The 72089-nt window shown below is 45.9% G+C and overlaps 1 protein-coding gene across 1 annotated transcript; it reads right to left on the minus strand.

Moving 5' to 3' along the window:
- Positions 1–23905: 23905 nt before the first annotated feature.
- SOX3 (SRY-box transcription factor 3) lies at positions 23906–25390 on the minus strand (the record flags this gene model as incomplete). Its single annotated transcript, XM_082680937.1, has 1 exon — positions 23906–25390. The coding sequence occupies one exon, from the start codon at positions 25388–25390 to the stop codon at positions 23906–23908; it is 1485 nt and encodes a 494-aa protein (XP_082537063.1).
- Positions 25391–72089: the final 46699 nt, after the last annotated feature.

Consider the following 72089-nt stretch of genomic DNA (forward strand, 5'->3'; position numbering starts at 1 on the left):
TGGGATCCTCCCGGACCGGGGCACGAACCCGTGTCCCCTGCATCTGCAGGCGGACTCTCAACCACTGTGCCACCAGGGAAGCCCCCAACTATTCTTCATTTGAAATTATTTTTTATTATATTTAACTATTGCTCTACAGACATTTAACAGCCAATCTACAACCCTTTTGGTTAAATTGTTGGTGACTACATCACCAGATAAATAACAATCTTAAATAAAGGTGGGCAGAATAAATTGAAAACTGACAAGGACTTTCAGGACCCTGCTAAGTTTCCAAATAAGAACATTTGTGGGAAGCAATTCTTACCCCTTGAAACTCCACAAGAGACATTGGTAGCTCTCTGATACTTTCTCACACAATCCCACAGTAATCAAGCCCATTTTACAGATGAAGAAACTGAAGCCCAGAGAGGTGAAGTGACTAACGTAAGGGCACACAAACAATGAGTGGTAGAACCATGATTTGAGCTTAAGGCTGTACAGTCCTCAAATGTGTGATCTTTCTGGCTCAGCTTTAAGAATAGGTAGGATTTCAATCTTGATAGAATAATAGAAAAACTACATTTGAATGTTTCTATTAATGAGCTTGACCTATTGATCTTTATAGAGCTTCACCCAACAACGATTGACTACACATTTTTTTCAGGTACACATGAAACATGAACCAGAGTAGACCATATTTGGGACCATAAAATAAGTCTCAATACATTTAGAAAGATTCAAGTCATACAAAGTCTGGTCTCTGACCACAGAGAATTAAATTAAAAATCAATGATGGAAAGATCTCCTGAAATTCCCTAAATATTTAAACACAAAATAATATTTTTAATGAGTCATGGGTTAAAGAAAACTCGAAAGTGAAATTAGGAAGTAATTTGAATTGAATGCAAATGAAAACACAACATATCAAAATTTGTGGGAAGCTGTTGAAGGAGTAGTCCTGGGGGACACTTACAGCACTAGATGCCTATATTGGAAAAAAAAGTCTCAAATCAATGGCTTCAGCTTCTACCTTAAGAAACTAGAAAAAAAAGAACAATAAGCTAAAACCGAGTAGAACAGGCAAATATTTCAATAGAACAGAATTAGGAAGGAGTTGGCAAACTTTTTCTTAAAGGACCAGATAGTAAATATTTTAGGGTTTACAGTCTCTGTTCCAGCTACTCAACTCTGCTCTTTTAGCACAAAAACAGCCATAAATAATACCTGCATGAAGAGTAAATGTGTTCCAATAAAATTTTATTTATGGACACTAAAATCTGAATTTCATCTAAGTGTCATGTGTCATTAGATGGTTTTCTTTTTCTTTTTTCTCAACCATTTAAAAATGCAAAAACCATGCTTAGCTTGAAGGCCATATAAAACCAAGCACATATGAGAAATTTGTTGGAGGCAAGTGGGGTGACTTACATCTCCACAGAGACTTAAATATGGCCACATTTACCTTGGAGGGATTTTAGGTAAGACATCCAAACTCGTAGGAAATGAGAAGGATGGGAGTGAACAGAATGACCACTGATAGGTGACTGTAGAAGGGCTTGGGGGAAACACGCTCTCTCTGCCATGTGGGTCAACAGAATTGCACATGGGGAGCAGAGGAGGGGCAGCAGGCCAGTTGGGGAAGACTCTTTATGAGATGTTCAAGAAAACCCCTTTCTCCAACCACAGCATCTTGGCCTCTCCAGGATGCCCCCACCATCTCTTCTTCCCAGGGAGGTATCAGGAGCAGGGCTTTGTGATGCCTCAGCCACCGCCGGGGCTACCGTTGGCTGGAGCAGTACCTTGATGACCAACGCTGAAGGGTGTGGCTCCTCATTGCCTAGGGGAGGGTGTGTACAGTCAAGAAAGGAAGAAGAGGATGACCCCCTGTCAATTCAAGTGCAGAGACAGTGCAAAACGATAATAGTAATAACAATAACAACAAAAGTCCAACTAAAAAATGGGCAGTTATGGAGTCAGAATTCAACTGTGCTCAGTGGCTGCTGGTAAGAAACTAAGCAACATGAGGGAAAAGTGCTTTCTTCACCAGACGCTTCCTTAGTTCCCTAATGAGAAGAACCTCTGGCTGTTCCTGGTCACTTGTATTTGTTTCTGCCAACGTATGGGTAGATGTCCAGGGCCATTTTAGGGTCAGTAAACATCCCTAATTGAGAAAAAGCATGCAGAGAAAGCAGTTGAAGACAAAACTGGAGAATTTAACACCAGTTCTCACTTCTACTAAGACTAAAATCTGGGCCAAGTGTTTTAATTCTTTTGATTTCCACTAGATAACATTATCCTGTTATATATTGTTATATGCATTATATTAATCATAATATAAAGATATGTAAACGGTGACCACAGTTTTGAAGCAAAGATTAGAACTCACTGTCAAATGCAAATGTACTTATAGGCATAGTGAGCATTTAGATTTGAACTCAGGACCAGAGTTATATATGCTATTATATTTCTATACACATAGTGGTGTTTCTTGAGCAACCACTATGCATACATATTTGAATTTTAAAATTTCTCTAGACGTTCATTTTCATGAGTGAATAAGTATATCTCAAAACAAATTCTGAAGAATGTTTAGTTTTTCCCAAAGAAAAGAAGGAAAAAGAAAGTGGTGCTTCTCACTCTGGATGAAGTATTGGTATTCCCTAGCAGAGTTCCCTTCAGTCATCAACAAGGATATGTGATATATTTATTTTTTAATTAATTTTTAGCATTGTATGGAGGCAAGGACTCTGAGCTGGCAGTCAAAAGCCCTAAATCCTCATCCACGCTTCACCACCAACTCCTGGCGTGACCTTGATGAAATCCCTTCCCCTTGCTGGGACTGTATTTCCCATATAAGAGGAAGGGTTTCAACTAGAATATGACATCTCTGGCCCTTCCATAGAATTCTATGACTGTGTGTGTGCGTGTGTGCGTGTGTGTGTGTGTCTGTCTTTTTATTTATCTACTTCAGGAAATAAAAATGCTTTATCGCTCAGGATATATAACCCAAGCTGTTACACTTAATCTCAGCACAACTGAAGAAATGTTCTTTCCTATATGTTTAGATACAAGTAAAAGAAAAGACTGAATAAATTCCATGGTCAATTACATGGTCAGTGAATCACAAGAGTAGAGGCTCTTGGAATTTGGCGGCTACTGGTCGATTCAAAGGATGTGCTGAGAAGCAACGGTTTTAGCAAGTAGTTTCCCTATTTACTCAAGCCTGAAGTCTGTTGTTAACATTTGGGACCAAAAATATTGTAGATTGTTCCATTTAACAGCCCCTATGAAGATCAGATTCTAGGATTTCGTGGACTTGCCACATTTTAAAATCATCATCATCTATGACATGCAACCATGTCTGTTGTGATTTCATTCTGGCCCCGAGTTATTAAAAAGGCCAGTGGCTCTGAACTAGCTGGCCATGGGGGTTGCAGCTTAGAGGCAACGCTGCTGGTGGAATTCTCATTCTTATTCTTGTCTTGTTTTCTAGTAGCTCTCTAGGGTCTTGGTCTAACTATGAAAGAATTTGATTCTTTCCTTCCTTTTGGAATCCTTCCTGAAGAGAACTTCCATGAGAGCCTGCAGAGACCCTCTTGGAAACGGAGCCCCAGCCTCTCTCAGCAGGCTGCCCCAGTGGTGCGCAACCCTCACCGTCCATTGTCACTTCCCCGTAGATGCGACACGATTGCTCTGGGTGAGCATTCAAACTGAAATCCCGCATCCTGGGGCAAGAGGCCTGAGTCCAGCGTGGTGGCCACTTTACTTCAGTGCAGGTAGAGAGCTTGGTATGGACATGAGAAGAATGATGTCCTGAAGACATGCCAGGAATTGAATAGGTGTAAGTTCAGGGGTATCTTATATAAGTGCACAGGATTGGAAGGTGAGGCTGACTAGAAATCACTGTCTCCTTCACTCCATTGTCCAAATGGGGGAAAGCAAAATATAAATAGGTACTTACCCAGTGATCAGAATTAGCTTTCTTTAATTCTTTAAGTCTAAGTGGCAATCCCAGTATAATATATGTATGTATGTATATATATGTATGTATAAACATATGCATGTTATGATAAATATATATCCCCTGTATATGATATGTATCCCCTACATTTTATAAATATATATCTATATTTATCACATATAAATATATATATGGTTGGGCAAAGCTACCTCCACAGAATAACAACTGGGAAGGCTATGTTGGATGACAGAATCAGGACCTGACAATGAAAGCTGGACTGAGTAGCTAAATTAAATAATATGAAATTGAAGGTGAGTCAACAGTGCAATGTGCATGTCTGTGGACTTCCGGCCTGGTGAAACTTGCTCTCCTGAGTGGGGAAGTGAGTGCGTTCTGCATTGCTCTGCACGAGTCACACCCCACCCAGGGGGATCTGGCTGCTACCCTGGGCTGTTGGATGAAGAAATACATATTGCAAAATTTTCTGAGAAGAGTGCTAAGGAACACCTAGAGCAATCCAAATGAGAAAAAGTTGAGAGAAGAATGATTGGCCTGGAGATGAACCACCTTGGTGCACAGGCCTGCCCCAGAACACATGGGGAATGACCTCTGTAAGGCCCAACTAGGAGGAGGGGATGGAAGGTGCAGTACAGAACAGTAAGAGCTTTTCAAAGAGAGGACAGGCTGCCCCACATGGTAGCGATCTGGTCACCCCTGGAGGTACTCAAATTGGCCATCTCCTTGGCTGGGATGCTGAAGAGAAGATTCAAATGTCACATGGATGTGACCCTGAGACCCATGGCACATGACACGTGACACTCTTCAACATGTGGAAATAGTAGAGTATCCGGTTTAGGGCATTCACATACAGCTTTATAGATACATAGATACGTTGATATATAGATGTGTATCCCAAATGAGAGATTCAGGAGAAAATGTGGAAAACTTGTGCAGTGTACATCTTCTACTCCAAAGGACACAGAGACATCCTGTGACATTCTCAGATCCAAAGAAGGTAGAGTGGTCCTGACTAAGGTCGACATGGTCATCATTTCTTTAGCAAGTGCAATCCCAGACGATGCCCTCTTGTGGGTGGCTTACCTCCTAGTCAGCTGTGCTCTTTCATAGTCTAGGCCCTTCCATCCTCTCCAAATGAACTGCAGTTGATGTGCTGACAAGCTTGAAGAAAGTGATCAAAAGCAGATTGAAACTCACTGTCGACAAGAATGTTCTTCTGCGTGGCTGAGTTGGGAGACATCTGAGAGTTTAGACATCAGGAATTGCTTAGGGCGAACAAATTTCAATCCCCTGGGTAATCATCTTTCAACCTCATTTGTCCCTGAGAAGTGTCCATCGAAGACTTGCTGTAGTTCTGTCTCTTGTCCTGCAAACCGGTACCCCCTCCAGACATGGTAGTGCTAGCTTGCTCACCAGTGGAAACATTCTTTGAATGGAAATAGTCATTTATGCTGGTGACATATGATCTTTAATTTCTGGAGATGACTTTTAAATTTTTTCTATTACTCTAGGACTTTTCCTATCTCTTCCATCCTTTTTCATTCCAAATGAATTATATTTTCAGTGGACATGTCTTTACAATAAAGACAGTGCTTTGTAAAAACAGTTAAATTGGGTTCTTTTAGACAAGGGTGATATGTAGCTTTGTTTCCGACTGCAGGAAAGTTGGGAAACAATAGTTGATCTGTTGGGACTTAAGCTGGAGTTAGTCTTTTCAGTTTCTGTTTTTGGTTTATTTCTTTACTCTGCTGGTTTAAATCTATCTTAAAGGCACAAATAGCATGGGGTGTAACAACATCTGGAACATGGTAGAAAGTGGGCTGAAAAAGAAAACAAGTGATTCTTCATTCGGTAGCGGTACCATTTCATGAGTGGCCAACCACCACGGCTCTCAGACATGGTTAAACCCATGGGGAGCCTTAGAGAACATCGGGTCCTACCGCCTCACTTTACTGACAGCTTTGCAGCCTCCCTCAGTTGCCATTGTTCCCCACATCTGGGCAAGCTGATGAGAAAGCTTGGGCACCCCCCGCCTTTAGCACCCAGGCAGGAGATTCAAACCACACAAGGCCCCGCCCACCTGTGGGAGACTTCACCTCTGCCCACCCCCCAATCACAATAAAAACGCTGGTGGGGGTCTTCTTTCCTTGCTTTCCCAAGCCATTTTGGACCATCTTGGGAACCCTGCCCTGCTCTCCCCAGAAAAACCCCGTTATGTAATTAATAAACCTTTTCACACCCTCTTGGTGTTTGTTTGGCAACATCAGTCTTGACATTGGAACTGAATTTGGGGTGGATGACCACAGCACAACTCTGAGGTATGTATTGTTATAACGAGCGTGTTACTGATGAGGAAACTGAAGGATAGGGGGGTCAAAGTAATGCACAGGGGTTGTGAAAAAGCTTACAAAATTACAGAAACCACTTCTGAAAATAAATACACTGCTACGATTTTCATTCAGACCTACCTGAGAATGTTCTATGGCTAGTGTGTGCCATTGAAATGTAAGCAAAGGTTCTACGACCAATCTTTGACTTCTAATTAAAGTTCCTACCCAAGGTCACACAGCTAGTAAGTGATGGAGCTGGGATTGAAACCCAGGCCCTGGGGCTCTGGAATCAACACTCTAAACATCTCAAACTAAGGTCTGCCTGATAGCAAAGCCTGTGCTCTTTCCACTGTAGCAGTAGAATTAAACCTGGGTCTCATGAAGCTGTAGAAAGGCTGTGCAGAATCATTGTCACCATCATCATCATCGTGCTATATACCAGACAGTGTGCTAAGTTTTTTATTGACTCTTTTTACAACTCTGTAAAGTCAGTACCATTATTATCCCCATTTTACAGATAAGGAAATTGGAGGCTCAGAAAGGTTAGGAAACGTGCCCAAGGCCACACAGCTAGTCAGCAGAGTAGCTGGCTTGGGAAGCTCCATGGGTTGATATGTTAGAGGTCATAGTCTAATGTTCATTTGAAATGTGGGCGTTTTGGATCCTAGGTCTGTAATAATAAAGGTCAAGTTTTCCATGTATTGAATGGTTAGCCCTTTCCATGCATCATCCTAGTTAAACTTAATGCTATAACATAAGTACTGCTTTTATCCCCATTTTATAAATGAGTCACTTGAGTCTCAGAGAGGTTAGCAGAACATGTTAGAGGAACGCCAACTAATGTGTGGACCTGGGGAGGAGCTGAGCTTTGAAGTTTGTCTGATTAGAATGCCCAAGCCCTGGAAGACTTAACTTGCTGGGTTTGTAGTTTGAGCCTCAGGTCTCTGCCCGCTGAAAGTACACAATCTCTAGCAAGGACCCAGCCATATCTTTAGGATTTTAAAACACAACCAGCTGCTCTGCCCTGGCCCTCCCCCCATCAGCACCTCTTGAGCTGTTGCAGCGTATTCCTGCTCAGCACCTCCTGTCAGATGCCTCGTTCTTGCTGATTTCGGGGACTGGACTGTCACTGGAGTTGCCCTGGCTGCTGTGGCTACTCAGGCAGCACATGCTGCAAGGCCCTGTTATCTCTGGGACCGCTCTTGCTGGTATGTTAAGGATTTATTCAGTAGGAAAGGAAGAAGGAAAGGAGAACGTTCTGTGGCCCATATGTATATTTCTCCTCGTGCATACGCTGGCTTTTCTAGGCCTGGAAATGGAAATGCACATACCCAGCAAGGAGAGTGCTGGGTGGACCCACAGAAAATGGAGAAGAATGCAACCACTGGGGGAGGCCCAGGCGTGATCCTTAGAACCCATAAACTCCCACCAAGTCAGCCCTACCACAAAAACTGAAAAGTGGATGCAATTCCTTCAGATTTCTTTACCCGAGATTACAACGTGAATCTAATTATCTTCCCATAGAGAAAGTTCATGTTCACACAAGCTGGAGATGGCCCTAGGACTTACGTGGACCCAAAGAGGGATGGAGAAACATTACCTGCAGTTATTGTTAAACATCTTCAGAGAGTCAGAGATTTCAGGGGTTAGCAAGGAGACTGAAGCAGTGAAAGTACTTCATAGGAGTAGAAAGAGCCCTTGAGTCGGAGTGAGCAGGTTTGGCTAAGCGAGTTAGTTGTTCCAGCTCTGCTTGACCTTGGACATGCCCTCGCCTTTCCCTTCTTGGGCCCTTCAAGTCCTTCCTCATTTGAACTTCAGTGATCTATGCCCTTTCTTTCCTTTTCTCTTTTTTTTAAGGTTACTTATAGCTCTAGCATTATTCGATTGCATTGAAGAAAATGACAAACCTTCATCAAGTACCTCATCGTATGTGCCTCAGCAAGCCTCCCCTGTGCAAGTTCCTCGAATAAAGCTACATCCAAAAAGCTTGGGGAACACAAAGGCAGGAGGAGTCAGGACCGGTGTCTCAGAAAAGGTGCCTCTGAAGCTGGGCCGTGAAGGATGAGAGGCAGAAAACAAGAGCAGGCAGCGAGAAGAGCACACGCTCTTCTGAATCACCTGAAATGGCGAAAGGCTCAGAAAGAACCTGGCTCGTTTCCAGGAACCTGGGAGCCATGGGAAGTTTGGTATTGCTGTCGGGATGTGGGTGGTGGTGGGCAATGAGGCTGTGGAGCTAAGAAGCCAGGAACAAATCATGGAGGACCTTGAATGGCTGGGCAAGGAGTTAGCACTTTGTGCTGTGGGCAGCACAGGTTGCCAACAGAGGTTCTTTAGAAGTGGGGTTGCATAATCACATGGTTTCTGCAGGACTATCCCTCAGGTCTCAGTATGGAGGAGGATCTGGAGCGGGGAGACTCTGGAGGCCTAGAGACCAATTAGGATGCTAGTGCACAAGTGACAGACAAAGGACAAGGGCCCTCTGGTGGACGGTGATGTACACCTCCTGATGTTCACGCCCTGTGTGATCCCCTCCCTTCGAGTGCAGGCTGACCCTAGTGTCTCGTTCCTGAGAACAGATACAGCAAAGGTGACGGGATGTTGCTTCCGACATTAGGTTACAGAAAGACTGTGACTTCTGAAGCCAGCTGCCATATTGTGAACTGTCCTGTGGAGGGGCCCAGATGGCAAATCACTGATGTCTCTGGTCAAAAGCCAGCTAGGACCAGAGGCCCATTTGCAGCCACTTGAGTGAGCTGGGAAGCAGATCTTCTGAGGCATACCAGCAAGAGCCGTAGCAGTGACTTTGGAAGCAGACCCTTCCCCACTGGAGCCTTGAGCCAACCGTACCCCCAGCCACCGTCCTGGCTGCAGCTTGTGAGAGACCCGGAGCCAGCTAAGCTGGGCCTGGATCCCTGGCGACAGAAACGGTGAGTAATTAGTATCTGTTGTTTTATACTGCTAACATTTGGGCTCATTTCTTACACAGCAACGGAGAAGTAACAACAAGAGCCAACCAAGGCAATGGGAGGGAAGAACAGATTGATTCTGGAAATGGTAGGAAGTTGGGTTAGAGCGTGAGGGGGAAAGAAGTGTCTAGGCAGACGTGAGTGCTCTTTAACTGAGATGGAAAATAGAGTGGAAGGTGTTGGTCTGGGGAGCAAAATGATGAGTTAGTTTGGTCCAGCCAAAGTTTGAGTGACCGTGGGACACACCAGTAAATATAGTCAAGAGGCAGTTGGGTCCAAAGGACTGAGCCTCAGGGAAACCATACAGACTGAACTTTTGGGAAGATCAATGGAGGGAGGCTGAGAACGTGCAGAAACCAAGGCCAGAACCCAGAGATGTTCAACAGTTAAGAGACTGTCCTTTATCATCAGACAAGTGTCAGTCGTGTGTGTGTGTGTGTGTGTGTGTGTGTGTGTGTGTGTGTGTGTGTTGTCTATGTATTGGATTGGCCAAAAAGTTCGTTCGGGTTTTTGTAAGATGTTATGGAAAAACCCGAATGAACGTTTTGGCCCACCCAATGTATCTTCTCCCAAGCAGTTACATCCCATTCTAAAATACTTTTCCGGGTTTGAAACATGGCAGACCACGTGGACCAGCAACAAACTACCAACACCATAGTACAGCCCCTGGATCTTCGCAGCCTCAGCCTGGATGAGCGAATCTGTGACAACTGTAGAAATTGATGAAGAAACATATGAACAGATATACAAATCAACAAAATGGAATATTCCGATGCTCTTTGTCTGGGGAGATGGTGGTGTGCTAGTTGCCCTGCCATTGACAGTTGGCTGAAACAATTTATCCAGTGTGGAAAACAGGAGATTTTGTATGATTGCCTGTTTAAATGTAGAAGATATTCAAAAGACAAACTGGCATACATTTTTATATTAAGAAATAGCCAAGAATTCTTCCACTCCTGAAATAAGTTGATTTGCAGATAACTCACAAATTCTTAAGCTAAATGGCATTTTTCTTTTTCTCCAACCCTTTCAATAAATGTGACCACCAGGATGCAGAAAAATAAAATAAAATACTTTTCATTTGCTTTGCAGCCATTTTGCATCCCAGTTTTACCTCACTGAAGACTCCAAAGTTAGTGAATCTCTCCACCTTTCAGGTCTACCTGAGCCTCTCCAAATGGGACAAGTTCCAGTTGCAAGACTGCAAGCGAATCTGCTGTTGATTTCCACTGCTTGTAATTATTGGGAACATCTCTAGAGTTTATATGTTGTTTACACACTCAGCTTAATTTATTCTTTGCAAATAAATCATATAAAGTAGCATAGCAGGAGAGCTTGTTACAGGAAGAAGTGTAGTACATGGCGAGTCTAGGAGATGTCAAGTTGACCCAGAGATCTTTTTCAGGGGTCGGTGGTGGTGAGAGTGTTTTTAGCTAACCTGCAGAATGTAAACAGAGCCTGCAGACAGACTGAAAGACAGCTCTATCAGCTCTGCTGGAGGTGTTGACACTACTATCCTACCCAGGGTGTGAGCACAGAAGCTTGTTACCATTCCAATTTTGCTGAACTGCTTGGGGCTTTTGACATTACAGATATCCTGTTCCTGCACAGAGAGGCTGGTAGAAGATTCTTAAAGGTAGAAGGCACCTTTAGAGGTCTTTTTAGAATAGGGTGCACAGACTAATTCTGAACGTTTCAAACTGTGTACTTGCAAATGATCCATGGTTTTTCAATTGAGCAATTAATAAAGCAGCAAATAGAGAGAATTCAAGTGAGCAATATTAGTAGATGGAATTGGCTTTTATTACCATACAAAACCACATTAAATTTGATGGAGCAATAGTTCGCTTGCACAGAAGTGATCTGTCTATGAATGATAGTAGTTGTGTGCAGAATCCTGTAGCACCAAACTAAAGTTACTTATAAAACGTCATCCTCTTCACTTTAAAAGTTCAAGAACTTAGGCTCCTTTTCTTGTGTTCTCTGTTTACACCACCTCCCTCTTTGTGCACCCCCAGCCGAGGGACAACAGAGATTCCCGTCTCTGGATCCTACCACTTCGCAGTTTCACTGCCATGGCGCCTGGTCAAGTCTTTCTCTCTTGCCTGAAGCAAAATGAAACAACCTCTTGGCTAACCTCCCTGCCTCCAGTCTCTTCTGTCGCCAATGTGTCCTCCACACCACCATCAGCTTGATCTTTATAAAGCACTGAACAAAATCCTTTTGTGGTTCCCACTGAGTACAGGATCAAGGACCTTAGTGAAGCATTCACGGCCCACAAGTAGGACCTTTTCTACCTCTCCAGCCTCAATTCCCACAACATCTCTCCACCCCCTTTCTCTGCAGCCGTGCTATTTGACCACACGAAGTTCCCTGACTCCGAGGTGTATGACCGCGAGTCTTTCTCATGCTGTTCTTTCAGCCTGAAGTGTCCGCCACTCCTTCTCTTCCTAAAAAAGTCCTACATGCTGTAGAAGGTGCAGCTTAAACCATCTCTTCTCCAGGAAGCCCCTTCTCTGGCCCCTCTCGCAGACCCTGGCTCTTTGGTGCAATGGCTCCCATTTCATTCTGTCTCAAGACAGAGTCCCTGTTGACTTTGCCTCTCCAACCCTATATTGTGAGCCCCTAACTTCCTGTTGTCCCCAGATCCTTGCACACTTCCTGACACATAGAATGCCTTAAAAATGTTGATGGGATAAATAAATCGTGGGCTTTGGCAAAGCTTTTCAAACACATTTCAAAAGTCCCTGATGGTTTCATATTTAAATAAAAGTTAACATTCAGTAAATGTTTTGAATAATATCTACTAAGTATTATACATTTTTTGGGTTTTTTTGCTCATCAGGAATTTCCAAGATGCGCATATAAATGGATATTAATAAAATCTAAGAGTAAAACATACAGGCGAATGTAAACTTCTGCTAAATTTTCCTGACATTTCCATAGAGAATAACATTTTAAAAATAAATGCTCTCTTAATTACTTTTTAAAAAACAGGAGCCCTTTTTCTCAATGAAGGTTTCCTTTAACACACAAAGTGCTTAAAATGAGTTTTGAGCAGAGCTGCTACCACAAGAACCAGTTGGAGATTTAATCTAGGTTTTGAGTAACTGAAAAGATTTCTTTTTCTTTTTTTTTTTTTTGGCCACACCATGCGGCTTGTGGGATCTTAGTTCCCCGACCACAGATTGAACCCCAGGCCCTTGGCAGTGAAAGCGTGGAGTCCTAACCAGTGGACCGCCAGGGAATTCCCTGAAAAGATTATTTTGTTTTTCTTTTGGTAATGATTTGATCTTTTCCATCTACCCTCCAACTGAGAAGAGGTTCACTGTCAAGGTGGCTAGAAACATAGTCAACTTTATTAAAGGCAGCTTGGGAGATAGTTGTAAAAATCATTGAACAGAGAGATAGGATACCCAAGTTCTAGTTCATTGATTCTGGCATTAACAAGCTAAGTGGGGACTTCCCTGGTGGCGCAGTGGTTAAGAATCCACCTGCCAATGCAGGGGACACGGGTTCGAGCCCTGGTCCGGGAAGATCCCACGTGCCGCGGAGCAACTAAGCCCGTGCACCACAACTACTGAGCCTGTGCTTCAGAGCCTGCGAGACACAACTACTGAGACCGCGTGCCACAACTACTGAAGCCCGTGCACCTAGAGCCTGTGCTCCGCAACAAGAGAAGCCTCCATGTTGGGAGCCCGCACACCGCAATGAAGAGTAGCCGCCGCTCGCCGCAACTAGAGAAAGCCCACGCACAGCAACGAAGACCCAGCACAGACAAAAATAAATAAGTTAATTAATAAATTAAAAAAAAAAAACAAGCGAAGTGACCTTGTCCTGTTTGGATTCCTCTGGGCCACAGTTTCCCTCAATGTAAAATGAGGGTACTTGACTGGATGATTTCTGAGGACTCTTCCAGCTCTAATAGACTAGGTTAGGAGAATGCATTTGACTTTGAGGTAGCATCTGGTGTGTACAGCAGCCCTTAGGACTGAACACGCTGCCTCCCAAACACCTCTGCTACCATCATCCACGAGGGTGTTTTGTTTTTGTTGTTTTCAATAGCTGCTTTATTGAGATATAATTCAATACCGAAAAACTCATCTATGCAAAATGTACAATTCAATGGTTTTTAGTATATTCAAAGAGCTGTGCAACCATCATCACAATTGATTTTAGAACTTTTTCATCACCCCAAAACGAAACCCTGTACCCATTAACAGTCACTCCCCAGTTCCTCTCAATCCCTCCAGCCCTAGGCAACCACTAATCTACTTTCTGTCTCTAAGGATGTGCCTGTTCTAGACATTCTCATATATGGAGTCATACAATGTGAAGTCTTTAATGACTGGCTTTTTTCACTTAGCATAATGTTTTCAAGGTTCACCCCTGTTGTAATAGGTATCAATACTTCATTTCTTTCTTTAAAATAAACTTTACAGGAATTCCCTGGTGCTCCGGTGGTGAGGACTTGGCACTTTCAACTGCCGCGGTCAGGGATCCCCTGGTCGGGGAACTAAGATTCCACAAGCCACGTGAGGCCAATAAGTAAACAAACAAACAAACAAATAAAATAAACTTTACTTTTTAGAACCGTTTTAGATTTACAGAAAAATTGACACTATAGTACAGAGATTTCCTATATACTGCCATACCCCGTTTCCTCAATTATTAACATCTTACAGTAGTATGGTACATGTATTACATTAATGAACCAACAGTGATACATTATTACTAAATAAACTCATGCTTTATTCAGATTTCTTCAGTTTTTACCTAAAGTCATGTTACTGTTCCAGGATCCTATCACGGATACCATAATACATTTACATTACATTGAATCGCAATGTCTCCTTAGGCTACTCCTGGCTATGACAGTTTCTCAGACTTTCCTTGTTTTTGATGACCTTGACAGTTTTGAGGATTTCTGGTCAGATATTTTGTAGAGTATCCTCAATTGGGATTTGTCAGATGTTTTTCTCATGATTAGATTGATTATGGGTTTCGGGGAGGAAGGCCACAGAGGAAAAGTGCCATTTTTATCACATCACATCAACGTACATACTATCAACATGACTTGTCACTGCAGATGTTGACTGTGATCTTCTGGCTGAGGTAGTGTTTGTTAGATTTGTCCTCTGCAAAGTTACTCTTTTCCAGAAGAAGTAAAGCTGTCACTGTTTGCAGATGACATGATTCTATGCATAGAGAATCCTAAAGATGCTACCAGAAAACTACTAGAGCTAATCAATGAATTTGGTAAAGTAGCAGGATACAAAATTAATGCACAGAAATCTCTTGCATTCCTATACACTAATGATGAAAAATCTGAAAGTGAAATTAAGAAAACACTCCCATTTACCATTGCAGCAAAAAGAGTAAAATATCTAGGAATAAACCTACCTAAGGAGACAAAAGACCTGTGTGCAGAAAATTATAAGACACTGATGAAAGAAATTAAAGCTGATACAAATAGATGGAGAGATATACCATGTTCTTGGATTGGAAGAATCAATATTGTGAAAATGATTATACTACCCAAAGCAATCTACAGATTCAATGCAATCCCTAGCAAATTACCAATGGCATTTTTTACAGAACTAGAACGAATCATCTTAAAATTTGTATGGAGACACAAAAGACCCCGAATAGCCAAAGCAAACTTGAGAAAGAAAAATGGAGCTGGAGAAATCAGGCTCCCTGAATTCAGAATATACTACAAAGCTACAGTAGTCAAGACAGTATGATACTGGCACAAAAACAGAAATATAGATCAATGGAACGGGATAGAAAGCCCAGAGGTAAACCCACGCACATATGGTCACCTTATCTTTGATAAAGGAGGCAAGAATACACAGTGGAGAAAAGACAGCCCCTTCAATAAGTGGCGCTGGGAAAACTGGACAGCTACATGTAAAAGAATGAAATTAGAACACTCCCTAACACCATGCACAAAAATAAACTCCAAATGGATTAAAGACCTAAATGTAAGGCCAGACACTATCAAACTCTTAGAGGAAAACATAGGCAGAACACTCATGACATAAATCACAGCAAGATCCTTTCTGACCCACCTCCTAGAGAAATGGAAATAAAAACAAAAATAAACAAATGGGACCTAATGAAACTTGAAAGCTTTTGCACAGCAAAGGAAACCATAAACATGACGAAAAGACAACCCTTAGAATGGGAGAAAATATTTGCAAATGAAGCAACAGACAAAGGTTTAATCTCCAAAATTTACAAGCAGCTCATGAAGCTCAATGCCAAAATAACAAACAACCCAATCCAAAAATAGGCAGAAGACCTAAATAGACATTTCTCCAAAGAAGATATACAGATTGCCAACAAACACATGAAAGAATGCTCAACATCGTTAATCATTAGAGACATGCAAATCAAAACTACAATGAGGTATCACCTCACACCAGTCAGAATGGCCATCATCAAAAAATCTACAAACAATAAATGCTGGAGAGCATGTGGAGAAAAGGGAACCCTCTTGCACTGTTGGTGGGAATGTAAATTGATACAGGCACTATGGAGAACAGTATGGACGTTCCTTAAAAAACTAAAAATAGAACTACCATACGACCCAGCAATCCCACTGCTGGGCATATACCCTGAGAAAACCATAATTCAAAAAGAGTCATGTACCAAAATGTTCATTGCAGCTCTATTTACCATAGCCAGGACATGGAAGCAACCTAAGTGTCCATCAACAGATGAATAGATAAAGAAGATGTGGCACATATATACAATGGAATATTACTCAGTCATAAAAAGAAACAAAATTGAGTTATTTGTAGTGAGGTGGGTGGACCTAGAGTCTGTCATACAGAGTGAATAAGTCAGAAAGAGAAAAACAAATACCGTATGCTAACACATATATATGGAATCTAAAAAACAAAAAAAAATGGTCATGAATAACCTAGGGGCAAGACAGGAATAAAGACGCAGACCTACTAGAGAATGGACCTGAGGACATGGGAAGGGGGAAGGGTAAGCTGGGACAAAGTGAGAGAGTGCCATGGACAGACATACACTACCAAATGTAAAATACATAGCTAGTGGGAAGCAGCCGCATAGCACAGGGAGATCAGCTCTGTGCTTTGTGACCACCTAGAGGGGTGGGATAGGGAGAGTGAGAGGGAGGGAGACGCAAGGGGGAAGAGATATGGGAACATATGTATATGTATAACTGATTCACTTTGTTATAAAACAGAAACTAACACACCATTGTAGAGCAATTATACCCCAATAAAGATGTTAAAAAAACAAAGAATTTTTGGAGGAGATGGCAATTTTATATGTAGATATTTAGGGAATTTAATGAGTGTAAATCTTTATTTTCAATGAATAAAATGAGGAATTTGACTTACTCTACTTAACTTCAAATAAAAAATCTAGGGAAAAGTAACCTAACATTTTAAACATATTTAAGCTCAATATAGAGATACTTTTATGAAAATAGCAGAATTTAACTTATGAGTTACCCTAGAAAATAGTATGCTTCGTTTCATAGGAACAGTTCACGCTATGACTGCTAGAGTTGCTATAAATGTGGCAGCGTGTTGAGTTAGATGACTTCTAAGACTCCCTCCAACTCTTGGATTGTATTATTCGGAGCGGGGCAGGGCAGGGAGACAGGGAGAGAGACAAAGAATGGAAAAAATACTTCTCTGCAACCATATTAGTTACTCTAATTTAAAAAATGTGATAAAAAAGGTTACTCTTTTCCCCCTTTCCTTTAGTATTCTCTTTGGAAGGTAGTCACTATGAGTAGCCCAGAATTAAGGGGTGCAGAGTTATGCTCCACCTCTCCGAAGCCAGAGCATTTACGTAAATTATTTAGACTCTGCACAGGCGATTTGTCTCATGCCCTCCCCTCATTTCTGTATTTACTTATTTATATCAGTGTGGGTGATGCATATTTGTTGTATACTTTGGGTTGTAATGCAACTACTTTATTCATTTTGTTGCTCAAATTGTTCCAGATTCGGTCATTGGGAACTCTTTTAGGTGGCTCCGATATCCCTTTGACACACCTCCATTATTGTGGTCCTCCCTCCCTTCCTTCCTTGCCTTCTTTCTTACCTTACCTTACTTTCTGGCACTGCAGACTCATTTTGCATATTTCTGGCTCCAGTCCTAGAAGCAGTCATTTTCCCAAAGATGCCTGGTTCCTTCCATTGAAGAATGATGTTAGAAACTAAGATCTGGATTCTAGATGTGTTTGTTGCTACTGGCATGTCATTGTTTCTTGGCCTTCTCATCAGCTGACAGAGCTAGGTAATACATGTGCATATACTAACCTTGTATATATACAAGTACTCAATTTCTTTTTATTGCAGAATAATACTCCATCGTATGGATATACCACATGTTATTCATCCGTTAATCAGTTAATAGGCAATTAGGTTGCTACCACTCTTTGGCTATTATAATGCCACTATGAACATTAGTGTGCACATTTTTGTGTGCACCTATGTTTTTGTTATCCCTAGGAGTAGAATTTCTGGGTCATATGGTAACTTGATGTTTAACTTTTTGAAGAACTGTCAGCCTGTTTTCCAAAGTGACTTCACCACTTTACATTCCCACCAGCACTACATAAAGATTCAATTTCTCTACATCCTCGGCAACACTCGTTATTGCCTATTTTTAAAGAATTATTACTGCCATCCTAGTTAACGTGAAGTGGTATCTCATCATGGTTTTGAGTTGCAGCTCTCTGATGACAAATGATGTTGAGCATCTTTTCATGTGCTGGTTGCCCATTTGTATATTCCCTTTGGAAAAAAATGCCTATTCAAGTCCTTTGCCCATTTTTAATTGGGTAATTTGGTTTTTTATTATTGAGTTTTAAGTCTGTATATAGTCTAGATACAAGCACCTTATCAGATACATGATTTGTACATATTTTTTTCCTATTCTGTGGGTTGTCTCTTACTTTGTTGATGGCGTCCTTTGAAGCAGAAACGTTTAATTTTGAGGAAGTCCAATGTATCTATTTTTTGTGTGTTTATGTTTTTGCTGTCATATGATTTGTTCATTTTTAATGGTGATGTTCTATTTTGCCTTCTTTGTATAGCAAGAACTGGCCTCAGCAATGAGAAACATCACTTGTGATGGTCGAAAATACAGAATCAGACCAGAGAGCACTAGCTCCTCCCTGAAGAGTCAACAGAGGTTCCTAAGAAAGGTGACAATCATCACTAACACATACTGCACAAAGCTGTGTGCCCGACACTGTGCTCAGCTCTCAAAGCATCTTTTTTTTTTTTTTTGAATCCTCAAAACAATCCAGAGACATTGTTGTTCCCACTTGAGGCTCCGTGTAAGTGATATCCTCAACTGCCTACAGCTGGTAAGGGATGGCGCCAAGGTGAGAGATTGTCTTGATTTTCATGGGCTTCCACTCCTCCCGTTATTTTCAAGCCCCCAGAGCCCCCATTCCTTAAACATGCAGCAAACACTCCACGTTATTTTTGAGAGCCTAATGTGGAATAGGCATTGTGCTAGGTATTGGTGAACAAACCAGGCACAGTCTTTGCCCTCAAGGAACTTACAGACTGGGAGCTAGACCAGCGATAGGCAAGATCATGCAAATAAACGTAAAATGACCATTGGTGTCAGTGCTGGAAAGAGGTGCCCAGTGCTGTGAGAGCTTAAAACAGGAGACCTGTCTTGTTCTGGAGGAGGGCACCATGGAAGCCTTCCCAGAAGTGATGTTTGAACTGAGATCTTCCAGAGGACATTGAACCATTTGAGGGAAGAGCTTGGGAAAGAACATTCCAGGAAAAGGGAACAGCGAGTTCAAAAGCCCTGAGGCAGGAAAGAAATTATGTACTTTTGCTGGTAGATTTTTGTTTTAATTATCAGGAAATCTGCACTTGATGTGGAGATTTGGGGGGACCCTGCAGATGCAAAACAAAATCTGCACTGTGCATAATAATCTGTATCTGAGAAAATTACTGGACTTCAAGATTTATTTAGATATGAAACCATCAGGAACCATGGCTTATTTATTCAGCAAACGTTTCTCAGTGGGACCCTGGGGGAGGGTGTTGAAGGAGGGAGGCACAGAAGTACACGGAGTTGATCAGGCAAAGCTTTGGAGGAGTTGGGACATTTTTTCTAAGAGCAATCAATAGGAAGCTACCAGAAGATTATGAAGAAGGGGAGTGACAGCGATAGGATTTCTGTTTGAAAAGTGGAGGGAACGCTCTAGGGAGAATGGATTGGTGAGGAGCAGAGTGGACGCAGGGAGAACAGGTAGGAGGCCACGGCAGTGGCCCAGCAAGCAATGACGGTGCTGTGGGTGAAGATGGTGGTGTTGGGGAGAAGGGACACAGCTTCCTGGGTTCCATTCAGCTGCATGGATGCTAGCTGGGTGCTCCCCTAGCCCCTCCTCTGCCTGGCCCAGGACCCACCCCCTGGGTTTGCTCTCCACCCCCCTCCCAAGAAGGGCAGTGAGAGTTGCTCAGGCCCCTGGGCTTATGTGCCTTCTGGTTCCTCAGTGGGCCCTGCTTCCCGCGGTCCAAGCCGTTCAGCTTGGCTCCCAAGGAGGTCTTTTTCTCCAGTGAGTGGGTCTGAAGAATGACGGTGCCGTCACTAATCTGCTCCTGTCCCCGCGTACTGAGGAGGGCGCTTGGCAGGAGGTTGCTCGGGTGTGTGCACTGCAGCCCCGAACCCGGAGGAGAGCTAGGGAATTGCTGCTGCTGGGGCCCCCTGCCCTCTCCTCGCCCCAAAACAAACGAAGGGAAAGCTTGAACTTTCTTCTTTCACAAGGAGACACATTTCTGTGTTTGTGACTGGGAGAGAATATGTCTTAAAGCTGCCTTTTCTGGTGACAACAGGAATACAATCCTATCGGAGAAAATTGGAAAGTACGAATAAATAGAAGGAAGACTAACCAGTATTCACACCACTACCCTGCATTTTTGTATATTTTCCCAGTCATATATACTTATTTTTAAATAGGTCATACATACTGAATATACTTGTGCATCTTGCTCTTTTCACTTTGTGTTTTAAGCATTTCCCTGTGTCGTTAAAACCTCTCCACACACAATTTTTAGTATCTGCAAAGTAGTCTTTGTTTTTGAAAACATATTTTACATAACTTTTTCCTATCTGTTGAAGAGTTGGCTTGTGTGTAACTTTTACCGTTGCAAGGAGGTCTGTGCTGAACGTCTTTGTTTATCAATCTTTACCTGCATTTTGGATGCCCTCTCCCCCTATAGATGTCTAGGAGGGAGACTAATGAGGGGAGTTGTATAGACAAGCCAGGAAAGAAAATCTCTGTGTAGGATAATTCCCATCAAAAGGTAACTCTGCTCCTATCAGGGGGTGTAAAGGATGGGCCGTGCTTTTCCCTCTGTAAGGACCCCGTGCTCCCCACGTCACTTCTCCATTCGCCAAGCAGTGGCCACTAGGTGTCTGTGTGTCAGGAATTACTTCTTTTCTCTAGAGACCCCGCTGGATTAAGGGCTTGAGCGGCAGCTGGGGCTGGGATTTCATCGGTTTCTCTCCATCTTGTGGCAGAGCGGAGAGCCCTCCAGGCCTGGGAGTCTGGCTCCGCTATGCAGCCAGAGAACCAGCTAAGCAACCTTGAGCGCTGTCATTTCCCCTGTAGGGGCCAGTTTTCTCATATGTAAAACAAGCCGAAAAAGGCAGGAGTTGGGGATTGACCGGATTTTGTTATTGTTGCCATTTAAGCAGCAGAACCCTTATTTCAAATTAAATTTTACCAGAACCCTCATCTATAAAACAGATTAAGGGCCAACTGTCCCAGTAGAAGCAGGGGAGGAGTGGGAGGGGGGAGGGGATGCTCTAGTCGGAAAACTCTGGCCTAGAGGATGGAAGTTTCACTCCAGTTCAGTTCAGTTCAGTTCTCTTCCCTGTTGCTGAAGTTAAAAAACAATTATCTTTCATCTATATTTCAATCCTCCAAATGTGCTGATTGATGAAATCCTTTCTCTTAAAGGCAATTTGGAAATCAGACAAAGCCGTGGATGTTTAGAGAGGGAGTGAGCAGTGTGTGAGACCGGCTGAGAGGGTGACCCTGGCACTTCTAAGAAGGCAGAGCACAATGGACTCTTGGAAAGAAGCAGTGTCAGTTTATTCCCGCGTTGGCACCGCCCCCTCAGTGGGGCGGAATTGCTTGTTTTCACCCTCCCTTCCCTGGAGTCTTTCAGACCAAACTTGTGTCCACAATTGCTAGCAATCTGAACCCAGAGTCACCTACGGACAGGTATTTTATGAAGGCCCAAACACTGTGAAAGATATGAATAGGGGCGTGGATATGACAAGAGACTTTCCTCCCGCCCCTGGGACGTGGAGCACGGGGGAGGGGGGACCTGGTAGCCTGTGACTTTTCTCCGATCACTGCAGCAAGGCTGCGGCACCGACCGGCTCGAAGGGGCCCGAGGTCCGTGGCCCTGGGACGGGGAGAGGAGGGAGTGGTACCGAGGCCTCGCCACGCTGGACGCAGCAGGCCCGGGGGGAGCGCCGGCTGTAGGGCGACGTGCCCGGGCCTGTAAATCACCGCCGGGAGCCCTCCCACCCCGTGCGGTACAGTCGGGGATGGGGTGCGGCGGGTGGAGGGATGCAGTGCCAGCGTCTGCAGGGGAGGGGTGTTGCTGCCTTCCCTGGGAGACCCGACCTTTCTCGGAGAGGCGTGGTGAGCTTGGCCTCCGGGATCCGCAGGGATGTGTAAAAACCGGCTACGACCCCCGAAGCCGCAGAAAGCGCCCGCCCCTCCCCCCGAGGCCCACCCCGGCTCGCAGGTGAATGGCTGGCACGCACAAAGGAAGCCGGTTGGAAATGTGGAATTCGGACCAATTTACGGGAGATTCTGTCGCCCAGAGTCCAGCAGACCTCAAGCAAAGAAACCTGTGGTCAGGAGTGGATGAGGATAAAAAACAGTACACCAGGCCGAGCTTATTGGAAAGCCCGAGTTTATTCTGGGATAGCGAGGTAACAGGATTAGAGGGATTAAGGAAATCACCTCAAACAGCTGAGGAGGGGGTAAAAAAACACTGGTTCTATTTGTTTTCTTCCTAGGCCCCAGATACACTGGGGCCGTGTGGCCAGGCGCGAAACGAAAGGCCTTTCGGGGGGCACAGTGGAATGCCCAAGGGTCAGGGACGGAGGGAGAGTAGGGGGAGGGAGGGAGTCGAAAGCGGGCTCGAGGCTTGGGATGAGAGGGAGTCTCTTCTAGAAAACAAATCAGTGGACTGGGTTGACAAGTCAAAAAGAAAAAGCCATCGAAGGAGTTTGAGAGACCTTTTAAAATCTAAGGTGGACTTTTAAAAACCACACCTTCCAGCGTTGAATGCTGGCTCCGGCCGCTTCACCCACCACGGTTGAAATATATATTCGTTTCCTGCCAGGGATTCCTGTAATTATTTGTGTTTAATAGGCTAACTGATATTTCCGAAGGGTTTTCGTTTTGTAAATCGTTCAGCTTGGCTCGAGTGTCTTCCCGCCCCAGTGCACAAAGGTAAATGTGCCCCTTTGGAGGCCGGTTTCCGCGGCCGCGGCGGCCCCTCCCCGCCCCGCGTGGCCGCCGCCGCGATCAACAAGTGCGTGGCCGCGGGGTGCCTGCCTCAGCCGGCGTGTGCTCGCTCCTAGGAGACGCTCACAGGAAGACAAATCGCTTTCTCCTCGGAGTTTCAGTTGAAAATATCGGGAGCCTCTCTCTGTGTTTGGGCTCACCGGTAGTTAAAAAGGAACCATTTCAGGTCACACAAGCCTCTCCCCAGCCTCCCACCCCTGGCCCCGGCATGGGACCCCGGCATGGGTCGTAATACCGAGTGATGGTCTCCTCCCTAAGCCGCATCTAAAGTTTCAGGCCCGCAAAATTACCAGGACTCCATTATGTTGGTTATAAAATTTATTGATCTCTCATTTAGGAATTCGGAGTAAAACCTTGAAAAACCTGAAACAAAATAGACCCTTATCCCCACCACCCAAACGAAATCCAAATACGTTAGCGCGACGAAATATCAAACAGATCACGGCAGAAATCACCAACTCAGTAGCCTAAATGCTGACTGGACAGAAGCTGTCCCGCGGCCAGGGGCGGCGAGGCGGGAGACACACGCACACCTGGCTATAAATTAACATCTGCTTTGGCTGCCGCGCCGCTCCGAGCGGTCAGCGCCCCGCCCCCCACCCCCCGCAAAGCCCACGAGGAAAACAGATGCAACGCTACTGGGGGAGGAGGCGTTGCAGTTCTCAGGCTAGCCTCACCAGAGAGTATGTTTCTCCCATCCACTCACTCGGCTAACAGCAAACTAACGAAACAACATTTTCAAATGCAACAGAAAAACCCAGGAACCCAGGAGGAGAAGGGGGGTGCTGCTTTTTCTTTGCAAACAACACAGCGATTCCCAGCCTACAAAAGGGGAGGGAGGGGCAACGGAGAGAGGCAGGCGAGCTCGAGAAAGTCCCATTTCCGCCACTCCGGACTCCTTTTTGCTTTTGTACAAAACCCGACAGCTATAGCAAAACTTTCTGTCCTCCCCATCATCGGTACAAGGCAACAGTCCCAGGCAAGCAAAGCTAAACAACAAGGCGTCCCAACTCGGGGGTGCGGGGCGGGGTGGGGCGGAGAAGCGGCGAGCGCAGGCCGGTGCTCAGATGTGGGTCAGCGGCACCGTTCCGTTGACGGCAGTCCCGGCGCCCTGGTAGTGCTGGTGCACGCTGTGCAGGCGGCCGCCCGGCAGCGGCGAGGCGGCGTCAGCCGCGTCCCCGCCGGGCGGCAGGTACATGCTGATCATGTCGCGCAGGTCGCCGAGGCACGCGCGCTGCGAGTGCGACGCGATGGCGGGCGGCGGCGAGCTGGGCTCGGTCTTCACCACCGTGCCCATGGGGCCCAGGCTCATGGCGGCGGCGGCCGCGGCGGCGGCGGCGGTGGCTGGCTGCTGCCCGTAGGCGGCGGCGGCGGCGGCGGCGGCGGAGGGCGCCATGCCCCCGTAGCCCGAGGCGGCAGCCGCGGCGGCGGCGGCGTTCATGTAGCTCTGGGCGCCGGGCGGCATCATGGGGCTGTACTGCAGGCCGGCCATGTCGTAGCGGTGCATCTGCGGCAGCGCGGGCGGCGGCGGCGGGCTGCTCATGGTCGCGGGCTGCGCGTAGCCCAGCTGCTCCTGCACCAGCGAGTACGCGCCGTTGGCCCAGCCGTTCACGTGTGTGTACGTGTCCAGGCGCTGGCCCACGCCCACCGGGCTGCTAGCGGCGGCGGCGGCGGCAGCGGCGGCGGCGGCGGCCGCGGCTCCGGGGGGCAGCAGGCCGCCGGGCAGGGAGTACTTGTCCTTCTTGAGCAGCGTCTTGGTCTTGCGGCGCGGCCGGTACTTGTAGTCCGGGTATTCTTTCATGTGCACGGCGCGCAGCCGCTTGGCCTCGTCGATGAACGGCCGCTTCTCGGCATCGGTCAGCAGTTTCCAGTCGGCGCCCAAGCGCTTGCTGATCTCAGAGTTGTGCATCTTGGGGTTCTCCAGAGCCATCTTGCGCCGCTGCCCGCGGGACCACACCATGAAGGCGTTCATGGGCCGCTTCACCCGGTCCTGGTCACTGCCCCCGCCGCCGCCGCCGCCGCCGCCGCCGCTCGCGCCACCGCCGCTGCCGCCGCCTGCGTTCGCGCCGCCGCCTGCGTTCGCGGTACTCTTGCCTGCACCGCCCGGGGCTGCGGGGCCGCCCGCGCCTGCAGCTGGGGTGGGTGGCCCCGCGGGGTTCTTGAGTTCAGTCTCCAGCAGGCTGTACATGGCCTGGGCGGGAAGAAGGTGCGCCAGGGTGGCGGGAGGAGAAGGCGCTCCCGGGGCTGGAGCGGCCACGGTGAAAAGGCCTGGGGACTCCGTCGGAGGGGCGCTTGGGGGCCGGTGGGCCAGTGGGTCGGGCAGGAAGGGCAGTCTTGCCGAAGTGCTCAGCGCCAAATCAGCGGGAACCTGCAGGCTACTCGCACCTGATGCGTTGTCTCGGGCTGGTCGCATTCGCAGTCTGGCCGGGCGCTCTCCGGGCCTCTTATATACCTGCTCGGATCCCCCGGGGTTGGGGCTCGGTCCGCCCCTCGCTCCCGGGAGGCCCGGTGATTGACAGGCTCGCAGTGGTGCGCCCTGGCCAATCATCACGGAGCCGCCGTTCGGCCCCGCTGGAAAAAAAAAGTTCGGGGAGTCCTTTCGTTCACCCCCACGCCCCTCTTGGGCCCGGTGACGTGATGAGAGTTATTCAGGAGGCGGGAGTCCCGGGGAGCCGCTCAGAGACCACCAATTAGGGTCTCAAAAAGTTTGAAAGAACGAAACTCGAGGAGGTGACGGAGGGGGGAGGGGGAGCGCGAGCAGGTTTGGGGGGGCAGGGGGCGCCCACGGGGTTCAGAAAACAACTTTGCAGCCCTGTCAGTGACGAGAGGCGTCCGGTCCCGGGTCCACCCTGCAAAGCTTCCCGCTGTCTGCGCGGAGGTCCTCTGACCGCTTCTGCTGCCAGCGTTAGGGACACTAGGCATAGCCAGCTACCCAGGCGGGCTTGGGGACTCAGGGCGCAGCGGAGGTACCCCGGGCTGCGGCTCCGAGAAGCCCTCCCAGGAATCGGCCCCTGTCCAGATGGACCCTCCGCTGGGAAGCCTCGGGCCAGCGCGCCCAGTACAGAGCGGGGGTCAGGGACCCGGGCTCGGGAGACAGGCTTCGGGACCGCGGAGCGCACGGGGGCGGCGAGGCTCCCGGTGGTTTGCGGGAGGGCGAGCAGTCAGACGCCCGCTGCCCCGGCCGGGCGGAGGCGCTCCCCTGCGGTGGTGCGACGAGGCGTGTGTGGGGGGCGGAGGGGGTGAACCGGCTTCGGCTCTCTTCTCCGGGCCCCCGCTTAGCGGCCCCTTTTTGTCTCTGCTCTCTGGCCATTTCGGTTTTTCCAGTCCGATGCCCCTGAGGGGGAGGGTCGGGCCCCTTGGAAAATCCGTTTTCATGGCAACACAGAGCCTCTCCAAGTGAAAGAAAAGTTTCTTGGAGGGGGGGGACGGTGGCCGGAGAGGAGCCGAGGCCGTCCTCCGGGCGAACCGCAGGGCCCCCTCCACTGGCCGCGCACCTGCCAGGACCACTGAGCGCTGCGCAGCCGCGCGGCCTCCCCGGGGAAAAGGCTCTGCTTAACGGATTCCGTCCTTCTCCTTTTTTGTTTTACAGCCTTCCTGACCAGAGCCTCGAGACGCGAGACTCAGAGCGCGACATCACCCGCCTGTCGGGTTGTCTGCCAGACTAGCGGCGCGGGAACGCGGGCTGCGGGGAGAGGGAACCCCCGACTGCCGCCGCCGCCAGCCCAGGCGAGTGGCACAGCGTTTGAAACTCCCGGAGCCTCCGGGGGCGACGGGTGGGAAGGAGAAACCAGGGGGTAGAGGTGGCAGAGACTGAAAGAAGGTGTTCGCACGGTGTGGCCCACCAAACCCCTAGCCTCGTGGAAAGGTGGGGAACCAAAAGAAAGGCGTAAATCCTAAGTGTGAAAAAAAAACCAAACCTAGGTTTTTAGCCCCTTAGTGCTTATGCAAGACCCGGCGATCCTGGGAAGCCTGCACGCCAGGAATGTCCCCCTTTCTTGCACAAATTTTAAAGTAAGCCGTTGTGGCTTGGGGGACGCGGAGAAGGCCAGCCCGCCCTGGGGCCGGCGGACCGCTGGCACCAGAATCCAGGCTCCCAGCAGCAACGCCTCCTGGAAGTTTGGGGTCTCGAAACACTCCCCTAAAGTTTGGATTCCGCCTGGTCTACGTTCTCTTGCTCATCTGGACGGGGGTGGGGGGAAGCAAACGTATAGGGTCAAGGGCTGTGATCATTTGAAATGGGTGTACGGATTTAGGGTTTTAAAGTAAACTATCTGGGATGGTTATGTGTATGAGTCGTGTGTGTGTGTGTGTGTGTGTGTGTGTGTGTGTGTGTGTGTGTCTGCACGCGGGCACGGGTATGTATACTTCAGCTTACACGGACTGGAAGGCAAGTCTCAGAAAACGGAATGATTCGCCAATCCCCACCTGCACCTGTTTTCTTGCCAACTGGCTGACACAGTCAAAATTTCCTAGGCAAACCCACCTTCTCCCAAAGAAGTCAATGTGCAGTAGCCCTGCCCTCCTGCCGCCTTCTCCAGATGCCCTCTCGGGTTCTCTGGGCCTCTGAGGCTGTTGCTAAGTGAAGCGCGTTTTAGGAAACTACCCAACCGACGCGCGGCCTGGCGTCCAGTAGCCTGACAGATGTCAGGATTCTTTCCAAGTTTTAGGACCCAAGTAAGCCGTTGTGGTGACAGCGCCCGGGCTGCGTATTTCCCTAGGCAAGGGATGCAGTGCGGGGCCTGCGCTCCTCCCGGCAGCAGATTATCCGGGGAACTAGTCACTGCTCCCAGCTGTTTGTCACTTGATCACACCTACCCCGCGGTTTAGGTAAGCTCATTTTCACATCACCTCCTTCTGCCAGATTTACGGCAGTCTTGCAAGGATCAGACACCCTCTTCCACACTCCTGGCTTCCCTTGGAGGCCGTGATTAAACCGCTCTCTGTGCCCGTTAGCTCGGGTGGTCTGCACAGCCCCAAGTAAGAGTCACACCGAATTATCTTCGAAACATTTCCGAGGAAACGTTCTCAGCCCAAAGTACCATTTCAATAATCAAGCGAGGTTACCATTATGGGCGTGGGGAACTGGGGGCAAGGCAGGAAGGAAACCTGTTCTCTTAGCACACTAGCAGTACCGGCACAGTCACCAGCCGAGAGGCGCGACCTTCGCTGGGGGTCGGGAGAAGTGTCGCGGCAGGTACTATGGCCCGAGGGTCTTCCGGGGCCTGCGGGGAGGCAAGACTGCCAGCGGAGCCCGAACCGGTGTTTCCGACACGCACCCTGCACCCAGTGAGGAAAGCAGAGGGACACAGTGGGGTTCAGGACCAGTCCTTTCCACCCTCTGCGGGAGAAGAGAGCGTGTTGAGCAGCTCTCTCGCCCTTGGGGCCTCCGAGAGCCCATGGGCGGCATACAGAGCCCCGGACGGCGGGCTGGGAACCCGGCCAAGCACCCCCTCCCCCTTCTCCCCGCCCTCCCAAGAGATCTCCGGCTCCCTCGTACTGGGGCTGGGCCTGGGGCTTCCAGGACCCAGGGCGCGGCAACAGCGCCGTTTGTTGGCTTCGGTTGGAAACTTCACCCAGAGGCGCCCCTTCCCTCCCTGCGGGGCTTCGAGGTCGCCCCAACCCTCCAAGGAGAGGCAGCAGGCTTCGCTGCGGGGCAGAAGTGGGGCTCGCTTTAGAGGGCCGATTATGGCTAAACTCGGGGGACCCAGGCTCTAGCGTGGGTGGCCCGGCCGCCGCCGGGCACCTAGGGCGCTTCCACTCTGCCTTCCTCCGGTCTCGAGCCTTGGCAGAAAGCCGGTGTCCCAAGAGCCTCATAGCTGCAAAGTAAACTTTTAACAGTTGTGCCTTGGAGCTACTGGTAGAGAGCCGAGCGGGGGGGGGGGGGGGCTGTCCCAGTACTCGCGCTGGGGTGCCCGCGTGGATCCCTGCTCAGCAACTGCTCAAGGGGGTCCTTTTTCTGAGTCTGCGGCTCGATTAGGACCCCCGCCTCTTAGAAGATGCGCCCTTTGCGTGCGGGGTGGGATGGGATAGGTGTGTATCAGTGTCCGCTCCGGGGGCCGAGGCCTGACAATAGAGTCGAGTGTTCGCTTTTTTTCAAGTGCAGCCGAGCCCAGCGAGGGGTCTGGCTTTGAGGAAGTGCGAAGAACTTATCCTGGCGACCCTCAGAAACGCTTTGCTTTTCAGCAGGAAAAAAAAAGTTTGCTTATCTAGAGACAGCTTTTCCTATTTCTTCCTTGAGAACAACCCTTGACTATTTACTCTGGCTCCTGGCCAAGAGGGTGTATTTAGGCCACACATTGCGGGCCTTGATCAAGAAATCAGAGGCTTGGGTCTATTGTAAAATCATCTCCTGAGAAAGGTCGGAAAGGTCACCAGCAGTCCAGCGGGGGTGGAAGAAGCAGCACAGAACCTCGAGCTCTAGCTCTCGGTTTGATCCTCCTCCCCCAGTCCTCCCCAGCCCCTCGCAGCTCCCAATGAAACACTCGTCCTTGCAGGTCTGGGAAGGAGCTGAAGCTCCCTAGGTGGGCGGCGCAGTGTGCAAAAGGACATGGTTAATATTCTCCAAGGAAATGTTACAAGGAGCTTCGGAAGTGCGTGGTGCCAGGACCCTCGAGGTATCAAAAAGTCTCCGGCGGGCGGCTCAATATGTTCTGTTGCACTTTGCTGTAGCCCTTTTCAGGAGGGAGGGTGTGCTTTTACAAGAGTTTCGAATTCGATTCCCTTGGTTAGCTGAGCTGTACTTGGTAGATACTGGGAATCCCCTTGGCTCACATCAGGCGAGTCCTTTCACCCGCAGGGTATGACGATACGAATGCCAGCTCTCTTTGCCCTAGGTGCGGAGCGACTACGAGGAATTTGACAATCTTTGCCTTCAGTGCCCTCTCGCTGACCTCACAACCCGAACACTGCCAAACAACCCGAATACCGCCACCTCCCCGAAGGAAGGAAGGCTCTGCCCGGGAACTGGGTCCCACTTGCAGAGCGTCTTCCGGGTCACTGCCGTCGACCTCTTCGCCTCTCCCCGCCCCCCCCCCCAAGCCCACAGCTCTCCGCACTCGCTCAGCCCTCCAAGCTACTGCACCCGACCCCCTGCGGAGCAGCCTCCCGGCACCCGGCACCCAAAGGCCAGGCTTGCCCTCCCGCTGGGACTGTCGCCTTTCCCACTTCCTTCAGTGGCTGCAAAGGCATGGCCCTCTACGGCGGCGAGGTGGCCTGCCAGAGGCCAGGCCAGGGAAAACAATCTAAAAATCGTTATCAGTGCATAACGCTGCTTGAGTTATTCCAAGTCCCCGCAGTTCCACACGCTTATTCAGACCGGGGGGCCCGGGTCCATTGGGCCGGCAGTGCTTCCCGGGAAGGGTGCCTGTAATGTCGCTGGACCTTCAGGCACCTCCAGTGTGACCGGGCAAGCCCATCGGCCCCAGCCGTAGGGGGCGCAGTATGGCGGGCTGGGGGCTGGGGAGAGCGCCCTGGAGAAAATTTTAAATCTCAAGGCAGCATTCAGCTGTTTCTCCCTCCACCCCACCCCCCCGGCTTTTCTCTTTTTCTTTTTCTCTTTTTCATTTTCTTTCAAGAGAGTGGAGAGCCGTGGAATTCGATGGGCGGAATTTCTGTGTTCCCTTCGCCTGTCTTGTCTGCCGTCATTTTTTTCATGTCACTAAACCTCGGTCGCACACTTACTATGGGCTACGTTGTGCGCCCGGCGCGAGAGGAGACCCGCTCTTTTGCGTCCCGCAGCCGAGAGCGGCGGCGGCCCGGGAGAGCCCAGGGAAGGCTGCGGACCGCGGCGCGCCCTGGCCGCCGGGGGCCACGCTCGTTCCCCTGCGCGCGCGCTTTCCCGCCGCCGCGCCAAGCCGCGCGGCCCGAGCTGCCTAGCCGCAGAAGCGCCCGCGTGCCGGGAGGCCCGGCGCCGCCGTCCGAGTGGCGGACGAGCGAGGCTCCGGGGCCGCTGCTCGCGACGGAGAGCCGGGCGGAGGACGCGCGGCCCGGGAACGGCGAGCGTTCCGCCGCCTGCCAGGTATGGAGGCCGCCGAGTCTCGGGCCGCCCCGTTTGCGCGCGGGCCGGCGGCCAGAGAGTGCGACAGGGCGAGGTTTGCTGGGAGGCCCGGCCGCGCTGGCGTTTGGGCGCCTAGGTTGCAGTCACCCCGATTCCATTTCTCCGGAAAGCGTCGCCGGGTTACGACCCGGAGGCTCGGCTAATGTTATGTTTGTGTAATTAGCACCGTCTCCCCTTGTTTGTGAACATCTTTCCTCCCCCAGCCCAGCCCAGCCCAGCCCGCATTTGAAAAAGCAACGGGCAGAACGTCCCAATAACCCTTACTAATGGGAAGAAAACTGCCCCTTTTGTGGAATGGTTTCTTTACAAAGCCAACAACCAACCTTATTTTCTAGTTCCAGTGGCTATCCCTTTATGAGTTATATTATTAAAGAAATCCGACACTAATTGTGCCGATTTAACTTGTTAATTAGTGGCAAATAAACTATTCATTAGTGGTAAAATAAAATAAAACCCATGTGCCTAGATATCATTCCACATTCACATATTGTAGTGTCTGCATAGCATAGGCATACTAAATTAAGTTCCTAAAAGGTTTCTCCTCAGGATAAATAATTAAAATATATTCTACTTTAATTGACATTATAGAGGACATAAATGAGCTTTTCCTTTTAGAAAGAAATAGCCATTTCTAAATAAAGCTTGCAGTCTGGAGAATGGAGGCTTCAGCCAAATGAATAGTCATTACTACCTTTTCAACGACGTGGGCCTTTTGATCAGAAAAGAAATTAGCTCTAAAAAACAGACAATGGAAGCCTGCCCTGCAATAGGAAGAAAATTAGACGGCCAAGGCTCTTCACAACACCTATTTCTATAAACCATAGAGCTCCTTGCTTTTCAATTACAGCTGTTCATTTCATATAAGGAAAGGGGAAAAACAGGCCTCTAATGTAAACTCGATTTCACCATAAAGCCTTGCTCCTGGCACGCAGCCAGGCTGCCTACTTACTATTGTTTTTAGTCCTCTCATCAATTAGCTAATACTATATATTTTAAATGACTCTGAGGGTATTCACAGACTCCCACCCCCCTTCCCCACCCAGACAAAACCCAAGCTGGACTCCCATGAAAGGGCTACCATTCGGTGCACAGACACTTAAATGCATAAAGTTTAATGTTTTTATTGTTCCCCAAAGAAAAACCATATTGAAAACCCTGCTTTTTTTTTTTTCCTATATTTCTTAGTCCATTATTGAAAGACCCAGACAAGGTGATGACAGGGGAGGGACATAAATGAGCAGCTTTCAGTATTGTTTCTAATTGTTCATAGAGCTAAATCCATCTCCAGATAATTTTTCTGTGCCCTTTAGACCATAATTTGGTTTACACATCTTTGTGTTTTTAAAATATGCATTTTGAAATTTGCTAACCCCATCGGTTTCGTGTCATTAGATATAATTTCATTTAAAAAAATTACTAAGTCTTTACCATTTGGGTGAAATTATCTAGCCTGCAAGAAGAAAAAAAAATCCCGTTTTTTAGGGTGTGCTACAAAATAAAACCTTCGACATACATAAACCAATAATATGAGAAAAATATTCGGTAATAATACCCTAGAGTTTTAATAAGGCTTTAGATGCATGTTCTAGAAACATCAAAATAGAGTCATGGGTTGGGAAGGCTTTGCTTCCCTTGAAAGTAGAATACCTATTTATCGATCTGATCTTTATGAATCACTACGTAAATTCTCTGGAGAAGAACTAAATAATAGTGCAATCCTATAGGGTTGGTCTGGGAACTTACTGATTCGTTTTGTGTTAATAAAAGGACTTAAAATCATTTTAAAAATTCAGTTGAAGAGGATTGATTTGTTCACTATAAAATAAAGAAATATTTTTACATAACTATAAAATCATTTAAATAAAATAACACAACCATGGACTTGTCCATGAGGGGTGTCATTCCCTTTATCCTTTAAACAACCTAGAGATAGTCTGCCAACTTAGAAGGAAGGAATGGACAAGAGTAAAGCCACTAGGATGGTTATTCAAAGTATTTCCAAAGAGCAACTACCAAAAAATGGTTACCAAAATGGTTCTTATGCGCCTGTTTTCGGCATGCATTCCTCAATGATGATGCTCCCACTTGATGGTTTCCTACCATATTTTTGGTATCGAGTAAATTCATATGTTTGCTTTTGGCTTTTGAGCATTTACTTCTTTGCTGCTTTGTTCAAATGGATGTCAGAATAGAGTTACCAAAAGCATTTTGCCAAGGAGCACAAAGTTGCCACGTTCGATTTCCTTGGCAGCCTGAAGAAGGAACTCTTTCTTGGCAATCAAGTCCCTTGATCCTCCCTACCCTTGGGTTCCTACAAAAGAGGATGCCGTCTTACCAGTATGCAAGTGTGAGACTGTTTCTCTTGTCTATTGCACGTGATGGTGCCTGTTTTCAGAAAGAATTCCGCAGGAGCTGGGCGGAAATCACCATCTTCCCAAGACAAGGTTTCATAGCCGAGGTCAGCAACGTGTGGTCACAGATCGTTAACTGAAAGTTGTGCGGACTGAGAGCTGCGTGATTATTCTGATGGGTCCGATTCCATGTGTTACAGCACTTGGCTTTCATTTTGGAAGGAGGATTCAGATGTGTGATGTTGTGGGCAGTTGAGCTGAAATTTGGGGGAGTACCAAAACTACCAGCGGAGAGGCCTGAAGCTAACTTTAGCAGCTTTGGAAGGGGACAGTCTACTCAGAAGGGGAATACGTAGAAAGAAAGGTTTCTCAGGATGTTGACATGAAATGGAGCCTGGATGTTTATAGTACCTGTATGATTTGGGCAAGTTTTTTTTTGAGGGATAATTGACATATAACATTATATTAGTTTCAGTGTACAACATGATTTATTGATATTTGTATACATTGCAAAATGATCACCACAGTAAGTCTAGTTAACATCCATCACCATACGTAGGTACGATTTTTTTTTCTTATGATGGAGACTTTTAAGATCTACTCTCTTAGCAACTTTCAAATATGCAATACAGTATTATTAACTATAGTGGGCAAGTTTATTATTCTCCCTGAACTTCAATTTTCTCATCTGAAAGAGGTGAGTAGTCAGGCCTTCTTCAGTGGGCTAGGATGGAGATTCAGTGAGATAATACGGCCGAAGCACCTGGCATTCTGTTTAGCACAGAGCATGCTCAATTAAGAGTTATCTTGTTTTTCAACTGCGCTTTCTTATTCCCCTGAAATGGGATTGAAAATTCCTCTAGTGTGGGGGAGAGGGGACCATGGCACTTTTCTTACCCCTTACGTGGGTATGCACAGATGTTTCTGGAATGAATCATAGTCCTTGAGGAAGACCTCTTTGAATGAAAGGAAAAAAATGAACCAATTACTCCATGGTTCCAATTCTGCATCGCCATCTCCCACATTCGGCTCTATCACTTGAGATTGTTTCCGTCAGGGCTCTCCAGAGAGCACTCACTGACATGATGGGAGTTTTGGTTTGTGACAGAGGGGGCTCTTGTGTTTAATTTTGAGATAACATAAAGTATCCTTAATAATAGAGACATGCCTGCTGTTAAAAATATGCAATTAGTGTCATATGGGTCTTAAATCCTTTATTTTTGTCTAAAATGTAAGTTTTAATTCTTTTCTTTTAGAGCTCAATAGAAAGGTTATTCTTTCTACAGATTGCATCAGGAGTCGTGTGGAAGTAGGAGAGGAGTCTTGTTCAGATTTCATAGCTTTTATGTTTTCTCTGAGGTCTCAGAAATAGGCACAATTGACCATGCCAAGGAAAGAAAAGTAGTTCTAATCACCTGCAGAGATTAGAGTCTTATCATTCCTCACAGTGGCTTTTAAAAAGACTTAGAGAATTACAAAAACCATTTTTAAAATAAACAAATTGGGGAGACTTCAGATTAAGAGTAATTCTGTGGTTAGTCTGTGCCATTGCATTTGAAGAAAGAGATCTGGCATGAAACCTTGATTGACTCCTAGTTAAAACTCTTGCTGAAAGACTAGGTAGGGCTGTGATGGATAAAAAGGCAGCACAGAGGAAAGGTTAAGAGCTCAGACCTGGTTTGAATCCTGCCCCTGGCCTTTTCTAGAAATTACCTAACTTCTCTGAGCTTCAGTTTCATCTATAAAAATGGGAATTGATGATACTTACCCCTTAAGATGATTGTGAAAAATAAACGAGATTATGTAAATAAAGTACTGAACTCAGTGCCTGGTACATAGAGGACTCAGTAAATGTTAGGTTATCACCATCATCACCACCATCATCATCATCACAGCAACCTTGTGAGCTATGTAGCACAGATAGGGACAAACTTACCTATGTTTTAACAGATCAGGAAATAGGCTTAGAAGGATTAAGTGTCTTGTTCAAAATGGTGGAGCATATTATTGGCAAAATCAGGCATGGAAAGGACCCCTGCCGACTCCTTGTCCAGTTATCTTTCCACCAAACTATAGTTTGCTTGCACTTTGTCAGTAAGAGTATTTTTTTCATTAAATGCAGAGCCTAAAGTGCTGTTGATACTAGATCATATTAAGAAGCATATCATTATTTCTTCCTATATTTAAGTAGAGGCCCTAATGATGGCCACTTGTCTTAATGAACAGTGACAAATGGCAGAGGAAGAAGGACCCACCTTCCCTAGGTTGTTTCCCCAGAGGAGGGCTGGAGAGAGACGTCACCAGTTCTCAAACTACACTAATTAGAAATGTTAAAATTGATACTGAGGCAGATTCAGGATTAAATAAGTAAACCAATATGCTAGTGTGAGCTTCTCAGACAATGCACACTAATCTCTCACGGTGATGCCTATTTCCCTTCATTCTTAGGAGTTGAAAGGATTCCGTATTTTGTTCATCAGCCCTGCCAGGTAGGCCTTCCATAGCAAAGTCATAGCAAAGCAGTCCGATGACACAGTATCCAATTCACCAGCAGTGACCTCCCACTTTTCCCAGTGTTCAAGTTAATCTCTTGGTTTATGTCAAACCCACTCAAAGGTGGGTTTGCCAAAGGTTCCAGAAAGTTACAATGATAGTGGCCATTTACTGAAAGCTGCTACAGGTTGATAACTGTATGTGACCTTTACAGATGTTACGATATTCGTTTAATCCTAACAACCTGTTTAAAGTTAGGTTACACAGTGAGAAAACTTTGAGATCTGATCTATCTTGAAATGATGGGTTCTTCCCACCACACTGCCCTAGGAGGGCCTCATTCCCTTATTGAGTGATTTTAGACAAAGAACTTCCTCTCTCTGGATCTCATTTTCCCCATGTGAGGAATGAGGGCTTTGGACTAGATGCTTTCTAAGGGCCCTTTCCCTTGCAAGATTTTGAAGATTCTGAAAGTTCCCATGTGATGCTGTTTTTAATAGTAAGTAAACTGAAGTGGTCCTTGATTTTCTTCAGAAATGGCGGTTCTCTTAGATGCACCGCCCCTGGCAGCAAGCAGACCCTTGTAGAAGCAGAAGCAAGCCAAGGAAGCTAGATTCCAGATCTTTATCCACAGGAGAAGGCATCCCAGTCTGCTGTGGGCTGGGGCTGGAGGACGCCTCTGCAGTTGTTACAGACTGAATGTTTGTATCCCTCTCAGATTCCTATGTTGAAGCCTAATCCCCAATGTGGTGGCATGTGGAGGTGGGGCCTTTGGGAGGTGATTAGGTTGTGATGATGGAGCCCTCGTGGGGATGGGATTAAGTGCCTTTATAAGAAGAGGCCAAAGAGCTAGCTCACTCTCTTTCTGCAGAGGACAGATACGAGAAGTGGGCAGTCTGCAATCAGGAAGCCAGCTCTCGGCAGAACCCGGCCATGCTGGCTCCCTGATCTCGGACTTCCCAGCCTCCAGAACTGTGAGAAATAAACATCTGTTTTTTTAAGTCACCCAGTCTTTCATGGTATTTTGTTATGGCAGCCCAAGCTGACTAAGACAGGTTGGAAGAGTAGAGGGATCAAAAGGTGACCTAGAGCAAATCATCCATCACTAGTTACCTGCTCCACAACTTCCAGGAGCTCTGTGTGGATCTCAGGAGGTGGAGGAAGCCAGGGATCACAGGCCTGCCCCTTTCTCATCTCTTTAACCTCATCTTTCTTGACTCACCTCACCTTGCCTCTAATGCACTGCAAGGAATTGCTTCCCTAGTGTTCTTGACCGGCTTCTACTCTTTTGCTTCCATCTTTACAAATTTGCTTCTCTGCTTGGAACTCCTTCCTTAACCGCCCTCCCCTCCTCCTTCTGTTAAATGATTAAATGCTACTCAATCTTCACGATTCAGCTCAGGTTGCCAATTTTCTATAACATCTTTCCTGATTCCCCCCCAACCCCATAGTCCAGGCTGGGTTGGGTGCCTTTCCATGATGCTCCCAAGACCACCCATGCGTTTATTCTCTCAGAGCTCTTGCCACACTGTTTAATCACCATCGGTTTATCTGTTCACCTCATCCCTTAAGCTCCTTGAGGGCAGGGACTTTCTTATTCCTTCCTGGTTTCTTTGGCACCCAGCACAGAGCCAGGGACATCGGGGGCACTAAGTCTGTGACAATAGGATGTGATTAGGACCATCCACGGTGGACACTGAAATGGGATTTCATTGAGCCAAAGAACATCTGGATTGTGCCCCCAACGAGCTCTCAGCTCACTAGGAAGTAGCTGGTGTTCCAGGGAGCAGCTCTGGCATTGCTTATGGGAAATTGCTGGGAAAGCATCAAGCAAGAGGGCATGTTCAGGAATGTAACACCGATTTTCCTCCCCCCACCCTTATGCAGAGGGTATCCTGACCATCCTCTTGATTTTATCCATGGAGGTGGTGGGGTGAGGGGACAGGGGCACATACATTCCATGCTCCCCTTGCTGACCTGTGTGCCCTGGCACTGGCCTGCATCTGTGTGGAGGAAGAAGTTCCTTTCCTCTGTTACAAAGGCATTCTTCACTCACTAAGCCGTGAACCTAAGAGCTGCTTGCACCCAAGGTGATGCCTTGTTCTAATTTGCACAGAGGAGTCCTGTGGTCTGATTGGCGGCCCTGATGTTTTGGGTCCCGGGATGAGCAGAACAGTGGATGCTAGTGTGCATTAGAGCTTCTCAAACTGTCATCGTGGGTCTGTCCTCACACTTCCAGACCTAAAGATGTAGGAGTAGTCTTTGGGACCGTAGAGGAGAGGTGTGCTCTCTGCTGATAAGAGCAGGAATGTCAAAACTAGAGATTAGAAGTAGGAAGAGTGCCCGCAGTGATAGCCACAGGCTGAAGTATCTCTCTCCTCTAACTTCACACTAGTGCTGAGAGTCAGGAGTAAGCCATGATTAAATTGGAGTGAAGATATTCTGGGTTCAAGTTCCACTTAACGTGTCATTTAAATGATATGACTCTCAGTCGCACATCTGTAAAGCAGAGCTGTGTGTGAAGGGGAGGGGCGTGGGGGCAGCCCTTTGCTTGAACGCTGTGGCTTCCCAAGGTAGAGGATCATGTTGAATAAATGCTTCTCAGTTTGTTATAAGCCTTTGATCAATCTCCGGAGTCTTTGAATAATTATCTTTGCTAATTTTGACTAGTTTAATAGATGAATCTCCAGGTGAGAGACTTCTCCAAGCCATTTCCCCAAGTTACTAAACCGCTTTGAAGAGTTTTTAGCAGGGGAGTGACATCTGGATTTGTGCATTGGAATGTCATTCTGGCTGTTGAATATATCTCCCAGGGAGATTTGTGAGTGTTAAGTACTTCTGAAAACCCCTGATATATGGTGGGTACTCAATAGATGTTTATTGTTTTGGTTGTTAAATTTTTTCTTATCAGCTCAAGTGCGACCTTAGAGGAATCATTTCCTTCCCCTGGGTGGGTCTCAGTTTCCTCAGCTGTGAAATGCAAGTTATCTATTTGTTTTGTTTGTTAGTTGTTCATTCATCCATTCATCGCATTCCCTGCTTCTTCCCTTTCTCTCAGTGACCAGATAACCTGGGTTCTCTTCCAGTCTATGTCGTTAGAGCTTTAATATCTTCTACCTGACATAATTTCCATTTGAGTTGGGGATTTCAATTAAAATTTTAAAACCCATGGTGGTGTTCTCTGAAAAGAGGCAGTTGTGGCAGTGGCCTCCAGGAAGAACTCTGTACACGAGAAAGCAGACACTATTTTAACAGGCTTTGTGGTTGCCTTTTGTCCTCATTTTGGTAAGTTACTCCTTACTTTTGAGGCCCCACAGGGCATTGAACAAAGGAGGGCATAGACAAAGTTCAGGTAGAGATTAGGCATGTTATCTGACATCAATATACTTTCATTTTGGCAGGAAGAAAATAATTACTTGCTCAGCCATTTACAGTTGTGTTAAGTCAAGAAGCTAGTCTGATGCTTAGTCTTGTTAAACGCTCATTTTTAAAAGATCAGTTACCCCGCCTTGGACAGTGTGGAAGAGACCGATGCTGCTCTCCAGGAACTCAGTCTATTAGAAGAGTAGCAGAAACAAAAGTCAGCCTCTCCTCAGGGCATTTATCAATACAAAGGTCTTGAGTGCTGTAGGAGTATAGGGGAGAGAGGGAGCCGTTTTGTCTGGGGTCTTTTAGTAGGATTCTTGGAGAAGGTGGGCTCTGGGTTGTGAGCTGTGCCTTGAAAGACACAGACGGCAAGGATCCTGATGAAGAAGCAACGAGCGCAAAGGCCCACAGGTAGGATAGTGCAAGGTGTGTTTGGGAAATGGTGAGATCCATGTGGCCTAGAGATGGAAGGAACCACAGTGTAAGGTGGGAGTTGGGGTTAACTTGGGGAGGACATTGAAAGCCAAGCTGAAGACTTTGACTTGATTCTTTGTGCAGTGAGGCACCAGCAGTCCCCCCACCCCCTGCCCACCTCAGGTAGCATTTACAGACAGTACCTCAATGATTTTTGAGCAGGAGTGTTATCATTATAATGATGTTCAAAATCAGTTATAAATTTGCAATGGAGAAACTGGGGCGTTTTTCAATTTTTCTGAGCTATCATTCCAAGAAAGAAAATACCTTGGTAATCCTTAGTGCACAAGAGAAGCGGTATGGGGAAACTGTGAGGTCCTGCCCTGGAAAGCCAGAGACCTGAGGCAAGTCACTTCCCTTCTGTGAGCCTTCGTGAGCTCATCTGTGGAAGGGGGATGACCACGGCCTTCTCAGATGGTTATGTTAATCAAGTGATGTAATAGAGAAAATCTGTTTGTAAATTCTGAAATACTGTCTGTAAGTAAAGAACTGTTTTTATTTTTTTATTATTCTTTTTAATTAATTAATTTATTTATTTATGGCTGTGTTGGGTCTTCGTTTCTGTGCGAGGGCTTTCTCTAGTTGCGGCAAGTGGGGGCCAGTCTTCATCGCAGTGCGCGGGCCTCTCACTATCGCGGCCTCTTGTTGCAGAGCACAGGCTCCAGACGCGCAGCCTCAGTAGTTGTGGCTCACGGGCCTAGTCGCTCCACGGCACGTGGGATCTTCCAGGACCAGGGATTGAACCCGTGTCCCCTGCATCGGCAGGCAGACTCTCAGCCACTGTGCCACCAGGGAAGCCCGAAGAACTGTTTTTAAATTAAGAACTGAAAGTTTCAATGAAGGTGCATTCCAAAGGAGAGATTCCTGCAGGGGTTTCAGCTCATTTAGCCTAGGGCCAGTGGTGGGAGGAGTTCCCTCCCATTTAGCTTTCCTACCCTAGGCCACCAGGCCGCCTTACAGTTTTGTTTTGTTTTGTTTTAAATTTTGTATTCCCCCATAGTCGACCCAAATTTAAAATTTTTCTCCAGAGCAAGCGATTTTTGAGCCTAGTTGTGTGGACCCTGTAACCAATGAACTGTAGAGCCTTCATTCATTCATTCATTCATTCATTCCACAAGTGTTATTACTTACTATATGCCAGACACTCTTCTAGGCACTTGGAATACATCAGGGAACAAACTCCAAACCCCTGCTCTTGTGGAGCTTACATATCCAGATTTGAGCCTGTCACTTACCTGTTTTGAATTATTCAGTGGCTCTCCAGTTCCTGTAGAGTAAAGCCAGTCTCTTGGATGTGGCACGTAAGGGTCTTCCTGATCTGGTCCTTGCCTGCCTCTCTCTTCCTTCCCTCCCAATTCTGTGACCAGATGTTTACATTTTAGCTCAGGCTTTACCTCCTCTGTCCCCTGCATCTCAGGCGTGGTTCTATGTTCCCGCCTTGGTGGATTTTGTATACAACATTGCTTTAATTATAGTTTCCTAATTGTTTGCTTGCTTTTCTCTCTCTGCACCATGTTCTGAGTTACCTGAGACAAGCATTATTCATTTTTGTATCCCAACTGTTTTCTTCCTGTGGTCACCACATCTGACCATGAGTAACTCACCCTTCTTGTCTCCCCTGACACATCCCGCTTCTCTTTGGCATGCGCCATTTATTTCTCCTCCCCTCGCATTCCTTTTCATTTCAGTTCACTTCCGATCATGCTATTTACCAGGCAGTGTGGTCGTTTTGGGAAATAGGAACATAAGGAAGATATGGTTGCTGTTTGGGGAGCTCACAGTCTAGTGGGGAGACTGCTGGGGACAGAAATTCTTGCCGGCGGTCTGTAGAGCATGCAGACCTTTTGGAGTGGCCTCGGGGGGGGGGGCGGTGCCTTTCCTCCTTCCCTGTCTTCAACTGGAGCAGCCCTGCCTGTCTCTTTTCTTCTCGGGATTCTGTAGCAGCTTTTGTATGGGTGGGAGGCAAAGGGATTCCACTGGAAAAAAACAATTGTTTGGATACCGCTTTAAAGTAAGACATACTGTGTTACGTGCTATAAAAACAGTCGAAACAAAAGAAACACCCTGTCTTCTTGTTTGGCAAAAGTCGGTTTCTTTGCTAAGCCCCAGGCATTCTGTTTACACTTTCAAGGGAGTTTAGAGGCAGGTGAGTAGACGCCCTTCTACATGGTTCCCACCCTTCCCTACTTGCTGCCACCTCCCTTGCTGAGTGAATTCTCCCTTTTTCGCCAGTCTGTGATTCTGAGGTCTTCCAGCTTTGGGGGAGATAACAGTTTAGCTACCTCAAAGCATTAAGTTACCTGGAGAGGAGTTGCGCTGAGTTGCCTGTTTCCAGGACAGGGTTACCGGCCGTGATTTCTGTGCCAGGAGAGGGTGCCGTACTGACCTCAGTGAGGCCCTGACCACAGTGTCCTGCCATTGCCCGTTTTCCTTGTGTCAGCCATCCCACCAGCAGAGGAGAACGTGAGCCCTTGAGGGCATGTGTCCTCAGTGCCTTGCAGTGGGCCCTGAGAGAACGGATGCTTATTTTAATTGAGATTTGAGGAAGCAAGGGAAGAAGTATAAGGAAGTTGTCATTTGACCCCCAAAGGGTTTTAGGGCGATACCTCAGGAAAAGTTGAATGTGGCCTTGGGGAAACTAGTATTTCCGGAGCACAAGCTCGAGTCTCTGTCCAAGGTACTTTCACTCGGGAGTTTATGTATCCACCCCCCCTCGCCCCCATACTGCGCCAGGAAGGCAGGTCACTGGAAGCGATGGTATTTTCAAGGCGATCGCCTTCCTAACATGCTAAGAGTCAGGATTCGTGTTTGAATCGACAGCCTTGTGCTGAGAAGGACAAATCTCTTCGACTTTGAAAACCACAATTTCATGCCACAGCAGAAGAAAATTTCATACTTCTGACTGATTGTTAGTGATATTTTAGTTTTTAACGTGCTGGATTATTCTGCTTTGGTCACCTTCTGGGTAAGTTTCGATTCTTTCCCCGAGGAAATCACTGTTTTATTTTCCCCCACTGCTCGGGGTAAGTCAGATTTTCCACCAACTTTCTACATGAGAGTTATGCAAAAATGCATACCCATCATCAGGAAAATGTCTTCATTAACACATAAACAATGGTTCGTTACCCACCAATGTGTTAATGTATGTTAAACCCATCTATTGGCATGCAAATTCTCGTTTGCTTACCCCGGGTTTTACCTGCCCCACTCACCTCTAAGCCCTCTGAGGAACCCTTTGAAAAAATCTTCCTAGTTTTTTTGTCTGGTAGTTTCCCTAATGGACAGAATTCCAACAAGCAGTGGATCTGTAGGATGACTAAAGAGCTGAGGCTTTTGCCAAACTGAGAAGTGCTCGTTTACTACAGGAAAAGTCATTCAGCCTCTTTCCATAACATAGTTTGCAATTGTTATTAACTATGTTTATCCTCTGAGCACCCAGAGAGGTACTAGGAAAATCACAAAAGATACACTTTAGACATCTAAATAATCTTGTCTGCCTTAATAGTTAATGCACATGCCGGTGAGGACCAAAAGGTAGTGATATATCACCATTATGGTCATTCATTCTCATTTCATGTATTATCGAATTGGGCAAGGGGCCAGCTCAGACAAGATGTGCATTTGAACATCTGGCTGTTTGTCAAACGGGCCACTGAATCTACCCACTACTGTAGCTGTGGGGTAGGAAAAACTCTATTTAAGACATGCTGTCACTTTACCAGAAATTGACTTGTCTGGACAAGACTGTTTGCTTTTATTGTCCTCAAATTAAACTACTCTCTGTCTGACTCTTCAAGTTGTCTTCAATGTGTGATTAAACACTGGGAGGATTGTCAATATCACTCAACTTCTAAGTCATTAAACATCCTAATCCTTCACATTCCTGGCGGCTGAGGCCATTTTCTTTCCGTTTTCTCTCCAGCAGTTGCCTGGTTGCGTCAGTTGCCAGGAGGGTTAGAGCCTTTACTTCGGCGTTTGCAGTCTGGTGACATCCTCCGTGAGGGAGCTGGGGAGCTTGACTAGAGGTTTACAACTCACTAATGACTCAGTGAAAAACAAGCAGAGGTGCATGCATTCCGAAGCAGATGCAAAGCCACGTGCCTAGCTGCTTCAGAACAACTCCAGTTTACCCCAGTGTGCTCGTGCCTGCTTCCCTCAAATATGCAGACGCTAGAAAAACTTCCCTCATCTTTGGTCGAGATCCCAGTTGTTGAAATTGGGGAAATTAATGTATCCTCTTGAGCCCAAACACCTGTTCATCCTGTATCCCCGACCACGAATAATCAGTTCTTCTCATGATTATGATAGGCCTGTTGAGAAAATTGCCCGTCTTCTTCTTATAATTTTTATGCATACTCAGAATGAATATTTAAACTGTGATTTGTCAAGAGCTATGTCCAGTTCTTAGGTTTGCACAATGGTATGAGAGTAGGGCATACGCACAAAGGGGTTTTAGTATAAAAATAAAATGCTCGGGATTTCTCAGTCTCATCCACCCTCTCCCACCCTTTTTATAACACCCCTGGTCACAAATATATGCTCAAAAGGAAGGTAATTATCATAAGGCATCTATATGATTACAGATTACTCAATTGTAAATCCTTCTTCTTTGGCAAAATGACTTGATTGATTTTGGAATTTGAATCTCTTTGTGATACGCCGCTTAGAAGTGACCATTTCAGCAAAGGCAAAAGGGGAGTTAGGCACACTCAGAAAGGAGTGCTGCATAAATAAGGGGAATCACACTGAATTGCCAAAGATTATTTTAATGGCTCGAGCCCCTTCCTGTTACAGTAATTACAGAAACATCTTTAAGCTCTTCTCTGAAGAACTTCTGAATTGAAATAGAAAATGTTTTAATGAATTTAAATTATTTAAAAATTTGTATTAGAATTTTCAGGAGGAATGATTTTTGTGTTCCCTCCCCGTTCATAAGCAGTCTTTAACGCATTTTCCTTCTATAATATGCATATTATTTATACAATTATGTGTAGCATTGTGTTGCATAGAAATATACCTCTTTAGGATGACTGTCGTTTTAGGGTATATGCATAAATCGGTTTTCTGAAAAGCTACATTTCAGACTGCAATGTTTCTTCCTTTTGGAACTGCAAAAGAAAAATAAGTCTGGTCCTAATTTCTGCTTGTAAGTTTAGCTAAGTGGTGACAAACATCATACTATTTTATACATCACAGGACAGTGATGCACCGGCTTCCTGTTTCTGAAAGTCCCGTTAGTTGTCGCAATGGAAGTGAAGATTTCTCTCTTCTGCCTGGAACAGAAGTCCTTCTGACAGACTGTGCATAACCTCTCATTAAATCAGCATGCAGAGGACTGACCAGCAGATGCTGCTGACGTGAACCCAGATGTAATCTCTTTAACCTTGCCCTGTAAGGCGCGCACAAGTCGTGACGGGGGAATTCAAAGTAAATTAGGTTTTACATGAAAGTCTATAATCTAAATTCAATTTGATTAAAACGATGCCTGATTTGTGTTGGTAATGAAATATTCCATTGGAGCTATTAGCAATTTTTTTGAACTTGTACACGGAAGTCTATTTTTCATATCCCTATCTTATTTTTATTTTAAGATGGCCAGTTTTTCATCATTGCCCTGCTCCTGCATTCTTCAAATGAAGAGGCTTTTGAAGAAAGAAGTTGTAAGGAAAATGACTATTTGGTTATTGAAATGATCCACTAAGATGGCAAACATTATCTGATTTCAGGAATTAATGGGAAAAGTGTCACTTTACAAGTCCAAATGTAGTTGTTCTCTATGTTGGAAATATTTTCTCTGTATTTTACTATCAGAGTCTTAGAACTGCTTTATTACACGTAAGCTCCATCCTGTAACTATTCTGTTAAATTAAATTCATCATTCTCATCAACACAATTCCTCATGGAAATTCCATCAGTGATAATGAAAAGTGATCCGTCATTACCGGAAGTCCTCTGTTATGTTTTTACATTTCTTGTTCCTTGTTTCTTGTTTTAAGTATGTAATTCCACTTTCTGAGGATAACCTACAGAGAGCTCAAAGCGTCTTGGCCTAAGCTGGTTTTTGAGCCAGGAGCAGAGTTGCAGGAAATTTTACCATTCATTTCTTAAAGCTCTAGCTTTTCCTCTCTCACATCTTTAACACCACCCTCCTGCCGTAACCCTCAGGGGTTCGAATGATCTGATGCCCAGGAGACCCCAACTCTCTCCCCTCACCGCCACCACCTGGAGGTTTGCTGCTTGACCTCAAAGTGGTCCTGGGAAGCAGGGTGCAGGCGTGGGCCAGGATGGCTGGTATTAGGGAATCTTAGGAACACTCTCAGGAGGGAGAAAAGTGAGAGGAGGCTGGTGACATTTACAGTTTGGGGACCACAGCGCACTTCTGGGTGAGTGCTTCCTGCTAAGGATTGCTTCTGATATTTATTTGTAAAAAAGTCAGCACTATTACTAACACAGAGAACACAAGTTCGCTCTTTGCAGACCTAACCTAAAGAATACTACTCATGCGGTGGTTGAAGCATCCTGGAGGTTTGGAACGCATACTGGATTGGGAGTCCTGACACTGGAATTCTAAAACAGCCTCTCACCTTTTAATAGCTAGCTGTGCGGCCTCGGGCCAGTCACTTGCTTTAGGTGGAAATTTATGCTACTCCACAGATATGTTGTTGGCTCATCCTTCTTAGAATTGACTAATGGTAATTTCTTAAAAGTTACTGAGGTGTAATTTACATTCAGTAAGGTGCCCAAGTCTTAAGTGTGGAGAAGGATCAGTTCTTCAATACGTATACACCCATGTGGCCACCACCCAGATGGGGATGGGGGACGTGCCCAGAACCCCAGCGGACCCCCCAGGTACTCCCCCAGCCACTCTTTGGACTGCTATCACTAGTTGAAACACGCTGGGCAGTGATATGCAAAAGTCTTGATCCCATTTAGCTGAATCTAACTTTTTGGACACCATCCACTCAATGTGTTTGATTAGAAAAATATATACATATTTGGAATGTACTCTGACGTTTCTGCAGTCTCATTTCTTAACCAAGTGGAGTTCCTAAGTAGCCTATTGCTCTCTGAGTCTTAGACTGACTATGAAGTCAAAGTCCAGAGGGCCCACCTGTCAGCCAAGCAATAGGCCGAGCGCCATGATTCCTCAGGACTCAGCCCACCCTTCTAGGTTTCAATCTGGGATCCGGGAAAAGAGCAAAAGGAAGTGTTTCCACACGCGGCGCTGGGCGCAGTGTTATACCGGTTAACAGAGGAATAACCACATGGAATGCTGCTCTGAAAGGCCTGTGCTATTCGCTCTGTTACAGAGGAGGGTACAGAAACTCAGAGAGTGAAATGACTTGCTCAGGATCACACAGCCAGGCAGTGGAGGTATTTGAAGTTTATTTTAGATCCACCTGACCTCCAAGCCACTTAACAGGGCAGGAAAACCTTCAGAATCTTGGCCCCGTGTTCCAAAATGCTGTCCTTCCTCCCTTTACATTTTGTTTTCTGCAGGAAAGTGGCCTCTAGAAGTTGCTATTTCTCTGCTTCCCCCTTTCTGCCTCACAGGGCATAGTAGTTTTGTCATCTGTTGAACCAGTGAGAAACGGCAGTGGCAGCACGTGGGCAAATTCTTCCATAGGGACATTACCCCAGAGCTGCTGTGGAAGCAAGGAGTTAGTATGAACTGGAAGCAGTGCCAAGTGAGGCAGTAGAGTCGGGCTCAGAGGAGTAGCTGGGGATTTGTGAGCTGGGCCCCAGATATTGCAGTGCCTGGCAAAGGGGGCTGCCCTTCTGTGAGTGGGCGGGGCCAGGAGGGGAAATTGTCTGGACCACCCTGTCCAATAACGTAGCCACTAGTCACATGTGGCTATTTCAATTTAAATTTGGATTACTTCAAATTAAGTCAAATTGAAAATTCAGTTGCTCAATTGCACTAGCCACGGCTCAAGTGCTCAATAGCCTGTGGCTACCGTATTGATCAGTGCAGATATAGAGCGTTTCCGTCATTGCAGAAAGTTCTGTTGGACACCACTGGTCTAGACCAGTGACAGCCTCCATCCTACGTGCTGAGGATCTCACCTAGCAGACTTTGGAGAGGCGCACCCCAGACTCTCTGCAAACGTCTGAGGATACTCACCCCGTACTCCCGCTCCCTCCCTTATGTTCACTACTTTGGAACCAGATAGAAAGCGTCTCAGGGAAGAACCATTGTTTCTTTTTCCTTTCCGAATTTGGGCTCTTTTCCTTCAAGGTAGGGGAAGATCTTGCCTTTCAGAAGAAATCTGTTCTCTTCGTTGCTAAAACAGAAGGGAGTCTAGTCTTTGGGGGTCTTGAAAGTGGGAAGACCATATAAGGATTCCCGCCTGAATTATAATTCTCTTAGCCTACCTTTCCTCACTTTTGTCGAACAATATAATTTCTTAGCAGATTATATACTTAGCCAGTATGAGACTAAGTCCCCTTTTCCCAATCAGGTCTTGAATATTTGCAGCTTTGGGGGAGGAGGTCATGGGGACCTTTTGAATTTTGGTCATGGGGTCATGGAGATCTTTTGAATTTTGACGGAGAAGGTCATGAGCACATTTTGAATCACCTTAGATTGTAGGATGCAGTTTGTACTTGTTTGCAATGCCAATAGGGATTTTCGTATTTAGAGTGCTTTATTAGTATCAGGAATTAAACCCTTTTATTAACGGCCAGACATCTTAAAACAATCACCAGTCATTGTTAAAGTAAAGAACAGCTCATGAGTTTTCATATCTTAAAGATTGAACCCTTCACCATGATTAATAAAGGATAGTTGTTATCTGCTTTGGTCACAAAAATTCATGTACAAAAGAAACACTTTGGCAAATTAAAAGGAAAATGGTAGCATGAGCACTTGTATCTGTGCTGCTAATTAAAAGACTTAACTTATTAGGCCTTGAGGGGGAGGAAAAAAGAAACAAACAAGTATAATTTGCCAGATTAATTTTATGGTCTGTTCTATTTAATCAAACTATACCTTTTAGTGAAAATGACAAATCTCAGTTGTCAGAATGTGGTAGATAAGGAAGATAAAGGTCATATATTTTAATGTCACAGAAGGTCTTATTAAAGGAACCTTAATTACATTAGGAACCCATGAAACATTAATTAAATACTGTCTGAAATAATTAGGTCCAAGATACTGATGGTTTAATTAAACTCAGTTTCTTATTTTATAAGAAAACTAAAGGTCCAGTATCTCTGTCGGTAGCATAATTGATAGTATGTCAAAAAGGCAACATAGTAACCTTGACCAACCATGGGGAGAGGGTGATGCTGCTCCCAGGGCCTTGTGTGCACTGGCTGTTCTTCATGGTGGCCCTGCTGCCACGAACACCTCTTGATGTGTGTTCCTTTGCGACCTCCCAACTTCTGGGCAAAAAAACATGGGTGCCCTAGACTAGGGGAGGCGGATACAATACAGAGAGAATCCACCACCTAGAGCTTGAAAAGTTTAAACCACATATGCGGAAAGGTGAGATGCCTTATACGCGCACCTTTTCCTTTTTAGAAGGAAGAAATTTAGCAATAATCTTGCCTTTTGTCGCCTCTGCACATTGTACCTCAGAAATGCTGGACACCCTTTCTGACCACTCTGTGCAGTCTGCACAGAGGGTATCATGGCATTGAAAAAGACTGCCCTAAACTCCATTCTTGTATTTATTTAGTACCTGTATACCCTAACATTCCTTTTCTTCTTTAGTTGCAAGTCTTTGCAATTAAGACCATGGGCTTTGGAGTCAGACCACAGGGTTCGGATCTCAGCTCTGCCACCGCTGTCCAACTAGACCTTGGACTGGTTACTTCTTTGAACTTGTCTCCTCATTTGTAAAATATTATGTGTGATAATGGCTACTTACCAGGGTTGTTGTGAGGATAATACTTTAATGTATGTAAAGCATTTAGCGTAAGTGAAAAGTGTATGATGAGCCCTAAGCATGACCCAGGACCTTCTGTGGTCTACAGGATCATGGGGATTTGAGACCCAAGCTGTATTAGTTAGATGTAGGTGGATCCAAGGGGAATGCTCGTTTAAAAGAAATTTAGAATGTTCCAGAAGAGAAAATCATGATGCTACAAAAGCAGAAATGGAGCTGGAGACTTTATGGGCTGATGGTTTGAAATGAGCTTCAGGTCTGATTTTTTGTTTACTGGGTTTTTGTTTGGCTTTTTGAGTCTCAAGCTGTCCAAACCGTTTCCTCCCTCGGTGGTTGGTGATTTGGGTGGGGGAGGGAACAGCTGTCGTCCAAGTCACTGCATTCTTGGACAGCCAGCTCTTCTTTCACTTTGAATGAGACAAAAATTATTAGGATGATAGTCTTACAGTTTCTAAAGTCCATTAGCATACGTTATTGTTTTCGCTCAATAGTTCTGTGAGGTGGGTACTCCTAGTAGCCCTGTTTTACACACAAGCACCCTGGGTCGTAGAGACGTTAAGACACGTGGGGAAGCTCACACTTAGCTCTGGGGATTTTGACTGTATTTGCTTTGCTTTCTGTCCGTGACACCAAGCTCCTGGAGCTCAGCCGTGTGTGTGTGTGTGTGTGTGTGTGTGTGTGTGTGTGTGTGTGTGTGTGTGTGTGTGTGTGTGTGTGTCGGGAGGGGGGCCCGGAAACCCAGGCCTGTGGGCTCAATCTCACCACTCCCTGTGAGCTAAGAATGGAGTTTACATTTTTTGAAGGCTTGTAAAGGAGGAGGTGGAGAAGGAAGCAGGGACAGAAACTGAATGCGGCTGAAAAGCCCATTTAGTATCAGGCCCTTAACAGGACGAGCTCGCTGACCCCGGTTTAGTGCAGTGCTTCTTCAACTTTAATGTGCATATGAATCCCCTGGGGATCTTTTTCAAATGCAGATTCTGATTCACCGGGTCTGGGGCCGGGCTGGAGAGTCTGCGTCTAACAAGATCCCAGGTGATACCCACGCTGCAGGTCCTCAGGCCACACTTTGCATAGTAAGGGCTGTGCTTCACACCGACTCCACACCCCTCCACATGCTAGCTCCTTGTAGACGCCTGCGCTGAGGACTACTTGCCATTTGTCTGTATCCTAAGGAAGTTAACTTCTTTTCAGTGTTCAGAGCAGGTGAACTCTCAGCAATTCCCTTTTAAAACATCCTAGATCTTTTCCTTCCCCAGTGGTCATGGCTTCTGTCTGCTGCCTTTACCAGTCTATTACCTTTCTATGCCAGGAGCGGGGCGCAGCGGTGGGGAGATAGAGAAGCGCAGGACTTAGTCGCTGGCCCCAGGGAGTGCCTTGCTGAGGCCCACCCATGCTGCTCACTCTGGACTCGGCTGCTCCCTTACCTCCTGTCTCAGTACTTGCGAATCCCACTTCCATGTTAAGTGTCTCCCACAGAGACCCTATTTTCCCTTCACCTTGGGGCTTCATGTCTGCTATAGACTCTGGGTCCTTCCTCCGGGCTTTCCAGCCTTCTGCTTTTACAGGGGGTCTTCCCCTTCCAGAATATGGTCAGCTCCCTCCTTTTTGAATCTAATCTATTGGATTTAGATGCTATGCACGAGGACTATGACTTATTCCATTTCTGTTTCACATAATGTCTTGTTAATAACGAGTACATATTAATGACATATATGACACATCCTCAGTTAGTCCAGGGGTTGGTACTCAGCAGTCTTTCATAGTTCAAAGAAAGTAGCGTTCTTGGCTGGGCCGGAGTGCTACCATCCTTCCTCTGTAGAGAATGAACTTTGCTGATTATTGTCCTACCACTCATCCTTCTACTTTGGTTTAGGGTGTGTGGGATCACTCGCCGTTGCAACCTTCTTTTACTCCAGAAGTCCTGTTGTTTTAAGCATGAGTCCAGAAGAATTAAGTTTCACTTTTTGCTGCAATTGTATTCTTCTGGCTCTCTAGCCCCACCTACTCCAAACATCTCTCAATTGATCCTGTTCTTTGTCCCCTTAAACAAGCCTTCCCACTGACCATGCTCCCCATTTCCAGACTGATTGAAAGAGAATCATGGACTGTGAACATTAGAAGGAACTCATCTGATACAACTGCCTCAAAATAAGGGCAGAAACTGAAGCCCAGAAAAGACAAGCTATTTGCCTAAGGTCACACAGCACATAATTGGTGGCACAGCAAGACTAAAATCCTCACCTAGTTTTCTTTTCATCAACAGGTGAAATATGAGGATTTCAGTCTTGCTAAATCTGTTGCCTCATATAAAGTACTTCAAGTTGAAAAATCATTGACTTACTAGAAAAATAATGTGAATGTCTGCATTCTTTTAAATTCACTATACATGTGACTATAGTCTACTAATAGAACAATAGTAATCTTTATTTTCCCACTTCCAAGACACATCTTGGCCAACATTAACTTTTATGGCTTTCTACTAATTCTCCAGATAATCTTTCACACATATATTTTATGTTTTTTTTTGTTTGTTTTTGTTTTTGCGGTACGCGGGCCTCTCACTGTTGTGGCCTCTCCTGTTGCGGAGCACAGGCTCCGGACGCGCAGGCTTGGCGGCCATGACTCACGGGCCCAGCCGCTCCGCGGCATGTGGGATCTTCCCGGACCGGGGCACGAACCCACGTCCCCTGCATCGGCAGGCGGACTCTCAACCACTGCACCACCAGGGAAGCCCCACACATATATTTTAAAAAATAGCATTCTTTTTGGAAAAAAAGTCTCTAGCATATTTGCCTTTTTGAATATTGCTAGTAGTTACTTAAATGCAAAACCCACAACCTCCTGCCATGAAACGTCCAAACCTAATAAAACCTCAGGAGGATGGTAAACCTAAAACTAGGAAAGCAAGCAATGGGAAAGTTAGCCAGGCTGCCGTCTATGCATTCATCTGCTCATCTGTCTACCTCTAGTCAACTTAATCCCCCCTCTGCCATCCTCCTCCTTCAGCCCCTCTATCTCTCAGTGAGGCCACATAGAAAGGAGAGAAGCCTGAAGAATCCAAGCTGTGCAGAGACCTGTCTCCCAGCCTGGTCAGTAAGTACATAGGATCTATGAGATACAAGGACAGTTTAGAAAATGCTTCATTTTAAGTAGTGAATTTTTTCTTCTTCCAAAGCCATTAGATTTGTTTCCAGTGAAATGTATTAGCCTTTTCTTTCGTACAATTTTATTTTGCTTTCTACCATTGAGAAAAAAAAAGTTGGGAGGCCGGGGAGAGAGTATACTGTTTTTCTTGCTTTGTTTAAAAGGAAACATTCAAATTCAGATCTTATATTTAACTTCTGGGGTTTTACTTACAGGTCAGTATGGATATTGTCCTAAATTAGTGTCACAGTTTGGTCGATGGCCACACAAATGGTAGTTATGGATTGATTTGCGAAAGCAAAAACAGTTTTTTTAAGGAATAAAATAATTTGGTGGCAGTGTGGCAGATGTGGTCTTCTATTGGCGTGTTTGCCTTTTTTCAAGTTCTATTAAATCCTAAAGACAATCAATCTTCGATAATTTATTTTAGAAATCACCTTTTAAAAATGGGAAGTAGTTTCGGGTGTCTAATGCATCTCACATGTCGATCAGAGAGCCCTAACCTGTACACACCAACCAAAATGCTACGTATTGCTACCTCGGATGGCTGCTCCTCTGACACCGGTTGTGATTGTAGAGCCCTTTGCTGGTCTTTATACTATGTCCACAGTGAAGCGTGTGCACACCGAGACGCTGCCAAAGGTTGTGGGTTTGGGACAAAGGGACCAGAGTAGACGAATGAATGAGCTCCAGGATTCTGAAGGCTCCGTGGCCAGGTTAACACACTATGGGATGTCTTGCTCCTTCCCTCTTCCCTGCAAGAATCCTCTTAGATTTCAGGACGTTGCTTCATTCACAAAGAAGCAGTTTGTAAGAAGAGGTCTTCTCTCTCTTATCCCCTCCCTCACTTTCCTTCGTCCACTCAGCTCGCCCTACTGGAGCCCTTGTCTCCTTTCTCTCTCTCTCTTGCTCTTTCTCTCAAGTTACTTATCGACATGTTTGTTTGCCCAGAGTAACTCATAAAGGCTCCGCCTTTACGCAGTGTGTTTGGATTCAGGGAGGACTCGGTGTCATCTTTTCTAAGCCAGCCACCCGGCAAGCAGGCAGGTCAGACAAACTGAATTAACCATGACACTTCCCAAAGCAATAGAAAGCTTTCCCCAGGAATTATCCTTTGGGGGTTTTAATGCTAAGATATGCAATCTCGTGTGAATTATCTTGATATGGAACACAGAGCGGTTAGGCAAACAATACATTTTTTTGTTTGAAGTAACAGAAATCTTAAATAAAAGTTATCTGGAATCAGTGGCCTGGCTCCTGCTGGGACCCTTGTTTGCCTGAGGACAGAGAAAAAAAGGCTCTTTGGGAGCTTCGGAGCCCTCTGCTAGAGAACCCTCAGGAGGAGCACCAACCAGCATTGGGAAAGAAAGGCAATTCCAAATCAGCATATTCATATTTCATTCTAGCCCGGCAAAAGGAAACTCAAACCGAAGTGGGCCGAGCCCCTTGTAGATATGCCCTTATCACAGTGCTTGAACTCTTAGCAGAGTGGGCAGGTAGCTGGATGGCCTACTGCTTGTTGCTGGAAGGCACCCCCTCTGGGAGGGCTACTGCAGGGCCAGCCAGGGATCGCGGGGGGGGGGGGGGGGGATGCACACCCAGCCCGGCAGCCCCAGGAGGTTAGCTGGACTTACTTTTCTCCTAAGAGCACTTACCTGCTGTCTTGCCCACTTTGCCATAAAGATCTTTCCTAAAAAGACAGTGGCCAATGAATTATGGAGCAGGAATGTAATAACGAAGGTAGAAATGTGTCCTGTTATCAGTCACACACATTCAAGCCCAGCCCCGGGCAGCACAGTAGACAGCAACTATAAGCTCTGGGATCTTCTCATTCAACCAAGATTGCTTCATACAAAAGTTGACAATGCTCTCCTGAAAGCCATTATTGATATTCAACATTTTTTAAAATAGCTGAACAGACTAGACAATAAGGCATGACAGAAAACTTGGACAGGAGGCTGGCTTGGAGTCTGGCTTAAGAAAGAAATATGCTATTAAAAGTAGACAACAAACACACATTTCCGAATGTTTAATTTATTTGAAAATAAGAATCAACTTTACCATTCATGTATTTTCCTCCTCTAAATCAACAAAGGCAAGCAGAACGCGATTTCGGTTGCTCCTTAGGGTATCTCTGCTGTCTTCCTTTTTCACGTTGAAATTCTCCGGCGCGGTGACGCAATGATCCTCACTATTTGCTGGGGCGGGGAGGGGGCTAAGAAACGCTTGAATGGCCTTTCACAAAGGAGGTGGAGCGCCTGAAGGTGTCCTGGGGCCATCATAAAATCATTCATTCTATCTTCAATTCATTCATTCAGCAAATCTTTGTTGAGCAGCCATGCTGTGCCACGGGTGTACAACAGCGAGCAAGATAACACCGTCCCTGCTAAAGTCACCATTTGTCCCCGTTTGCCCGACACTGTCCTGGTTTTCGCGCTGGAAATCCACGGATTCCTGGCAAAGGTGGGTGCGTGCATTCTGCCGGCCTGAGTCCTGGTACCAGCCCTGCTCCTTACCAGTTATCTGTTCTCAATCAGGACATTTTACTGAGCCTTAGTTTTCTCTTTTATAAACGGGAAAAATAATATCTATCTCCAAGAGAAATTTGAAGATTAAATGAAGTTGGGTACTGATTCTGTAGAAACTGCCTGCATTGACAGCTTTTCACCAGCAACGGAAGGTGGGGATGTAGCTGAGGATATGTCATTGGGCCTGGAAATAGCAAAGGCTGCTCTATGCTCTGCCGAACCAGAGTGAAACCTGCCAGAAATCTGGCTGTAGTATCTAGTTACTGGTGTTTAGATGAGGTAGCATCTGAGGTCCACAGTGCTTTGTTGGGGAAAGGGACTGACCCCCAGGGAGAGGACCAGCTGGTAGCTTAAGCATTTTGTCCGAAGGCAGGTGCAAAGAAAAAAGCAAGTACCTTATTCTCCAAGTGGGGATTTGGGCTGAAGATGAAAGCGTTTAAGTGAAAGGGGGACATGTGTAATCCTACATTAGCCCTCACTCCTGCTAGGGGGTTGTTTTCACCTTTCTTCTTCAGGGGTCTCAGAAAGACTCCTTTTTATCTTTGCCAAGCTCTCTCTCCCTTATCTGTACTTTATGATCTTATTTAGCATTCCATGAGCATCTATTAGGCACCCAGCGGGTACCAGGGACTGGGATGCTGAGAGGAAGCAGACCTTGTTCCTGTCCTCAAAGAACTGGCAGTCTAGTCAGTAATACACACACACACACACACACACACACACACACACACACACACACACACAGTTTTTAAAAAGTTTGTGATTCCTTCCTTTTCTCAACTGCCTTATTCTTTGGAAAGTAGCTCAAAGGTCTTCATTTTTCCCAGTCTTCAAATGTCTCCCTTCCTCACTTCAATTAACGTTACCTTCCATACCATGCCTGCCATCAACTCACCTCGCAGGCACTACTGGTGATGGTTCTCCAAGCATCATGTTGTAAACTAACGTGGCTTTTAGGATTGAACTTCATTCGTCCATACTAATACTGTAGGCTGTCTTATTATAAGTTGGTCACAATGCCATTTTTTAAATTGGGATATAGTTACTTTACAATGTTGTGTTAGTTTCTGCTGTACAGTGAAGTGAATCAGCTACATGTATACATACATCCCCTCCCTCTTGGACCTCCCTCCCACCTCTACCCCATCCCATCCATCTAGGTCGCCACAGAGCCCCGAGCTGAGCTCCCTGCACTGTACAGCAGGCTCCCACTAGCTATCTGTTTCACACACGGTAGTGTACTTATGTCAATCCTAATCTCCCAATTCATCCCCCTCCACCCCTGTGTCCACGAGTCCATTCTCTACGTCTGTGTCTGGATTTCTGCCCTGCAAACTGGTTCATCTGTACCATTTTTCTAGATTCCATATATATGTGTTAATGTACGATATTTGTTTTTCTCTTTCTGACTTCACTCTGTGTGACAGACTCTAGGTCCATCCACGTCTCTACAGATGACCCAATTTTGTTCCTTTTTATGGCTGAGTAATATTCTGTTGTATACATGTACCACATTTTTTTTTTTCGGTTTGCGGGCCTCTCACTGTTGTGGCCTCTCCCATTGCTCTGGACGCGCAGGCTCAGCGGCTATGGCTCATGGGCCCAGCCGCTCCGCGGCATGTGGGATCTTCCTGGACCGGGGCACGGACCCGTGTCCCCTGCATCGGCAGGCGGACTCTCAACCACTGCGCCACAAGGGAAGCCCCATGTACCACATTTTTAAAGCTTGTTAGGGGAGAAGACGCTCGATCCCCATTCCTGATATACAAAGGGGGGGGGCACAAATTTCCTACCCACTTTGAATTGTTTGCAACAGGTAATCTCTTACCTTCTCATCAGCAAGCTACTCAGTTCCGTATGGTGATGGAGGAGTATGATGCCATGAGCCTTGGTGGCGTGCCTTTTATTAATTCGACCTATTTGTTGACCTACTTTGTTGATGGGCCCTGTGCTCAGCAAGGTGAGGACTACAAAGGGAGAATGAAGGGGCATAATTTTAAGAACCAGCCAGAGAATTGGGGTTAATGTTGTGATCGGAGCCCAGGATGGCACAGCTCTTGTGCCCTTCATTACATTAACATATTTGCTGAGCATGCCATGCAGTGTCAGGGACTTTTCCTGTGCTGGTCATTTACTATAAAGATGTATAAGATCAAATCCTGCTCTAAAGGACCTTGTGACTGTGGGCCACCAAGTGGATCTGCAAAAAAGAAACACGAGATAGCATGTAAAGGAGGCATGGTCCAGGGGGTGCCGTAGGGTTCTGAGGAGGCAGGAAAGTATGGGGGTGGTCTTCGTGGAGCCGTCTGCTCAGTGGTAGAAGCAGGCATAGTGTCTGCCAATCACTGAGTAGCCTTGTTACTAGAAAACCAGTGATCTTTTTTCGCCCTCATTTCCTCCACATCTTCAGAAAAGCCATATTGAGTCATGATCGGCTTCTGCACTGCGCTTTTCAAATTTGCTGCCATGGTTATGACAGCTCATGAGCCTGTGTCCACCCTTGCTGTTTTTCTGTCTTACTTCTCATCATAATCTCCATGTCAACTACACTTCAAATACAGGTTTTGGAAATTCTTTTATCCCTTTTGGTTATACCCATTTCCATAGTGTTTCATCGTTATAGAATGGTGATAATTTGAATTGTCTTGTGTTGTTTCTTCTTCCAAATATTCCATAAACTGGCAGCAGGTGAGGGCAAGGACAGAAGTACAAGTGAAAATTACCTTCTTGATCATTTCTTCTATCACATAATAACTGTAGCATCACTACTGTCTTACCTATGATGTCCTAGGTACTTTATACACATTATTCCTAATTTTTACACCGTCCATATAAATTAGGTATTATTGCCTGCATTTTACAGATGAAGAAGCCAAGGAACAGAGTTATTAACCTCCCTGGGGTCATCGAGCTCATACTGGGTTGGCCAAAAAGTTCGAACTTTTTGGCCAACCCAATAGAAGGTTTACAAGCACAAACACTACTGATACATTGTTAGCAAAGTTTATAGAGCAAACTCTCTTGGCATGATGGTAGCTGGCCCTACCAACTTGATTTTGGCTAACGTAGATTATTTAAGTCTGCTTTCACTCATCGGCAGTGAGAAAACCTGGCTATTTTCCACCTTTGGATTCAACTTTTCAAATTCCTTGGTAGCAGGTGGTTTGTTCTACTACTAGTTTGGGATGCTTTCTTAGGGAAAATTGTACTTTGTCTTTTAAAAGAAATCCCTAAATTGGCTACCCACTGGGCTCAATGTACTTCATTTCTCCTGCAGGGGCTGCATCCTGCCCTCCATCTCTGTGGCAGAGCCAGGTCTTGTGACTTTACAGCCCCTGTGTGCCCTTTCCCATGTGTGCACCCCACATTCTTGCCCCTAAACCAGAATACTCTCGAATGTCATCTTTCTGCCCTAATTCCAGCTGTTTTAGAATGTCTCCACGTACAGCCGAGAATTCACAGCTGTAAACCATGGTCAAAGAAAATGCCATTCTTCTCTTTTCCCTGCTTTTTGGTAAGGATGAGTCTCAGCTCAGCCCCTTAGTCAGACCCTGCATTTTGGGCCAGTGTAGAAGACAGTCTGTGTCTCTACAGGGGCTAAAACCATTCTTCCGAGCTGCGACTTTTTTGACATGGGACAACTGTCTTCTTTTTTTTTTTTTTTTTTTTGCAGTACGCGGGCCCCTCACTGCTGTGGCCTCTCCCGCTGCGGAGCACAGGCTCCGGACGCGCAGGCTCAGTGGCCATGGCTCACGGGCCCAGCCGCTCCGCGGCATGTGGGATCTTCCCAGATCGGGGCACGAACCCGCGTCCTCTGCATCGGCAGGCGGACTCTCAACCACTGCGCCACCAGGGAAGCCCCAACTGTCTTCTTTAATGCTGCCTCAGGGAGGAAAATGGAAAGGGGGTGACATGTGCATGCATTTCTCTGTGGGTTCCCAAAAGGCCTGCAATGGTAGATTCAGAAAAGTACCTGCAGCTGATGATGTTGGAGCACTGGAGACATTTCCTGTTTATTATGCTGGGGAGAGGGGTGGCCCAAAAAGAAGGGGGGGGGAAAGCATTTTGTAGTTACATTTACCTCCTTCAAGTGCTTGAGATTAGGCGAGAAATGTAGAGGAGAGGCCTCTTGGCGTCGGGGGCCATTGTGAGGGAGCTGGACCACTGCGCACCGCACAGCACAGCCTGAGCGTACAATCTGGCTGGAGAAGGAGGCGGTCTGTGTGAATTCCCAGGCCCACATTTAACCCTTTCTCAGCTCTTACTATCTCACTAATTGCTTTCCTTTTTCCTCTTCCACCTGTGCACAGAAGATGTGGTGGCAGGAATTTTTAATAGAATTTCAGAATGACCCTGTGATCTTGTGGTGTCTGGGGTCACCTCCTGAAGCTAAGAGGAAAGACTGCCCGTCTTCTGGGGAATTCCCAGGAGTTGATTTATCTTAATGAGATGTAGATAGGTGTGTTGCTCACACCTGACGCTGTTGTATATTTTTTCTCCGTCCCCTCTGGGATGAACACTGAGTAATCAAGGTGTACTGAATAATTAAGAAAGAATCTCTCGTGCTCCATTTGGAGTTCAAAAACAAGGACATTTTTTTCCATTCTAATTGTTCTCGAGACTTGCCCTACCCTATCTATGACTGCTCTCTGCTTCACACGTAATGAGATAAGCATTGGACCAAACTCGCAATTCCTTCATTCAATGAATATTTTTTTGAGTACCTAATATGTGCTAGGCATGTTCCTAGGAGCTGCGGTACAATAGTGAACGAAACAGTTAACAATCCTAGTCCTTGAAGAGCTTATACTCTAGTTGGGCAGAGATGGACAATAAACATTCGTTTAAATAAATTAGTAAAATATACGTGGTTCCCCTTCATACCAGCCTGAGGGTACAAAGAGATAGTGAATACTGACACAGAGTCATCTCGGCCTTGCCTCTACCACCTAGGACGGTGAAACTCCTGGGTTCCCCTCCCCACTTGGGTATCTTTTGTTCCTTAGCAGACCACTACTTTTTAAAAATTTAATTAATTAATTATTTTTATTTTTGGCTGCGTTGAGTCTTCGTTGCTGCACGCGGGCTTTCTCTAGTTGTGGCGAGTGGGGGCTACTCTTCGCTGTAGCACAGGCTTCTCATTGCAGTGGCTTCTCTTGTGCGGAGCACGGGCTCTGGGCAGGCAGGCTTCAGTAGTTGTGGCTCACGGGCCTAGTTGCTCCGCGGCATGTGGGATCTTCCTGGACCAGGGCTCGAACCCGTGTCCCCTGCATCGGCAGGCGGATTCTTAACCACTGCACCACCAGGGAAGCCCCAGACCACTACTTCTAAGTTTTAAACTTCTTGGCACTGTTTCTTGCTGTGACCATCACAGGTGGTGTGGGCTAGTGCCTTGCCACTATGTAAGGCTGTATCACTGCCACTACCAGTGTGACTCTTGCTTACTGTGGAACCGTCTTTTTTGTCCGTACACTGTGCTGATCCTTCACATCTTCCTAGATTGGGACGGGGACCTTTTTTTTTTTTTTTGCTGCTAGCTGGGGTCTTGTTTCCTCAGTCAGCTGCAGGGCTTCCCTTCCCTCTCCCCATCTTTTTGTGGCGGCTTAAGCTTTGTCCCCTCTGGCCAGATTGCCGTTTGTCCCTGCCTCCCAGATTCAGTCCTCACCTGTCTGTGATGTAGCTACACTTTATAATTATAGGTCAATATCTGTTAACTTTTGTTAATTCTTTTAAACATCACTCATTATATTTCCTAAAAGTAAAAAATAATGTATGTTCACGAACAGAACTTGGTGAATACAGGCAAACAAAAAGGGAAACAATCACTGATACTATTAACACCCAGAAATACCTAACCGGCATTTGGGCCAGCTTCCTGAACATGCAACCTCTGCAGTCCCACAGGGCTCCATGCTTAGAAAGACCTCCCTCCCCCAAAACTTGGTTTAGAGATCTGCTCTTGCTGTCTGGACATTCTTAATAAGTTTTTTTGTTTGTTTTTTTCTTGCGGTACACGGGCCTCTCACTGCTGTGGCCTCTCCCGTTGCGGAGCACAGGCTCCAGACGCGCAGGCCCAGCGGCCATGGCTCACGGGCCCAGCCGCTCCACGGCATGTGGGATCCTCCCAGACCGGGGCACGAACCCGTGTCCCCTGCATCGGCAGGCGGACTCTCAACCACTGCGCCACCAGGGAAGCCCCTTAATAAGTTTTTAACAAGGGGCCTCACAGTTTCATTTTGCACCGGGTCCTGCTAATTATGTAGCCGGTCCTGCTTTCTCTTAACATGGCTGGTATATGTCTTTTTGGTCCTTCCTCTACCCATGTGTTGGCTTTAAAAATAGTTGGGATTACACCATTTGTATATTTTTAAATCCTGCTTTTTTCAGTTAACATTATAGTCTGCAAATGTTCCTATTTCATCAACTATTATTTGAACGCATTTTCAATTGATGAATGATATTCTATCACTTACTTAACTGTTTTCCTGTTCAAGTTTTAGGTTGTCGGTTGATTCTTGAGGTCTTGTTTCATAGGTCAGTGCCTGGAACATTATAAGTGCTAAACAAATATTAGCAATTATTATGTGTCTACGGTCTCTCAGGCATTTTTGAGAACAGGTATCAGTGATCTCTCAGGGAGGGAATTCAATCCAGGAGCTGGGCCACCGGGCTTCTTGTTCTGGCATCACGAAGGCTTTGTTCCATCAGCCCAGGTGATGACATGCTGCAGAAAGTTGAAGCCTGGAACTTTACATCTGAGATCTTGGTTTTCAGTTGTCATGCCTGACCCCTCCTCTCAACCCCCAACACAACTTTAAACACAAGTCTTGTGGGGCCTTTGGAATTCAAATAAGTTCTAGAACTGGGCAGGTCCCTAGAAAGAGTTGGAAATCCCTCACCTTGCAAATGAAGAATCTCTAGCCCTGAAGATAAAGGTTCAAAGGCTCTGTCTATAACCACAGAGACAGGTGAGATTTGAACCTGGTTCTCCATCCATTGATGGCTTTTCTTCATCAATAGTCCACGATGTTCAATTGTCAAGGCGAGAGGTGCACTACCTCTCTTGAATTAACCTAAGAGCTTCTTGAAGATGGTAGATCTGTAAGTATCTATGCCCTTGTTCTTTGTCTCTGATGGTGGGGAATTCAGGGGTGGGGTAGGGACAGGCATGACAGCTGTTAAATTCACTCCTCTTCAATCAGCTTGCTGCATGCCTTGTGAAGGACAGTGCTCCCACAATACTTGACAGACACTTGGACAAGGAAAAGGAGTCAGTCATTCACTGGGCATTAAGATGCTCCAAATGTTCTCACTCCAAAACAGGTTTCAGCTGCTGAAGACAGCAAAAAGGTAACAAAATACGATTGTTCTCGGCTTTGGGTATTAGGACAACTGGTATTTTTTTCTTTCTGCTCTTTGAAATTTCACATTATTGTAATGTTCTTTCTCCTTTTTATAGAGGAAGAGATGTTTTAAGGGGAAGAACAGTCAAGTGTATTTGAGTGGTTTTGTTTTCTTTTCCCAGTAGGAATGGTAATGATGGCGAGGCCAATTGCTTCCTTGACCTAGAGTCCTAATCAGCTTCTCTGGCCTCCACAGCTCATGGACACAGAGAAGAAGGACTGTTAAAGCAGTTGGCATGTGGAATATTGTATCCTCTCTAAAGCATTCTTATGCCCCCAGAAACCATTTTGTTGCCATGGTTCAGCCAGATGCGAGAAAAAGTACAGTTTATTTCCCCCGAATATTTGAGTCTATGCGGCTGCAGCTTTTCCATCTGTGCTCACAGCCATGTGAGAGGCTGGGCGTGACAGTGGAACTTTTAACACTGCTAAGCGATTCTACTGGAAGTTGAGATTTAGGAGGGGTCAGTGTCCAGGCCAGGCACAGGAGAGTTTGCTGACGTTGAACCAAGCCTGCCTACCTGCTGTGAACGAGGCAGTGGAACGGGGGTGGGGAGATTGCCAGGAGCCAGGCAGAGCATGGCATCAGAGAAGCACGGTGACAGTTGCAGGAAGACCGACTGCCAACACATCCACAGGAGCCAGGCTCTGGGCTGCCGTTTGAGGGAAGGCATCTCCTTCTGCAGGAGGAGACCCCTGGGGCCCTGCCTTGTTCTCCTGACTTCCAGACGGAAGTCCTGAGCAGGTCAAGATTGAGCCTAAGGCCAGGGTTTCGGAATAGAGGTCCAGCTATAAGTTCCATGGCAGGAATTTGAGGTCTCGTGTTGACAGTAAGATGGAGCAAAAGCTGACCTGATGCCGGGTCCCCCAGAGATTAAATGGGGTGCCTTACGGCCACCACGACTAGGGGCTGTGACCCAGGTCCAGAGCGTGGAGCAGGGGAGAGTCTGCATGTGGGACAGTGGTTTGGGGAGGGGGCTGCTCGGGCAGAACACTGAGCAAGTTGTTACACGCTTTCTGGAGGTACGAGGGAGGACTGACCTCCCTTGTTGACAGGAATTCACGCGGGTCTTGAGAAGAGTCACTTGTTCTATTTTAGAAAATAATTCATCTTCCCATTAATCATTGACATATTTACATACAAATACATAATTCTGTCATCTGTTGGTGTTTATAGCCAATAATGAAATTCTCCAGTCAGAACCTAAGGTCCTTTCCGTGCACAGTGCACATTCTTCTGACAGTTACTATGCTAGGCCACGTGGCCACCTAGAATTAAATACTATTTTATAGCAGTCTGTGGAATAATAGGTTTGCCTAATATTAAAGGTTTTCTCTGGCTCCTTCTAAAGGCTCTCAATTCACAAATTCAAGGTAAACCTGTTTTCTTCAGCATAAAGCTTTACTCTTTGTCAGGCTTTAATAGACCGGTGTGACCCTGAAATGGCGGACTCTAATTAAGTTTTCTTTATCTATGCTATTTGCTGGGTTAGCCGTGGCGGAGGGAGCCGTGTCTGTGTTGGAGAGGGTGGCAGGGAAAAGAGGGAGAGAAGGAAGGAAAGAGGTACTGTGGTTCCAGTAAAAAATCGTTATGTGCAAAGAAAGAGTACCAGTACCAGCCTGTACCAGGGCAATAGTCCTTGTGAGCAGGGTAAGACCCACAGTGATACGTGTGGTTCTGGGATCTGATTTCCAACCCATCCACTCCTGTCCCCCACCTCCCCCTCCCCCCACTGCTCTGAATGGAAGTTGCCAAGGGCAGGCGGGCGGTGGGGGGCTTCTGCCTAGTCAGCGGCTGCCCCCAGTCGGTTATCACGTAATACTGTGCAGAAAGAGCCTAGAGACCCTCTGGAGAAAGGAATATTTTCTGACAATCTGTTTATCCAAGCGATGAAAAAGAGTGCAGAAAGTTTAAGCTTTCAAGGGCGACGTCCCTTGGAATAGAAAACATTTAAGCATTAGAGTGAGGAGGTCTGGTGCTGTCACATTCAAGCCGTGCAACTTAGGACAGGCCTGATGACCTCTCTGGGCCTCAGTTTTAGTAGAATGTTGCTTACTGTGAGTTTGATGAGGCGACAGAAGAAAAGGCCAACACTGCACTAAGCACACAGTAGGCACTCGGCAATCGTTTTCCTGTTTGTACTGCAGGCATGGGTTGAAGCTTCAGCCCTCAGACAGTTCCCATTCTTTACAGGGCTGTGGTAGGACCAGGTGGGACTTGATTTTAGAAAATGCATGTGCAGAGCCGAGTAGACAAAAGCCCCTTTTCAGCTTCTGCTTCAAGATGACCACGTTCCATATGGCTTCACCTGCTGCACACTGTTCTAATTGCAATCAGAATGGATCTCATTAGGGTTACAATGGCCCAGGAAAATGAAGCGTGGTTACCATGGCCCACTCCCTGGGCCTCCCAGCCGCGCAGTCAGAAAAGAAGCAGAGTCGAAAATGTTTCCTGTAATTACAGTGGCCAACACGGCACCCCAAGGATGTTGGGAGCTTAATAAATAGCCTTTGAGAATTTTTCTTTCTATCTGGCAAGTGTTCATTACAAATAAGTGGGGGTCTGCTTCAGTGGCAATGTGTACACCTCCCTTCCCTGTAACATACACACGAGCTTGGTCTAAGGGGGCCAGTGTGGATGGGAGCAGGGAGCCGTGGCCGCGTGCTTCTTGCACGGACGTACAAGTTCCCGGTTGAAGTAAAGGAGTTAACATCTAGTTGTAATGGGTTCATAGCAGTGTTTGGCACACAGTAAGCCCTATCAGGTGTTCGCTAAATGATGAAAAAAGCAACCCAACTCTCCCCTGAATGGGACTAGATTACAAATTGGTGAGGCTTTCTCACTTCTGGGGTGGGTGGGATGGGAGCAGGCACAATGATTTACGTCGGGGATCTAGTCTAACTTTGTCAAATCATTTGGGGAGGACACAGTGGGTGTGGGTCACTTTACTCTTCATAGACCCTTGGCCTGGTCCTGGTGCCATTGGCCTTGATGTGAGTTTGGTTTGTTTTCTGGGCCACATATCTGCAGTGTGGGTATCTGCAACCAACTCAAAGTGATGCCTTTCGGCTAGGGGCTGCGGATATTTCCTAAATAATAGCTAAGGAGAAGGAACCAAGCACATGATTAGGTCGGTCAGAACTTTTTCTGGAAAAGCAACAATAAACTCACAAAGCAATAAGACAAATGTGATTTAAGCAAGATTTAATATCATGTGTGCATATTTAATGGAAAGACAGACTATAGAAATGTACATGCGTCTATATTTTTAGTCTGTCTCTATACTCCGTCTATCTAGATCACTTAGATGATTGAACTATGACTATTTACAAATTTTGTTTTATCTAAGTGAGTATTCCTTACCAGGATTAAGTAAAAAATGTCCTTCACTCACCCTGAAATTGTATTAGAGGCTGAAATCTGCTGCTGCTGTGCTCGGCTCTTGTTCTGCTCCATTTTGGGTGTTAATCACTGCTTTAGTATTAGAAGCCCTTATGGTACCTCTGCCTGGCTTTACTTTTCAGAGAAAAGGCCTTAATTTGCTTGCTCAGCTCTTTCCTTTCATTCTTCACGCTGCCTGTGCTTGCCGCCTCCTCCTGTTGTGTTTCATTTTTGTTCCAGGAAGAGATGGCTTTTCATTTCGCTCTGGGTAGTGATGTCCTGGATGAGCCTATCTGCATGCAGAGCTCTGGAATTCTGTGATGTGGGGGCAGATCCCTGGCGTCCTTTTTTATGAGAACCCCTGAGCCCCCAGGGAGAAGGAGTAAAGGGGCTTTTGGCATCGATACTTGTGCTCCAAGGACACTGAGATTAATCCCCCCCATTCCTCTTGCCATGCGCAAAGGAGGGGTGGGGCATGCATGGGTTCCTCAGGAAGTCGAGGAAGTCAGACAGAAGGGAGAGAATTTGCAGGGCCCCAGAGCCATTCGGTGTCCTCTTAGAGAGCTGATCAGTAGAGATGGCTCATGAGGAGGCACGAGGGACGCTCCTAGCCTGGCTCTGTGGCATCACTTCCCCCTTGGCATATAGAACTGTCCATCTGAAGAGGCATCAGAGGGACTGTGGCCACTTCTGAGCCAAACCTCCGAAGGTCAATTGAGACAGTGGTCATACTGGAAAGGAGAAAGTCTGCTTTCACACGGAGCAAGAAGGGAGATAACCCTGGGTGGATAACTGCGGTTCCCAAGGCAGCAGAATCTGAGTCTGTGATGGTTGTAGCGATGGAAGTGGTGGGAATGGCAGCAGCAATAGCAGCAGGGCTGTAAAGAGCAGACCACTGGCGATCCTAAGCCTGAACTAAGAACAGCTACACAGTCCAGAGGGCAGCATTTAAGCAGCAGAAAGCTGCTGGAGTAGAAGAGTGGGTCCAGGCCCATGATGGGAGCCTACTTTTAACAACATTTCATTGAGCCCCTATTATGTGCCAAGCATTGTATTAGGTCCCGTTCCATCAAATCTTGAGGCACATTATGTTTAGTTGTCCCACCTTGGAGCTGCTAAGATTACTCAATTGGTTCAGTGACAGCCTGATCCATCCATTATATGGTTCCCTAACAAAGATTTAAGCAGCCAAAGATAATCTATGCCTAGGAGTGGGTTAAGTCATTCCATTAAAAGTCAGTCCTGGGACTTCCCTGGTGGTCCAGTGGTAAAGAATCCACCTTCCAATACAGGGGACCTGGGTTCGATCCCTGGTCTGGGAACTAAGATCCCACATGCCGTGGGGCAACTAAGCCCACGTGCCACAACTACTGAGCTCGTCCGCCTCAGTTAGAGAGAGCCTGCGTGCCGCAAACTACAGAGCTCACGCGCTCTGGGGCCTGCGTGCCACAACTAGAGAGAAGCCTGCGCGCCACAACAAAAGATCCCGCATGCCTTAACGAAGATCCCACGTGCCGCAGCTAAGACCCAACGCAGCCAAAACAATAAAAATAAATTAATTAATTAATTTTTAAAAAAAGTCAATCCTACCAGGGGAAGATGGTACCCTGGCATGTGTGACCACTGGGCTAACAGTAGGGACACTTAAAAAACATAGCCGTAACATAATTTCATATATAGTAGAATAATTAATACTTCCTTAATAATATTGTACACTCCAGGTTCACATTTCCCTGATTGTATAAAAAATGTTTTGCTTTGTTTTTACATTTGGTTTCTTAGAATCAGGATCCAAACAAGGACAACACATTGTGTTTGGTTGCTATGTCTCTTAAGTCTCTCTCTCTCTTTCTCTCTCTCTCTTTCATTATGACAGCACCCCTCCCCCCTCACACACACATTCTATTTTTTCTTTTCATTTTTTTTTTAACATCTTTATTGGGGTATAATTGTTTTACAACGGTGTGTTAGTTTCTGCTTTATAACAAAGTGAATCAGTTATACATATACATATGTTCCCATATGTCTTCCCTCTTGTGTCTCCCTCCCTCCCACCCTCCCTATCCCACCCCTCCAGGCTGTCACAAAGCACCGAGCCAATATCCCTGTGCCATGCGGCTGCTTCCCACTAGCTATCTACCTAACTACGTTTGTTAGTGTGTATATGTCCATGACTCTCTCTCGCCCTGTCACAGCTCACCCTTCCCCCTCCCCATAACCTCAAGTCCGTTCTCTAGGAGGTCTGCGTCTTTATTCCTGCCTTACCCCTAGGTTCTTCATGACATTTTTTTTTTCTTAAATCCCATATATATGTGTTAGCATACGGTATTTGTCTCTCTCTTTCTGACTTACTTCACTCTGTATGACAGACTCTAGGTCTATCCACCTCATTACAAATAGCTCAATTTCGTTTCTTTTTATGGCTGAGTAATATTCCATTGTATATATGTGCCACATCTTCTTTATCCATTCATCCGATGATGGGCACTTAGGTTGTTTCCATCTCTGGGCTATTGTAAATAGAGCTGCAATGAACATTTTGGTACATGACTCTTTTTGAATTTTGGTTTTCTCAGGGTATATGCCCAGTAGTGGGATTGCTGGGTCATATGGTAGTTCTATTTGTAGTTTTTTAAGGAACCTCCATACTGTTCTCCATAGTGGCTGAACCAATTCACATTCCCACCAGCAGTGCAAGAGTGTTCCCTTTTCTCCACACCCTCTCCAGCATTTATTGTTTGTAGATTTTTTGATGATGGCCATTCTGACTGGTGTGAGATGATATGTCATTGTAGTTTTGATTTGCATTTCTCTAATGATTAATGATGTTGAGCATTCTTTCATGTGTTTGTTGGCAGTCTGTATATCTTCTTTGGAGAAATGTCTATTTAGGTCTTCTGCCCATTTTTGGATTGGGTTGTTTGTTTTCTTGTTATTGAGCTGCATGAGCTGCTTGTAAATTTTGGAGATTAATCCTTTGTCGGTTGCTTCATTTGCAAATATTTTCTCCCATTCTGAAGGTTGTCTTTTGGTCTTGTTTATGGTTTCCTTTGCTGTGCAAAAGTTTTGAAGTTTCATTAGGTCCCATTTGTTTGGTTTTTTTTTTCATTTTAACATCTTTATTGGAGTATAATTGCTTTACAATGGTATGTTAGTTTCAGCTTCACAACAAAATGAATCAGTTATATATATACATATGTTCCCATATCTCTTCCCGCTTGCGTCTCCCTCCCTCTCACCCTCCCTATCCCACCCCTCCAGGCGGTCACAAAGCACCAAGCTGATCTCCCTGTGCTATGCGGCTGCTTCCCACTAGCTATCTACCTTACGTTTGGTAGTGTATATATGTCCATGCCTCTCTCTCGCTTTGTCACCGTTTACCCTTCCCCCTCCCCATAGCCTCAAGTCCATTCTCTAGTAAGTCTATGTCTTTATTCCTGTTTCACCCCTAGGTTTTTCATGACATTTTTTTTCTTAAATTCCATATATATGTGTTAGCATACGGTATTTGTCTCTCTCTTTCTGACTTACTTCACTCTGTGTGACAGACTCTAGGTCTATCCACCTCATTACAAATAGCTCAATTTCGTTTCTTTTTATGGCTGAGTAATATTCCATTGCATATATGTGCCACATCTTCTTTATCCATTCATCTGATGATGGACACTTAGGTTGTTTCCATCTCTGGGCTATTGTAAATAGAGCTGCAATGAACATTTTGGTACATGACTCTTTTTGAATTATGCTTTTCTCAGGGTATATGCCCAGTAGTGGGATTGCTGGGTCATATGGTAGTTCTATTTGTAGTTTTTTAAGGAACCTCCATACTGTTCTTCACAGTGGCTGTATCAATGTACATTCCCACCAACAGTGCAAGAGGGTTCCCTTTTCTCCACACCCTCTCCAGCATTTATTGTTTCTAGATTTTTTGATGATGGCCATTCTGACTGGTGTGAGATGATATCTCATTGTAGTTTTGATTTGCATTTCTCTAATGAGTAGTGATGTTGAGCATTCTTTCACGTGTTTGTTGGCAGTCTGTATATCTTCTTTGGAGAAATGTCTATTTAGGTCTTCTGCCCATTTTTGGATTGGGTTGTTTGTTTTTTTGTTATTAAGCTGCATGAGCTGCTTATAAATTTTGGAGATTAATCCTTTGTCGGTTGCTTCATTTGCAAATATTTTCTCCCATTCTGAGGGTTGTCTTTTGGTCTTCTTTATGGTTTCCTTTGCTGCGCAAAAGCTTTTAAGTTTCATCAGGTCCCATTTGTTTAATTTTGTTTTTATTTCCATTTCTCTAGGAGGTGGGTCAAAAAGGACCTTGCTGTGATTTATGTCATAGAGTGTCCTGCCTATGTTTTCCTCTAAGAGTTTGATAGTTTCTGGCCTTACATTTAGGTCTTTAATCCATTTTGAGCTTATTTTTGTGTATGGTGTTAGGGAGTGATCTAATCTCATACTTTTATATGTAGCTGTCCAGTTTTCCCAGCACCACTTATTGAAGAGGCTGTCCTTTCTCCACTGTACATTCCTGCCACCTTTGTCAAAGATAAGGTGTCCATATGTGCGTGGGTTTATCTCTGGGCTTTCTATCCTGTTCCATTGATCTATCTTTTTGTTTTTGTGCCAGTACCATACTGTCTTGATTACTCTAGCTTTGTACTATAGTCTGAAGTCAGGGAGCCTGATTCCTCCAGCTCCGTTTTTCGTTCTCAAGATTGCTTTGGCTATTCGGGGTCTTTTGTGTTTCCATACAAATTGCGAAATTTTTTGTTCTAGTTCTGTGAAAAATGCCAGTGGTAGTTTGATAGGGATTGCATTGAATCTATAGATTGCTTTGGATAGTAGAGTCATTTTCACAATGTTGATTCTTCCAATCCAAGAACATGGTATATCTCTCCATCTATTTGTATCATCTTTAATTTCTTTCATCAGTGTCTTATAATTTTCTGCATATAGGTCTTTTGTCTCCTTAGGTAGGTTTATTCCTAGATATTTTATTCTTTTTGTTGCAATGGTAAATGGGAGTGTTTTCTTGATTTCACTTTCAGATTTTTCATCATTAGTATATAGGAATGCCAGAGATTTCTGTGCATTAATTTTGTATCCTGCCACTTTACCAAATTCATTGATTAGCTCTAGTAGTTTTCTGGTAGCATCTTTAGGATTCTTTATGTATAGGATCATGTCATCTGCAAACAGTGACAGCTTTACTTCTTCTTTTCTGATTTGGATTCCTTTTATTTCCTTTTCTTCTCTGATTGCTGTGGCTAAAACTTCCAAAACTCTGTTGAATAAGAGTGGTGAGAGTGGGCAACCTTGTCTTGTTCCTGATCTTAGTGGAAATGCTTTCAGTTTTTCACCATTGAGGATGATGTTTGCTGTGGGCTTGTCATATATGGCCTTTATTATGTTGAGGTAAGTTCCCTCTATGCCTACTTTCTGCAGGGTTTTTATCATAAATGGGTGTTGAATTTTGTCAAAAGCTTTCTCTGCATCTATTGAGATGATCATATGGTTTTTCTCCTTCAATTTGTTAATATGGTTTATCACATTGATAGATTTGCGTATATTGAAGAATCCTTGCATTCCTGGAATAAACCCCACTTGATCATGGTGTATGATCCTTTTAATGTGCTGTTGGATTCTGTTTGCTAGTATTTTGTTGAGGATTTTTGCATCTATGTTCATCAGTGATATTGGCCTGTAGTTTTCTTTCTTTGTGACATCCTTGTCTGGTTTTGGTATCAAGGTGATGGTGGCCTCGTAGAAGGAATTTGGGAGTGTTCCTCCCTCTGCTATATTTTGGAAGAGTTTGAGAAAGATAGGTGTTAGCTCTTCTCTAAATGTTTGATAGAATTCGCCTGTGAAGCCAGCTGGTCCTGGGCTTTTGTTTGTTGGAAGATTTTTAATCACAGTTTCAATTTCAGTGCTTGTGATTGGTCTGTCCATATTTTCTATTTCTTCCTGATTCAGTCTTGGCAGGTTGTGCATTTCTAAGAATTTGTCCATTTCTTCCAGATTGTCCATTTTATTGGCATAGAGTTGCTTGTAGTAATCTCTCATGATCTTTTTTATTTCTGCAGTGTCAGTTGTTACCTCTCCTTTTTCATTTCTAATTCTATTGATTTGAGTCTTCTCCCTTTTTTTCTTGATG

The sequence above is a fragment of the Grampus griseus genome (genome assembly GCF_964374135.1).
Source record: "Grampus griseus genome assembly, chromosome: X".
Taxonomy (NCBI): domain Eukaryota; kingdom Metazoa; phylum Chordata; class Mammalia; order Artiodactyla; family Delphinidae; genus Grampus; species Grampus griseus.